This window comes from Mercurialis annua, linkage group LG1-X (assembly GCF_937616625.2).
Source record: "Mercurialis annua linkage group LG1-X, ddMerAnnu1.2, whole genome shotgun sequence".
Lineage (NCBI taxonomy): Eukaryota > Viridiplantae > Streptophyta > Magnoliopsida > Malpighiales > Euphorbiaceae > Mercurialis > Mercurialis annua.
In genome coordinates, this window is record NC_065570.1 from 47,204,789 (window position 1) to 47,276,877 (window position 72,089).

The 72,089-nt window shown below is 32.2% G+C and overlaps 5 protein-coding genes and 2 long non-coding RNA genes across 8 annotated transcripts; 2 read left to right on the forward strand and 5 right to left on the reverse strand.

The window, feature by feature from the left end:
- Positions 1-9,866: 9,866 nt before the first annotated feature.
- On the reverse strand, positions 9,867-12,886 carry LOC126678326 (transcription factor MYB54-like). The gene is made up of 3 exons (XM_050373231.2): positions 12,416-12,886; positions 11,465-11,899; positions 9,867-10,191 (listed from the first exon to the last, which is right to left on the reverse strand). The coding sequence occupies exons 1-3, from the start codon at positions 12,528-12,530 to the stop codon at positions 10,019-10,021; spliced, it is 723 nt and encodes a 240-aa protein (XP_050229188.1). The 5' UTR covers positions 12,531-12,886; the 3' UTR covers positions 9,867-10,018.
- Positions 12,887-25,052: 12,166 nt separating this feature from the next.
- On the reverse strand, positions 25,053-25,868 carry LOC126671844 (uncharacterized). Its single transcript, XM_050365653.1, has one exon. The coding sequence runs from the start codon at positions 25,866-25,868 to the stop codon at positions 25,053-25,055; it is 816 nt and encodes a 271-aa protein (XP_050221610.1).
- Positions 25,869-42,684: 16,816 nt separating this feature from the next.
- Positions 42,685-45,485, forward strand: LOC126680461 (DNA-directed RNA polymerases II, IV and V subunit 8B-like). Its single transcript, XM_050375590.2, has 5 exons — positions 42,685-42,882; positions 43,193-43,273; positions 43,877-44,034; positions 44,770-44,864; positions 45,032-45,485. Exons 2-5 carry the CDS (start codon positions 43,198-43,200, stop codon positions 45,141-45,143), a joined length of 441 nt encoding a protein of 146 aa, XP_050231547.1. The 5' UTR covers positions 42,685-42,882; positions 43,193-43,197; the 3' UTR covers positions 45,144-45,485.
- A 5,951-nt stretch (positions 45,486-51,436) lies between these two features.
- Positions 51,437-52,948, reverse strand: LOC126680472 (uncharacterized). The gene is made up of 2 exons (XR_007641180.2): positions 52,864-52,948; positions 51,437-51,638 (listed from the first exon to the last, which is right to left on the reverse strand). It is a non-coding gene; the product is annotated as an uncharacterized LOC126680472 (long non-coding RNA).
- A 4,857-nt stretch (positions 52,949-57,805) lies between these two features.
- On the reverse strand, positions 57,806-61,355 carry LOC130015622 (uncharacterized). Its single transcript, XR_008790898.1, has 3 exons — positions 61,233-61,355; positions 59,531-59,630; positions 57,806-58,341 (listed from the first exon to the last, which is right to left on the reverse strand). It is a non-coding gene; the product is annotated as an uncharacterized LOC130015622 (long non-coding RNA).
- Positions 61,356-65,418: 4,063 nt separating this feature from the next.
- On the forward strand, positions 65,419-66,410 carry LOC126680432 (pentatricopeptide repeat-containing protein At4g38150-like). The gene has a single exon (XM_050375558.2). It carries the CDS (start codon positions 65,438-65,440, stop codon positions 66,287-66,289), a length of 852 nt encoding a protein of 283 aa, XP_050231515.2. The 5' UTR covers positions 65,419-65,437; the 3' UTR covers positions 66,290-66,410.
- A 1,825-nt stretch (positions 66,411-68,235) lies between these two features.
- LOC126680440 (E3 ubiquitin-protein ligase RSL1-like) lies at positions 68,236-71,135 on the reverse strand. 2 transcript variants are annotated; one of them, XM_050375568.2, is made up of 4 exons: positions 70,984-71,135; positions 70,124-70,286; positions 69,278-69,955; positions 68,236-68,699 (listed from the first exon to the last, which is right to left on the reverse strand). In XM_050375568.2, exons 3-4 carry the CDS (start codon positions 69,889-69,891, stop codon positions 68,495-68,497), a joined length of 819 nt encoding a protein of 272 aa, XP_050231525.1. In that variant the 5' UTR covers positions 69,892-69,955; positions 70,124-70,286; positions 70,984-71,135; the 3' UTR covers positions 68,236-68,494. The 2 variants fall into 2 exon arrangements, with proteins under 2 accessions (XP_050231525.1, XP_050231520.1); XM_050375563.2 differs by having other exon boundaries at positions 69,278-69,958.
- Between the last annotated feature and the right edge of the window lie 954 nt (positions 71,136-72,089).

Consider the following 72,089-nt stretch of genomic DNA (forward strand, 5'->3'; position numbering starts at 1 on the left):
ATCAAAGTTATTTTTGGGAAACTTAACTCTGATTTATATTTTTGAGAAAATATTTTGGGTCGGGTTAGACTTGGGTCACCCGACATGTGAGGTAGTTTGATAGTTATTTGTAACTCAGCTACCTATTATTTGAGGAAATGGATTTAAATTATTATTTAAATATTTATTTAAATAATATTCTCCGGAACGGATTTTAAAGCGGGAACTCAATAGACTTGACTTATTTATTATTTGGATATTTTGTTACTCGACGTGGTTTCATATTTTGACTCGGGACATTATGTAATTAATTGTTCCTTTTGTTTTGGCTATGCTTGTACGAGATTTGGTATTGTGCTAGTCCTATGTGGAGTCTAGTATTCTTAGAGTTAGGGGTTGAATGGTTTTTTAACTTATTTATTGTTTTAGACCCGTCGACTGCTCGTACTTCGGAGACTACGTAGGTTAGCTGTTTGCCAAGATTCACGTGGATAAGCAAGCAGTGAGTTTGTAGTGCTATTTACCGCTTTATTAAGTACCGCATCATATTTTAATATTATAAATGCTTTTGAATTGTTTTAAGCGATTATGGATCTGGATTGAAACGAGCTACTCGATAGGCTTGTATCAAGACTGTGTGCACCGGTAAGTATTCTGGGATCAGCAGACTAAAGTCTTGCTTACTGTGGTATATGACGAGGATATGTTCCCGTCCACTCTGGGTTTATCAGTATGCTATGTCATACTTACGCTGGGATCATTTCAATATTGTTTTTCATAATCATACTATATTAGTATAAAATGTTTTGAATTAAGGGTTTTAAACTTAATAAATGTAAATAGTATTGCGAACTCATCCCAGTATATCTGACCCCGTTGTTTTTCCAAATTTTCCAGGTTTATGATTTGAAAGCTGGTCCACTCCGATCCTTTTGATTCCTCGGAGGTTTTATGTTATTTAAACTAGTCACTGTTTTCGAACTCTTAGATCGCAGTAGAACTAGTTTATATATTACTTGATTATTGCACGTTGGGATTGTCGGTTTGTTCGATTGATTTTTATTGGCATGTTTACTCTGAATTATTTTATTATTATATTTAAGGCATGCTGTTGAGCATTTCAGATATTTAAGTTATTTATATTAGAACTGCGATATAAATTGCTAGACTTAGGTTGGAGTCTCGGTTGCCCCCGAGCAGTGTTTCTGCAGGTTTATATGTTTGTTTGTTTTCGTGAGGCTTGTTACGGGTTTTGGTACGACCATACCCATACCCTAGTGCCGGTCACGATTCATGAAATTGAGTCGTGACAGGCAAACATCACATATGTGATTTACTGAATCTGTAATAGAAGGTTCTATTCTTCTCATCAACTTGAGCACTTTAGATGACAAGTGACCTAGTTTATATGCCATAATTTTGCAGAATTCTCAACATGGCAAACATTATTTAAGCTAGAAGGATTAGAAACAACATTTATTTTGTGATCTTGGACCAATTGATATAGCCCTTGTCTTTTCTCAGCTTGTCCAATCATCTTCCATGTAGGAAGATCTTGAATGAAGTAGAAATCACCATGAACTATTCGACATATTTTCTTGTTGTCAGTTAACTTACTAGTAGATATGAGATTGACATTGAACTGAGGAACATGGAGAACATGATTGAGAATAAGATCAGAAGATAACTTGATTGATCCTATATGAGTTACAGCTATTAGTTCTCCATTAGGTAACTTAACATGAATTCCACTTACTGCCTTAAAAGTAGTGAAATAGTCAAGATTGTAAATAATGTGACCAGTTGCTCCAGTATCAAGAATCCAGGTATTTCTGTAAAAACAATTCATTAGATTGACAAGAGAAAATAATACCTGGAGTTTCCTTTTAAAGTCTGAAAGTGCATGTGAGAGAATTCACATGAGAAGTCTCTGGCAAAGCTGATCCAGTCGAGTGAGGCTGCTGAATTAGTGCCATTATTTTCTGATAATTGATCAGGAGTGAAAGGAAACACAGTTCCTGATCCTTCTCCCTCATTGTAACTACAGTTTCCTCGTATTGCAGAATGCTCAGTCATTGAATCCAGCAATTTTGAATCTGCAAACTTAGAATCTACATAAGCATAGTTAGCTTGATTAGTATATCCACCTTCCTTCTTATATTTTGATTGATAGCCAGGAGGAAAACCATGTTTCCTGTAACATATATCAACAGTGTGACATGAAAATCCACAGAAAGAACACATTTTTATCTTGTTGGACTGATAAGATCCACTTGATATGCCAAAACCCCCTATGAATGCAGGAGTGCCTCTTCTTCTTACATAATTCACATTTGATTCATAACCAGATGAATACTCTCCTTCATATGATCCAGGGTCAGAGTCATAATGATTCTATAAATTTGTCTTTGCAGCAAAAACATTAACATCATCAGCTTTCATAGTAGTAAATTGTTTCTCATGTTGTATGAGAAGTGAAAAAACATTATTAATTGGAGGTAAATGCTCAAACATTAGAATTTGAGATCTAATATGAGCAAAACTCTCGTTCAATCCCTTCAGAAATTTAAGAACCTGATCATTTGACAAATTTGTCTTCATAATGTTAAGAGCTCCATAATGACAGACTGGTAAAGGCCTTAAACCACTTAATTCATCCCATAAAGTCTTCAAATGAGTGTAATATTATGTGATTGTGAGTGAGTTCTATTGAAAAGAATAAGTCTCCTCTTGCAAATCTCCAATTCTATAGTTGTCTCCTTGAGAGAATCTATCTCTCAAGTCATTCCAAATATCCAAAGCACGATCTAAACATGAAATGCTCTCAGCAATAGTAGGTGAAATTGACCTAAAAATCAAAGACATAACCATTGTGTTACATCTTTCCCACACATCAAACAATTGATCATCTCTTGCTGGAGCCAGAATTGATCCATCAACAAATTTATACTTGTTTTTGGATAACAAAGTCATTCTCATTGATCGATTCCATTTGTGATAATTTTCTCCATTTAACAGAACTGAAACAAAAACTAGGGATGGATTCTCACCTGAATGTAAGAAGAAAGAACTTGACATCGATTCATCAGGTCTATAATTTACATTCGCCATAGAAAGAAAGCTTAGAAACTCAAGAATTTATCCTTAAAATAAAGATGCATAGCTGTAACTCGGTGTTCGGTTACTGAGAAAAAATAACTACTTCTGAGAAAAGAAAGAAAAAACAGAGTAAAGCTCTAATACCAAATCAGAAATTAAAATCTCAACTTTATTGATAAAATGAGAATTAGTTACAACCAATAGCTCTCTTTTTATATTTATAGAGAAAACTAAGAGCATCTAAACTAACTACCACTGCCACATCAACAAAACACAGTGTGTGTAACAAACTAATCCAGCTAACTAATGAATCTAATGACCAAAAACTGACTAGATACAAGAAGTAGTTATTCCAGCTCATCAATCCAAGAGATTAACCAGTGAGCCAATGAGTTGTGCTGAAACTTTCTTGCTGCTAAAGCTATTATAATCTGTAAGATAGGGACCATAATTGTCCCGGAAATAAGGGCAATTTTTTCTTTTTTGTCCTCAAAAGTATTGGTCATGAAGACAATAAGAACAAATTATAGGGACTAATTTAGTTGTCCCAAAAAAATAGAGGACCATCTTTTTTAAGAATTAGAAGAACATTATTATGGTCCTCTATCTCGTATTTGTTTTTGTAGTATGGAATTGAACATTGATGAAGACAATATGAGTTGGTTTAAATAGTAAAACTGTCTCGCCTAAGATCAATGAATTTTGAATTCGTTATTACGAGAACTGATTGAAATTCGCTAATTCTCATTTTGATAAGAAAAAGAATCAACATTTGATTACATTAATTATATACACTAGCTAGACCTTACACGCATTCATAACAGCCAATGAAGATTTAAATTTAAAGAATATCTATATATATGAATCAGGTCATAAAAATTGTATAACCAATCAATGAAATACTATTTTCTTTTAATATTTTCATTTAATTTCTCAATTTTTGATACTTGAAATATAGAATCCATACATCTTTCATGTACCAATCCCTTGTAATATTATACGTAGGTGCAATCATGTATGCATACACAAGTTACGTATATGCATACTTTTCATAATAATAATAAATATATATCTTACATGCATAAATATTTTCATTTATATTGTCAATGATGCATCTAGAAACATTAATTGGTTATGCTTACAGTGTAGAAATCTAAATTTAATTCTTCATTTGAAGAGAAAAATGTCATGTTGATCATCATCAGCAGCAGAATTGGTGCATGGCCTACGATGAGGAGTTTCCAACTGATAAAAAATCAATGAATGGTAAGCCATATTTAATCTTCTGTTAATCCACTTCCTCATCATCTCTTCTGCCATTGTCTATAACTTCACTTTTGCTAGAATCGGTATACGCTTGCAAAAAATCATAAAACTCTATTTCCTGCTTCTTACCTGCCATTTTTATCATACGTACGTAAGATTATAAATAAATTGCATGCATAAGAATTTATTAATAATACCACCATTAGAAGTTATCAAGAATATTACCATTATGTTAAAAACATAGTAACTCATGACTAGGAGCGGAATCATAACGCAAAGAAAGAAACGGGAGTGAGAGAGGTGGAAAAATAATAATTATCATTTTTTAACTTGTTATATTTTAGTAATGGACTTCATTTTTACATCAATGAAGATTATTATATCAATTCAACACAATAATTACCTATAAGGCAACGTAAAAATAGATAACCAAGTATTAATATAGGTTGTATTGGCATAGTAACATCCGATTGATATAAAAATGAACTAAAATATAATAAATTAACAATAGTAATCGTTATTTAAAAGATTTACAGTTAAATAATCATAATCTTTTTAATCTAATTTTAAAAATGATAGGTCTAAACATAGACAACTAATCAGTGACTCACGGTTGCCCATCCTGCTACTTTAGTTCTGCCCCTGGTCATAGTGTAAATATACCATGCTAATAGTTGAATGTCTCACTCATGCATATTCATTTGCTTTAAAATACAATGCCACACATATTAAATTTGTTATGATAAAAAGGGGAACCAAAGGTGGGCTGCGGGAAAGTCATATGTTATTTTTCGTGTTAGTCGTGTAATTGTGTTAATCGTATTACCCGTTTATCTTAACGTGTTAATCGTGTCATGTCGTGTCACTCATTTAAAATTTATGTCGTGTTAGGGTTGAAGGTTTTGGCACGATTAGTTAAACGGGTTGTGTTTGTGTTGACCTAATCGTGTCAACAGAGTGGGTCGACACGACACATTTACGACCCGCCAACCCATTTAGACACCCCTGTGTATGAGGACCCTATTTCAATTCCTATCACACAATTTATGTCTAATAAGCATACTGTTTCGGATTTCAAAGCAATATGAAGCATGATTAGTATTTATTTTACGTTCTTGATATAAACTGCCATAACTTTTAGGATTTGCCATGATTTGTTTCTCTAGATCCATGTTTAGGATGTTTAAATTTAATTTAAGCATCATATTTGCGTATATATGAATTTCCATACATCTATTTATGTGCTAAAAATGAACCGCTTTGGATTTTGGTGTTCAGGCGCCGCCGCCAGAAAAAAGTAGCACCGCCGTGACATATTGTGTCACAACCGCCACTCTTGGTGGCGCCATGTTCCTCTGCCTCCAACTTCTCCAGATATTCGTATTGGTTTCCAAATCATCTTTTCATGTTTTCAGGCTCATTCGGACTCGAAGTTACTCTATGTTTGAACTCATGGGCTTGTAATTAGTTGTAGGTTTATTTTATATAATTACCCGGTCCAGTTCCAAAAAGCATTCTTCTGCCACGTCAGCAACAATATGCATTGCCAAGTCATCATGGGTTCGAAGCCCAACCGCTGGCCCTGGCCCGCAACTTCTTGAGGCGTTTCCCGCTTTGTTCGGATTTAGAATCGATTCCGGTTTGGACAAGTGGACTCATGTTAACCATATAACCGACTTTTGTGTTTTGACAAGTTCCAAAAGCTGGATGTATTGACAAACAAACGACAAATAATTGTTAGACATTCTAGAATAAGGTTTAAAAATATCTTTAGCCTTGTACGAATATCAACTACAATTTGGGTATGTAAATATTGTTTAGTGCTTTGAGTGTATGTCTAAATCCATCATTAACAGATTCAGATAATCACGTTAATTTAGTTCCAAACTAATTAAATCACATAAAAAATTCTAGGGCCTCCATGAAAATTGTAATTAGTGGTTGTATATGTATTTAAGATGGTAAATAATAAAATCAATATTACTTTTATATCCGGTTTATGCTTTATGCATGCAATTGGAATAAAATTCACATTTGTCTATTATGTGCTAGAAATCCAGGTTTAAATGCTTGTTTAGGAGTACTTGCTTTTTTTGTTCACAAATACTAGTGCAGATAGAGTCATATGCGAGTCTTAATGTACTAGTCATTTATATTTATGAACTTACTTACCAGTCCTTTAATTTTCAGTCATTTACCTTTCCACTCACTTACTTTTTAGGGCATTATCTTTTGGATTTCCAGCTTAATGCCATGCTATTTCTATTTGAGATATATGAGTTAAATCGATAAAATTAATAAGTCAAATGAAGAGTTAGATTGTGTCCATAAATCCAAATCTTTTGATTTGATGCACGATATCCCGTCCCTATGCGCGTGATATAATCTAATCGGTAAAAAAAGTATTTTCTAATTAAGTTAGGTGGCGACTCTATTTTTAAACTAAACCAAACCGAGGTTGTCATAAGCATGGACGAGTTCGACCCCGCTCCACCCAAATATGAATATATATTATTTCGTGAAAAAGAAAATTAAATAATTGGAAAGAATATTACAATCTTAAAATCAAAAGATTACAATTGGATCCGGTTTTATTGGGTCAAAGATCATAATACACATAGGATAAATGGATTAAATACAAAATAAGTATAGTATATATGTAGAGAAATTCTTAAGTAGACTCGGTCTACCACGTCATCCGTAGACTAACCTATCACATTATAACACGTCATTAAAATAATGGCAATCTTGTAAATTCGTTTTTTACTTATTTACACCTTTGAATAGTAATATTACAAGATTGCCATTATTTTAATGACGTGTTATAATATGATAGGTTTGGTCTACAGATGACGTGGTAGACCGAGTCTACCTAAATATTTCTCATATATGTATATATAATATCATAAAATGAAGACAATTAAAACGGACACATTACGTTTTATGCTTGAATAAATGTCCATAAGGTAATGATATACACTTAAATACATAATAGGTAATATCATGTCTGTTCACATTCTATTATAAATGCATATTAAAAACATAACTTATAGTAATAAATAATTAGAAAAAATTATGTTAATATCCTTCCATGTTTAAATACGGAAAATCAAATTTTACTATAATCATAGTATTCTAAAAGAGTGCTACTTACCATACAAAAATATAACTAGCACTATAAATACACATGATCTGCACTTGCTTATAAGAATACCGCAATACATAAATTATTAAAAGTTCAAAAGAGAGTTCATATCATTATTAGAGATGTCTTCAATAACTCAAATTTTCATTTTGTTTCTCATTTTCTCAGGTAAATATTTTTTATTGATAAAAAATAATTATGGATAAATAATGTATTTTTGTCTAATAATTAACAAACCAAAACAATTCTTTTAAATCGAATATATTATATGCTATATATTTATGCAAGTAAAACGGATAACAAACTTGTAATTTGAACGATTTATTTCATTTACCTAATCACTTAATAAATTTTTACTTCTTTTACTATCATATTTTCAGATTTAGTTAATTCTGTATTATTATTCATTTATCTATATTTTTAGAATATTTTCTAAAAATAGAATACTTTATTTTATGTTTTAGTGATTTTTTTAATTAGTATTAACATTTTAAATGTTTGTTTTTTGCAGCTGCATCAATGGCGCCTCAAGCTAAAGCCGATAGATGCTCGAAAGAGTTGGATCCAAAATCATGTGATCTACTAACATGTCGCCAACAATGTCCGATTGCGTACTAGGGAAAACATGCAACTGGGTTTTGCAAATTCAATTCCGAATCCCAACAGTACTCTTGTTTTTGTGCTTTTGATTGCTGAAATAATCACTAATGTTTTATTGTTTTTATGAGTATCTTTTTCCCTTAAACTTACCCAAATAATAAAAGAAAATACTATCTTCTTTCTTTCTTTTATTGGTCATTATATTAATAGTTTACTTATTTTTAGTTAATAGATTTAGTAAAAAGAATACATAATGATGCAAATACTTTCTTTTTTTTCCTTTGTAATTATAAAAAAGAGAACGACGAGTTTGATTTATTTTTGATAAAATACTTTAAAGATTATAATTGTAGTCAAACTTTAATATATATATACCAGTTTGGAAAAAAAAATTAAATAAATAAGCACATTATTGTGGAAATCGAACCTAAAAAAATTAGTGACCTTATTTGATTAAAGCAATCAAAACGAGTAAACAATAAAAACTAAATAATATAGCTTTGACCAGACTTGATTTGGAACATGATTATATATATGTGAATAAAAATAAAGTTGGCCGATTTATCAACTCAATTTCATGGAAAATATGTTTATAAAATATATATTGGTGTTGTTATTGATAACAAATTGACTTCTTATTTAAAAATTATTATATTAAAGAGTAAACTAAAATAAAGGAGAAGGAGAACATTTCATTATGCAATTAACATATGCAAGGAAACAAAACGCCTAATTCACATTACGCGATTGGATCGGTTAATTGAATTTTTACATTGAGTGATTAGACTGGTTTTCTGTTTTGATTTTCGTGCGGGTAAAATTAGCTTTGAGGTTTTAATTCTAACACTTCAGTGCTATTTTTGTATAATTTCTATTTTTTGATATTCCAATTTCATAATGAAAATAATTAATTTAATTAATCAAGTAATTTGGTTTATGTATCATAGTGTAAGATATAAATGCAGGTATGATGTGATTGTTTAAAAATTGAGGTATGAAACAGTTATTTTTAATTAGAAATGTTTAATTTATGAATCAAAACATGAAGGAATTTTAACAATTTTGCTTTGTTAAAAAAAAACACGATGGTTTTCCTGGGGATAAACCCTAAACCTAACAATGAACAAGGATTGATTTCTAACACTTTTGGGGATGGGAACGGTTCGGATTCCTCATCTCTTTCTAGGAGTTTGATATACACCTTTTTTTAAGAATTAGAAAACCATTATTATGGTCCCTTAATCTCTTATTTTTTGTAGTGTGGAATTAAACATAGATGAAGACAATATGAGTTAGTTTAAATGGTAAAACCGTCTCGCCTAAGATCAATAAATTTTGAATTCGTCATTACGAGAATGAATTGAAATTCTCTAATTCTCATTTTGATAAGGAAAAAAAATCAACATTTGATGACATTAATTCTATACACTGGCTAGACCTTACTCGCATCATGTTAGCCAATGAAGATTTAAATTTAAAGAAATCTTTATCTATGAATCGGGTCTATAAAAATTGTATAAACCAATCAATGAAATATTATTTTCTTGTAATATTTTCATTTAATTTTTCAATTTTTGATATTTGAATTATAGAATCCATACATCTTTCATGTACCCTTAAACCCTTGTAATATTATGAGTAGGTGCAATCATATATATATATATATATATATATATATATATATATATATATATATATATATATATATATATATATGCATTATGCATACACAAGTTGTATATATGCATACTTTTCATGATAATAACAAATATATATCTTACATGCATAAATATTTTCATTTATATTGTCAATGATGCATCTGGAAACATTAATTAGTTATGCTTACAATGTAGAAATCTAAAGTTAATTCTTCATTTGAAGAGAGAAACGTCATGTTGATCATCATCAGCAGCAGCATTGGTGCATGGCCTATGATGATGAGGAGTTTCCAACTGATAAAAAATCAATGAATGGTAAGCCAGATTTAGTCTTCTGTTGATCCACTTCCTCATCATCTCTTCTGCCATTGTCTATCACTTCACTTTTGCTAGAATCAGTATTCACTTGCAGAAAATCATAAAATTCTATTTCCTGCTTCTTACCTGCCATTTTTATCATACGTAAGTAAGATTATAACTAAATCACATGCATAAGAAGTTATCAAGGATATTACCATTATGTTAAAAACCCAGTAACTTATGATTGAGGAGACAATTAGCTTATAAATTGAAGGACAAATTGACAAAATGAGACTAATTGCCCATAATTACTAAATTCATGTATTGATTTGCCCACAAAATTAATTTATATGTTAATCGCCTGTTGCTTATAAGTTGAGGGGGGAAATTGCTACTTAAGTCATTAAATAATCATAAACTTTTTAAAACTAATTTTTAAAAATACTTTTTTTTTATAAATTAATTTAAAAATTAAAAAGACGAAAATAATCAGATTGATAGTTGTCCGCCTAGCCTCTATTTATTGATTGGATATGACATTTTATTACGCCACGTGTCATGCATTCGATGGAAGGTCCCTAATCTTACGTGGCGAACTAAATTCACACAAGTATTTTTCGTAAATATGCCATGTTAATAGTTGAATGCCTCACTATATATACATGCATTTGTTTTTAGGCTTAATCCATCTAGAGGCCCCTGTACTTTATACTTTTTTTCCCGTAGATCCTTATATTTTATTTTTGTATTATTTGGTCCTTCTACTTACCTATTTTCGATTTTCAGGTCCTTTTTGAGTTTTTTTCACTCCCTTTACTTACAATTTGTCTTTCCTTCAGTCCCTCTACTTACAATATTTTTTCCTCTAGTCACACAAAAAGACAGGAAAAAACTCAAAAAGGACTTGAAAATAAAAAATAGGTAAGTAAAGGGACCAGATAATACAAAAATGAAGTATAAGAACCTACGGAAAAAAAATATAAAGTATAGGGGTCTTTAAATAGGTTTGGCCTTGTTTTTAGATACAATGCTAACCATATTAAATTCATTATAATAAGAGGCGGAACGAAAGGGAGGGCGGCTTCACATATTATTTTCAGTGGTATATCTTCATTTTATTTTCTTTTAACCATCTCATTTTATCATTTTTTTCGTGTCACGGACCATTTTTTGCATATATAGCTTTTTTCCGATGCCGTTATAGTGTGTATAATCAATGCAAAATGTGATAATTAGAGTATTTGATTTGTGTAATCTATCTCAATTTAGTGTATATATAAAGAATGTACGTAATGAAATGTAAATGTAATAGACTAACCAATCAATAGTTGTTAGTTTGATCCGTTAGGTTCCATCAAACATGAACTGAACTAAATCAAATAAACTTAAGAGTGCTTCATATATCAAGTAACTTTACCTTCACATTGACTTGGGATTTCATTTCCTCGGGAAAAAGACCGATAGTTGTGCGGGATCGGATACTGATTGTAGTATCTTTCGTAACATTTATCGACGAACGAAGCGAGATTGATAGAATCACATGAATTCAGCAACACATGATGATCTTGTTTTAATGATGAAGAATTATGATTTTTTTGGTTGTGTAGTAAACTTTGAGCAGCTCTTTTAGCTTGAATTCTTGATTTTTCTCTATATTTTCTGGCCATAATAACATGCCAATGATTCTTGACAGCATTATCAGTTCTACCAGGAAAAAGCCTGGCAATAATAGCCCATCTATTCCCATGTATTCTATGCGAAGCAATCAGTCTTTCTTCTTCATCTTCTGTGAAAGGCGTTCGATTGATTCTTGGATCCAACTGATTAAACCATCTCAACCTACAGCTCTTCCCTGATTTTCAAAAAAAATTATGTTTGTTATTAGTCACAGTCACACATATAAATTATTTGGCAAACTATATATTGTTTTTACGGGACGGTTACCCGGCATTCAATTTGTTATATTTAATAATCCAACAATTATTTTTTAAAATAATGTGACCGGAGGATTTCCATTGTATCACTTGGTTGATGGATATCCATATATATTTAAAATTTGATATAAATTGATCAGATAACCTTCCGTTTTAAAAAAAAATGTTGGATTATTAAAATACAACAAATTGAAACGTTGATAACTATTATGTAATAGCAATTTTTAACTATAATTAATTTAATATTTTTTTCTATAAGCTTAATAAGAAGCTTTATTTTTATAAATATTCCTTAACCCTAACCATTAAGTTATCTCATAGTTTTTTAGATTGATTTGATTCTATATCAAGTTATGTATATTGATTTAGGCGCCATGATTTTTATTTTATTGAAAAAAATAACAAAATTATTGGGTCTAAGAATGAATTATTACCGGATCTTCCTTGAAGTTTTTCAGCTATGGCGTTCCAGTTATGAGGACCATAACGTTGGACCAATTCTTGAAGCTTCTCATCTTCAGCCGGTCTCCAATGACCCCTTGTACACATATTATCAGCTAAGATCTTGTTAAATACAGTAACAACCCAACAAAATAAAAACCCTAGCTAGCTAATTTTTTTGCTATATATAACTAACCCTAGTTCTTCAAGAACACATGCAGATTCTTGATTTCCTCTTCTTGTTCTTAACAAGAAAATACATATATATATAAAATAAGAAGAAGAAGAAGAAGAAGAAGAAGAAGAATTAGGGTTTCGGGTCGGAGAGAAATATATATAAGTATGAGAATATTGGAGTGATTGATGCAAACGTTTAGGCTAACAAAGTCTTATAAGTAATCTGAATCTGAATTTGTATGTTATAAATAGTTTAAGAAAGAAAATAAGAGAAATAAAGGTTGCTTGGTGAGGTGAATTCCGTTCTGCTTTCAACGTCTTCTTCTCAAGTTTCTAACCTACTTATAACCCACCTTCCTGGCTCTTTTTTTATTTTCTTTTTTATTTTTTCTCTTATGATTCTATTTATACCAACATATCAGAAAATACACTTTAATTTGTTATCTATTTTTGAATTTGTTTTTACTTCATCAGTCTCTTTCAAGAGAACTTCATTATACTTGAGAAGTATGGAGTTCAAGTTAAAATTTTGGCAAAATAATTTTATTTATCGATAATTTTGATACTTTTTTATGAATATAAATTTCTAAAAAATATTTTTAGATGTTTGGTCCATTAATTTGACAAGTTGAGACAGTTATATTCAAATTCTCCAATCGAATCAAAATTATATTTTCTCTTTTTTAACTTGGCCAACCAAGAAGATACACGTAAATATTTCATGTTGGACCAGACACATTTTGAATATAACTGTTCCAATTTTAATAAAATAAATGAATTAGACTGTCAATTGTTTTTAGATTATACATGCCAAAAGTACGAGTTATGGATATCAAAAATCATTGTGCCTGAAAAACTTTACGATTACTGGATTATATGTTTATGTACAAAACATTTTCCATTGTTTAGTTTGTTATATTTTTATAATTGGATTTTATATTAACGAGAGGTTACTATAGCGTTTTATATCATTAATTATTCACGTGACAACCAGTGACGAAGCTACAAAGTCTAAAATAGGAGGGCCGCGATATACAATATATATGAGAAGGCAATTTTCTAAAACGTTGGTGTGTATGTGAGTGGAGGATTGTAATATAATATAATTTCCTATACTAATTTAAACAAATTTGAAAAGTTGAAGGGGGCCAAGGCCATCCCATGCCCCCCTCATTGGTAACAAAAACGTTATGTGGAATTGTTTTGTTGACATTTAGGCAGTAATTGGCATAAATTTTCTACAGCAACCCACCTTGATGTAAAAATGAAATTCTCAAAATTCTTTATCGAATAACTCGTATGAGAAATTTTTCCTCACTGAAATTTAGAGTCTGTCGTGAAAATTCCGAAGGAAAAATTGATTCGGAAAATTTTAGCTCGTCGACAATTATGAATATTTTTTAATGAACTCTGTCGGTAATTACCATAAAAATTTAAAATCCACCGGTAATTTCCGGTGGGATTAAAATCCTTTGAAAAATGCAATCTTTTATTTTTGATGCTAAAGGTGTCACATTTGAAGGATTAGTTGGTAAATTTTGACTAAAACCGTCAGGAAAAATTTGTCACTAAAATGGGTTGAAATGCCTATATCTCTAATTTATGTAAAGTAAGCGCTCTACTCAGAGGTAATCTAATTTTTCAAAAATTAGAAATAATATTTCGGAACAAAAAAAAATCGATTTTTATTAATTTTTTTTAAAATTAATCCAAATAATTTTTTAAAATTTTTCAAAAAACAAATTTCTAATATTTTCATAGGTATTTTCTGCCGCCCTCCGACGAATGATTTTTCCTCAGGAGGAACCTACTCCCTCTCTTTCGAGGTATCCGCCGCCGCCCTCTGACGAATTTTTTTTCTTCAAAAAGCTTTTGAAATTATTTTTAAAAAATTCTAAAAATAAAAAAATTCATGTCGTGTCGGTGACGGCGGGTACCTCGAAGAGGAGGAGCCAGATCCTCCAAGAAAAAAGTTCGAAAAAAAATCTCAGTCGGACGTCGGGTGCGAGTAGCTAAGGAAAAAAATTCGGAAAAAATGTGTCAAAAAGAGGGGAGCCTGAACCTACGGAAAAAAATTTGGAATTTTTTTTCAAAAAATATATGTGGATTAAAAATATTCAAAAAAAAATTATCTAAATTTTTTTTATGGACGGCGACATCTGGTACTTCGGAAGAGAAGGCGTCTGATCCTTCGGAAAAAAAGTCAAAAAAAATTCTCAAAAAATCTGTGGATTTAAAAAAATTAAAAAAAAATTGTAGATTTTTTTTTATATTGGACCCCGGCATCGAGTACCTCGAAGAGGAGCATGATCCTCTAGAAAAAGAAATTCGGAAAAATTTGTGGATTAAAAGAAATCGGAAAAAAATTATGTCGGATGGCGGCAGCGGGTACCTCGGAAGTGGAGGAGACTCATACTCCAGAAAAAAAGTATAAAAAAAATTTCAAAAAAAATATCTGAATTAATAAAAAATTGGAAAAAAAAATTCCGTTGGACGACGGCAACAGGTAGCTCGAAAGAGGAGGAGCCGGATTCTTCAGAAAAAAATTTAGAAAAGCAAATTTCTGAAAAAAAAAATGACCGTTGGACAGCGGTGGCGGGTATCAAATTCAAACCCACCTTTATCCAAACGCACCCTTAATAAATTTATTAATAAATAACGAATATGCAAGCCCTACATGCCAAAATCTGATAAACTTGTATATTATGGCTGGATTATGATTAATCTTGTAACATAAATGTATTATTGGATACACTTATACGGATAAATGTGTAAAACTACTGCATTACATAAGCTAGCTAGGTTGGTAAACTTGAAAAGACTAGGGTAGTTTTTGTGTTTTTTTTTAGTTGAGGTTTTTATTATTAGGTTTTGATCACCTTTCAGACCTAACTAAACTAACAGTTAGATGTAATAAACAAAATAAAAATAATAAATGAAGAAGAAATAAATGCACGTGGAGACTCAGCTATATCCATCATTTAACTGCTTCTTGTGAGTCAAACATCTGGTCTTTTCATTAGAGTTGGTAATTTTGATATATGATTTGCTATTTAAGAAACTAAATAGAAACTAAATTTCATTATCCGAAAAAAAAAAGAGTAAGAAAAGCTAAGAAAAATTTGTATTGGGTGGTATATCAATCTCTTGTACTTTTATGCCTTAATTTGTTGTTAAACTTGGCGACCAAACTCAGCAACATTTCTTTTAACATCCTTCACTTATAAATTCCAGTACTTTTATCAAAGTCTTCCTGAACCAAATATCAGTTTGATTTAGTTTAACCCTTCAAAACTGAAAAGAAAAAAAAAATAGTATAAGAATGTGAAATAGTACTTTTTTCCGTTTATTTGAAGATTTTATTTTATTTCAACTTTTTTTTAGATAAATGATAATTTAATAGCACTACCACAGAAAGTGGAAGGCAAAAAGGCCCTAAAAGGGAACAATCAAGAAGAGATTACAAAAGAATCCAAACATCTAAAGATATCATTTCCATTATATGGAAAATGAGGATGAAAAGAACAATAAAATTGAACCGCCTTGCTAATACACAGAAAAGCTAAAGATTCATATGAACTCTCCATATCATTGAAGACCCTATTATTACGAGCTTTCCACAATTCCCAAACGCCAAAGAACCAAATTAAACGCCAAATATCTTTGAACGAAGCATGAGTAAACGAACACCATAAGCTGAAAAAACCAGTAATCGATGGAGGACAAACCCATAAAATGTCACACTTCGCCAAAACATAACACCAAAATTTCCAAGCAAATCGGCAATGGCAAATAATGTGAATGTTCGATTCCTCCAAATTACAAACCAAGCAACCAATGAGGTCCGGCTGGATAATACCTCTCGCCACCAAAAAAGTATTGGAAAAAATACGGTCTTGAATGAGAAGCCACGAAAAGAATTGAATCCTTGGTGGAATTTTCCACTTCCAAATAAGCGGCAGAATGATAGGGACAATTCTTGAAGAAGAGAAGTTCTGCCTTTGAACTGCAGAAGATATGTCTCTAGAATTGAAAGAATTAATTTTCCCTTTCCAGCAAAACTCATCCATGCTATTATCCTGAACTTGGAATGGAATTAATTCATTGAACAAGAGATGAAGCTGTTGGGTCTCTCCAACACGCAACCGGCGGTTCCAAATGAAGGAAGTACGGCCAGCAGACCTGTGGTGGCTACCGGAACTGGCATGGACCAATAAGATACCTTCTTGAGCTGAGATATTCTTCAATCTAGAGAGGGAAAATAAAGCTGGAAATCGAGTTGCAAAGGACGAGGAGCCTGACCACAAATCCATCCAGAATTTAATATTCTTACCACTGCCAAATTTTACTGAAATTCCATCATTAAAAATAGTCCAAATTTGATTATTGGAGACACAGTGGCGATGAATTCCTTTCCAGAGATGAGAAAGAAATTTAACATTGCAACTCCCCAAATCATGCCAAGATCGGATACCGCAACTATTAATCACTACAGCATACCACAATGAATTACCTCCCACCCGAAGCTTCCAAAGCCATTTAGAAAGGAGACTTTGATTTTTGACACGGAAAGGGATCAAATTTAAACCCCCTTGATTATAAGGAAGGCAAACTTTATCCCACGAAACCTTGCAAATGCCTTTCCCCACCGAATTTCCACACCAAAGAAAACGCTTCATACATCTGTCTAAAGAAACAATAATTGACTGCGGAATAGCCAAAGATCCCATGAAATACACTGGAAAGCTGTGCAAAACAGCTTTAATCAAAATTACTCTGCCTGCAGGAGAAAGAAGATTACCTTTCCAGAGAGCTAATTGATCCGAGAATCTAGTGACAACCGGCTTCCAAAGCGTAGCTTTAACTGGTCTAATAGACAGAGGAATACCCAAATAAGTAATTGGAAAACTGTCCACCTGACAACCCAGAATAGTTGAAGCAGTAGAAAGAGTATTATCATCAACGTTAACACCGAGGATCGAACTTTTCTGAAAATTAATGGAGAGACCTGAAACTATCTCAAAACAGCGAAGAACTCTCTGCAAGTTCCTAAGCATATCAAAGTCCTGAGGAATAAAAATCATCGTGTCATCTGCAAATTGAAGGATTGAAATCGGATCATCATAATCTTCAATTCTGACTCCATCAAATAAATTAAGCTCAATAGCCTTGCTTATCATAACTTTGAGACCTTCCACTGCCAGAACAAATAGCATAGGAGATAGTGGGTCACCCTGTCTAACACCTTTGCCCATAGAAAAATTATTTGTAGGACTGCCGTTAACAAGGACTGAAAGTTGAGAAGACTCAAAAAAAGCTGAAATCCAATGAAGCCAAGAAGCATTAAAATTCATTCTCGAAAGCATCTTAAGAATGAAATCCCACGAAATACTATCAAAAGCTTTACGGGAATCAAGTTTGAGAACAAATAATTTCTCCTTCCTTCTAGAAGCAATGTGAATGATTTCCGAAGCTATCATATGGCAGTCATGAATACTCCTACCTCTAATAAAACCAAATTGATTTTCAGAAATGAGCTGAGGCAGTAAAGGAGAAAGGCGATTGGCTAGAACCTTTGAAATCAATTTGAAAATACCATTAATCAAGCTGATTGGCCTGAAATCCGAAATATTAGTGGCTCCCTTAACTTTTGGAATAAGAACAAGAAAAGCAGTATTTATGCCTGTAGGAAAAGTGCCAGAACTGTGCAGAGAATGAAAAATCTTAAGAATATCAGGTTTAAGAATTTTCCAAGCTTTCTTGTAAAAGAAAAAATTAAAGCCATCTGGACCTGGAGCTTTATTGTCATCACAGTCTAATAAAGTTCGAAAAATTTCCTCTTCTGCAAAAGGAGCAGAAAGAGCCGCAGCTTGGGAGTTCGTCATGGCTCGCACATCTAACCTGTCAAGGCAAAACGGAGCAACTGAATTCTGCTTGAAAAGCTTCTTGTAGAACATAAAAATCTGATGTTTAATGTCAATCGGATCAACAAAGGTAGTATAATTCACGGTGATTTCAGAGAGCAAGTTGCTCCTTGAATGAACCGAAGCCATAGCATGAAAAAATTTAGTATTTCTATCTCCAGAAAGATTCCAGTTTTGTCACGACCCAAATTATTGAGCCGAGACCGGCGCTAGGGAATGGGAGTGGTAGCTCCGAAACCCGTAGCAAGCCTAAAACCACTCTAACTTTTTCGCGGAAACGCAAACACAACTATCCTATAAACATGTAATAAGAAGACACGTTTACAATCATAACGTATATCATATATATATCACATCATCGATACAACCATAGTGGGCATCTCACTTCCGTAACTTGTACGTACTAGCCCGTCTATCGATCAATACAAAACTGACAACCAAAAGACGTCACATCAAACAAACATTAAATATGTACACAACCTATAAGACCTGACTATTCTATGCTAAGACTCGTCATACGTATACTACTGCAGCACCAAGGGGACTCGTACTCAGCACACCAAAGACGGTCTGTCTGATCCGACTCTAAACACCTGAAAACATCAATGTGAGGGGTCAGTATTTGGGGAAATACTGAGTGAGAAAACACATTACTAGGGTATTATAGAAAATAACATCGCATTTAAAACAAAACACATATATACAAACATATTATACTTCAAGCATTTGATCCGATCGAAACCCTAATATCTTAGTATGCATAATGAACATTATCACAACATCTAACGATCGATCGATATGAGTCCGGGATAGTTCAACCAGCCGACTCGCAGATACAGGCCCCGGGATAGTTCAACCAGATAGGCTCTGTATCGCATGCACAAACAAGTATGATATACGACCCATGAAATCTCTATCTATGACTTACCCGGACGCTGGTGATCACACAGCCTATTGACACCCAATAGGTAGCTTGTTTCCCCCGGATCATATACTAGTTTTCACAATCTATATATATTTGATAATACGATGCACAAATTCATTTCTATCGATAAAATACTATAGCATGCGATGTAGTTTAATATTATATTTATAATATAAAAACTATCTATTGCGTAATAATACTCAAAGTAAAGTTTAACTCACAGCGATCGCTATTCCTTATATCCAAACGTAAGCTCCACACGTCATTCACTCTTTTAACTATTCCAGCTCGTCGATCTCGTACCTCGTCGATGTATCCACTTCCTATTCAAATCATACGTACGTTTAATTCATAAACGTAGGCTTAATATTCAAACTCCTAAGTTATAAACTTAGGTTAACACAATCGTATCTCTAATACGATTCTTAACTTTGATAATCTCTCATTCACACTTCTCTTTTAAACGTCCTAGTTTATGTTTTGATATTCAATCGAATCGTGATTGATTATGCGACTTGAAATTGTCTGTAATCAAGTTTCCGCGTCGCGTCAGGGCTCTGGAAGCCAAAATCATCGATTCCTACTAACGAGTGACCGCACGTTCGTGCAGCAGTGTACTGCACGTTCGTGCAGTACGCTGCACGTTCGTGCAGTACGCTGCACGTTCGTGTGCTCCACGTTCGTGTAGTGTACTACACGAACGTGTGCTACACGTTCGTGCAGTCTGCTACACGAACGTGTACTGCACGTTCGTGCAGTCTGCTACACGAACGTGTACTGCACGTTCGTGCAGCAAACGACTGCCGATGTGCAGCCCCGGGGTTCATTCCCCGGGCCATTTCCGACGTGCTACGACATGCTAAATCGATCCGTAACGCTTAATAACATCAAAAACTCAAGATTCAAGCTTAAAACGTCGAATTCAAACTCAAAATCATTAAAACGGTAAAACCGCTCGAAACCCTAAACCAAAACGTCAAGCTTACCTCGATTGACGCTCATAGAAGATAGAGAATTGAATTCTCAATCCATCGGCGCGAGAATCACTCGATTTGGACGAGAAACGGCGAAACCGCGGCGGATCGAATCGATCGCTTAAAACCTTCTGTACGCTCCTTCTTCTTCCTCCATCTGATCTCTTTCTTTTCTTTATATAGATTGGCTAATTAGCCACTTTAGTCCTTCATTTCTTTAACTTTAACCAATTCTCCTTTAAACTTTCTAATTTAACCAAACGGTTAAATTATTCTTTTAACTCGATTACATACGTATTATTTATATCCAGATAAATAATACTACTCCAAATATAACTATTCTCGTCGATAATCTTCCGATTGCTATTCTCGAGGCTAAATTGGCTAATTTGCACTTTGGTCCTTGAACTCTTCAAAATTGACAATTTAGCCCAAAATGAATCCGCGTCCAAATTTTAAAAGGTCTCCGATTGACCTGAAACTTTTACCACCAATACTATAAAACATTTCGCGGACCTTGGCGAAATAATTCTATTTTCGGACTTAACTGGTTAAATTACCACTTTAGTCCCTGAACTCTAGTTTGTAACTTTCTTGATATTTTTCCTTATTTTCTTATTCTAATCTTCAAACATATACGTCTTACTCCATATTATCCTTTTCTTTAATATCCCATATCTTTATCTTTGCAACTCCGGTCCTTTTCTGCCGGACACGTTGCACTGAACGGCACCTGAACTTACGGGGTATTACATTCTTCCCCCCTTATAAAAATTCGTCCTCGAATTTTCATACAACCTTTTTACTTATCTTAAACCCTTGACCCTTTTCATTTGTTCCTTGTTTAACATTCAATACTATGTACTTTGTATTCCATCACACGCTTTCTTGACTCGTCGCTCCTATCCTTGTACATCTATCGTCGATATCCTTATTAAATCCGATGTCTTTCTAATATCACACAATATCCACCTCATCTTATCATAAGGGCAATCTTCTATCTTCAAAGCATAAACTATAAATCGATTCCTATACTCAACTATCCTCTTTTCATACTCCTATCATACAATATGAACGTCCTAGTTCACCATCCAATCATTTTCATTCCGCTATTCACGTACATCTATCATTTACTTCTCTTATACAAACTTCATCCTTCATATCCACTTCTTCTCTTATATCCTTGTTTAAGATCTTTGACATCCCGTCAAAGAAATACTTACTTTTTAACACATCACTAATCAGGTACATATCACTGTCCAACGTATTCACGATCTTAACTATATACTAGCTCGTTAACTCGAAACTAAGTTCATATCCTAGAAGCATAACGTCTATGTTTTCGCAACTATACGTATTCATTCGCCTCTTGGTCTTGACCGCATCTTGCTCGCGAGCACTTCACTTCCGTTACAGAGTTCTGGTCTAGGTATACTTACATGAAAACAAAACTCTTTCAAAACTCTTTCGATAAAACAATTCATCTTGAACTTTAAATCAAATTTCATTTTCATTTTAACAAAATTGTGCACTAGGGTGATGACGTCTCTCATCCCCAAAGAGTTGCCACATCTCACCTTTTCGTCCGAACATAATGCATATGATGCATGTCCTATTGATGTATGTACAGATATATGTAGTGATGCACTTCTATCAATGTCGTGGCACTTATCGATGACTATCGCGGGTCTAGGCACAACTATGTTTTCAAAATCGTTTACACAAACAACTTTCAAAAAGTTTTAAACTTCGAGTTTTGTAAGTTCTCTAGACATTTAAACTCTGTACACGGTAGGTTCTTCCACTTCTGTAACTTCATACTTCTTCTTCATGCACATCTCGACATTTCGATAATTCGATTTCGATACCATCTATACGTCATATACGTATTTCGCAAAGAAACAAACAAAGGTTTCACAATCCATCGATCATACTTGTCATAATGAAACAAACAAGAATTCACAATCAATCAATTCGATCACAAAACAAATAATACAAACGACTTGGATCAGACATGGCTCAATTCTATAGCTGCAGTAGTTCCTAGCTTAGTCTAATGACATAATACCTAGGAACAAACAAACACCAATCACAGACTCGCAGTGGTATCATGGACCAACTGCACTCAAATCACATATTAGCAGAGGTAACTGGACCAACTGCTCTGATACCAACTTTGTCACGACCCAAATTATTGAGCCGAGACCGGCGCTAGGGAATGGGAGTGGTAGCTCCGAAACCCGTAGCAAGCCTAAAACCACTCTAACTTTTTCGCGGAAACGCAAACACAACTATCCTATAAACATGTAATAAGAAGACACGTTTACAATCATAACGTATATCATATATATATCACATCATCGATACAACCATAGTGGGCATCTCACTTCCGTAACTTGTACGTACTAGCCCGTCTATCGATCAATACAAAACTGACAACCAAAAGACGTCACATCAAACAAACATTAAATATGTACACAACCTATAAGACCTGACTATTCTATGCTAAGACTCGTCATACGTATACTACTGCAGCACCAAGGGGACTCGTACTCAGCACACCAAAGACGGTCTGTCTGATCCGACTCTAAACACCTGAAAACATCAATGTGAGGGGTCAGTATTTGGGGAAATACTGAGTGAGAAAACACATTACTAGGGTATTATAGAAAATAACATCGCATTTAAAACAAAACACATATATACAAACATATTATACTTCAAGCATTTGATCCGATCGAAACCCTAGTCTCTTAGTATGCATAATGAACATTATCACAACATCTAACGATCGATCGATATGAGTCCGGGATAGTTCAACCAGCCGACTCGCAGATACAGGCCCCGGGATAGTTCAACCAGATAGGCTCTGTATCGCATGCACAAACAAGTATGATATACGACCCATGAAATCTCTATCTATGACTTACCCGGACGCTGGTGATCACACAGCCTATTGACACCCAATAGGTAGCTTGTTTCCCCCGGATCATATACTAGTTTTCACAATCTATATATATTTGATAATACGATGCACAAATTCATTTCTATCGATAAAATACTATAGCATGCGATGTAGTTTAATATTATATTTATAATATAAAAACTATCTATTGCGTAATAATACTCAAAGTAAAGTTTAACTCACAGCGATCGCTATTCCTTATATCCAAACGTAAGCTCCACACGTCATTCACTCTTTTAACTATTCCAGCTCGTCGATCTCGTACCTCGTCGATGTATCCACTTCCTATTCAAATCATACGTACGTTTAATTCATAAACGTAGGCTTAATATTCAAACTCCTAAGTTATAAACTTAGGTTAACACAATCGTATCTCTAATACGATTCTTAACTTTGATAATCTCTCATTCACACTTCTCTTTTAAACGTCCTAGTTTATGTTTTGATATTCAATCGAATCGTGATTGATTATGCGACTTGAAATTGTCTGTAATCAAGTTTCCGCGTCGCGTCAGGGCTCTGGAAGCCAAAATCATCGATTCCTACTAACGAGTGACCGCACGTTCGTGCAGCAGTGTACTGCACGTTCGTGCAGTACGCTGCACGTTCGTGTGCTCCACGTTCGTGTAGTGTACTACACGAACGTGTGCTACACGTTCGTGCAGTCTGCTACACGAACGTGTACTGCACGTTCGTGCAGTCTGCTACACGAACGTGTACTGCACGTTCGTGCAGCAAACGACTGCCGATGTGCAGCCCCGGGGTTCATTCCCCGGGCCATTTCCGACGTGCTACGACATGCTAAATCGATCCGTAACGCTTAATAACATCAAAAACTCAAGATTCAAGCTTAAAACGTCGAATTCAAACTCAAAATCATTAAAACGGTAAAACCGCTCGAAACCCTAAACCAAAACGTCAAGCTTACCTCGATTGACGCTCATAGAAGATAGAGAATTGAATTCTCAATCCATCGGCGCGAGAATCACTCGATTTGGACGAGAAACGGCGAAACCGCGGCGGATCGAATCGATCGCTTAAAACCTTCTGTACGCTCCTTCTTCTTCCTCCATCTGATCTCTTTCTTTTCTTTATATAGATTGGCTAATTAGCCACTTTAGTCCTTCATTTCTTTAACTTTAACCAATTCTCCTTTAAACTTTCTAATTTAACCAAACGGTTAAATTATTCTTTTAACTCGATTACATACGTATTATTTATATCCAGATAAATAATACTACTCCAAATATAACTATTCTCGTCGATAATCTTCCGATTGCTATTCTCGAGGCTAAATTGGCTAATTTGCACTTTGGTCCTTGAACTCTTCAAAATTGACAATTTAGCCCAAAATGAATCCGCGTCCAAATTTTAAAAGGTCTCCGATTGACCTGAAACTTTTACCACCAATACTATAAAACATTTCGCGGACCTTGGCGAAATAATTCTATTTTCGGACTTAACTGGTTAAATTACCACTTTAGTCCCTGAACTCTAGTTTGTAACTTTCTTGATATTTTTCCTTATTTTCTTATTCTAATCTTCAAACATATACGTCTTACTCCATATTATCCTTTTCTTTAATATCCCATATCTTTATCTTTGCAACTCCGGTCCTTTTCTGCCGGACACGTTGCACTGAACGGCACCTGAACTTACGGGGTATTACAAGTTTCCCCTTGATTTTTGATGCCAAAGAGATTCTAGCTGTTTAGAAACCCGATAGCTCTCAGAATGAAGAAAAGCAAGACCGTCCCTATCCACATCAGATAAATTAGAAAAGTCAGCAGACGCTTCTAGCAAATGAATGGAATGATGAATATCATCTAATTTGTTGTTAAGGTTACCGAAAACATTGATGTTCCAGTCCTTAATTAGAGAACGAAGAGCCCGAAGTCTGTTAACCAAATCACCTTGAACTGTGACACTGATATGCTCCCAAGAATTAGCAACAAATGATTCAAAATCGGAATGCTCCCACCAAGCATTAATTGACCTAAAAGGTTTAGGACCCCAGTCAGTATTAACCGCCGAGCGAAACAAAAGCGGTGTATGATCGGAATAATTTCTGGGTAACGCCGATAAGAAACAATTCGGCCATTCCACTAAAATGTCAGCTGAAATAAAACATCGATCAATTCTAGACTTAGAGGTAGAATTCTGCCAGGTGAAAAGGCGATCTTGCAAAGGCGATTCAATTAAATTCGAACTATTAATAAAATCCGCAAAGAGCTGCATAGACGAAGAGAAACTGCTGCAATTAAATATCTCCGTAGGAGAAAGGACCTCGTTGAAATCCCCTATAAGAATACACATTCTTTCCGCAACAATTTGCTCCAGAATGTTGGGCCAAAATTCAGCACGTTCCCGAGGACAATTACTCGCATAAACACAAATGAGTCTAATAGGCAAAGATTTCCACAAGAAATCCAAAAGAATCCATCTGTTGCTAATAGAAGTAGTAACTGAACCCAGGACCATTTTGTTCCAGATACAGACGATCCCACCCGAGGCTCCGCAAGAAGGAGCAAAACAAAACTGAAAATCCAAGTTAGGCCACAATTTACGAACTAAAAAATCATCCATCGACTCCTTTTTTGTTTCAATGAGACAAATAAGAGATAAGGAATTCTTATTTATCAAAGAGCGAATAATACGTTGCTTTCTCGAAAAACTCAAACCACCACGACAATTCCACGATATGCAATTAAATGTACTTAACATAAAAATAAGCAAAAACTTGGATAAGCATTCCCCTCAAGATGCTTTCGGTAAATCCTTAAAGAACCTGTCAAAGAAGCGACGTAATTTTTGATTTGTTTGATTCAGAAAATAAGCCCATATTGACACCAATATTCCAAGTAGTTTCCAATTCTCCTGCAAAAACTTCATGAATAGGTTTGACCTGTTGATGAGCTAAAAGTATTCTGTTCCTGTTTAAAATGCAGTCATCATCAAGGGAGGAAGAAGTATCTTGCTGGGAGTTAACTGAAATATTAACATTCCTTTGTTTCTTGCGCAAAGTTATACCAGGATGATTCAAAATGGGAAATTCATGTGAAGCCGTCACCTGCTGATCATTAACCTGATGAATAGAAGAAGGTATTGTCTCAGGAATTACCTCTTCAGAAATCACCTTAGCTGGAAGAGTATCCTGATCAAGATCAATAAGAGACGGGACATCCAAGTTGAGTGCCAAATTTTGCGAAGCAGAGATAGGAGCTGCTGAGGAAGAAGAAGAGCTATCTCCCGAATCCGAGTCATCAGAATGAATATCTTGGTAATCCGTCATAAGAACCGGTGAATCAATTTCAATGACAAAGATAGGATACACGTTCTCTCCAATGTGGATAGGAAAAGAACAGTCTATTCTCTCAAAACCTGCTGATAATAGAACATAAGCTGCATCCAATCTCTCCATTGATTTCACAAAGGGGTGAACCGTAACAAAATCTCCCAAACGATTCCCCACACTTCTAAAAAACTTCTCAGTCCAAGAGACTAGGGGAACTCCCAAGATTTTTACCCAAACGAAACGTTCTTGCGCCACATAATCTGCAAACCATGAACTCTTAGACTCAAAAAAGTCAGAACAGTCCATATTCAAAAAATTCTGCTTCTCCACAGAAGTATTGAAGTTAATCATAATGAATTTGCCTCCCAAGAAAGAAGATGAAACAAAAGTAATTCCTCTCTTCTGGAGATAACTCCCAGCATGTAGTATAGTTTGAATGTGTTTCACAGTCACCAAAACAGCATTATCATAACAATTCTGAGCCAACATATCTGCTGAAACCATCAATGGTTCTAAATTCACTACTTGGGCATAGGATCGCGCATCGCGTAACGAAGAATGAGAAGATTTAACAGCAGAGATTTTGACCGGTGAACTAGGTTTAACTGTGGAAGCTACAGGCTGAACCATTACCGGATTGACAGCAGGTTTAACAACAAACGGGAATCTAGCTCGAAAAGCCCGAATATTGTACGAACCAATCCAAACTGTGTTAAGCTTCGACAAAGCGAATTGGACGTGAGAATGGTCATTGATACGCAAGAATCCGAATCTGAGGTTTGCCTTATTTCTCCTACGCGCAATAGTAACGTTACCAAAAATACCATATTTTTCGAACGCTTTTTGAAGGTCCGAGAATTTCCAGAATTGAGGAAAATTCTCAAAGTATAAGACCACCGGAGATGATTCTGAAGATTGGGAACGGGTTAGGTTTAGAGGTTTGCTAGTATGGTTTAGAAGAGATGAAGGAATTTGGCTAGGGTTAGGGTTAGGGTTTTTGGGGAAGGGGAGCATCGCGTATGATATCAATTTCAACTTCTCTTTGAAAATGTCACATATTAAACAACAGGTTGACTAACGGGGATTGATTCAAGTGGTAAGCGGTTTGATATCGCTTAAATAAGATAGACTTACCATGCCAGGTGAGCGATGCGGATCGGATCCATATTAGTCATGAAACCTTAAAAAACGAATGGGCAACAAAAAAAACACCAGATTGACCCGTAAAATATATCAATTTTCATAAAGTTAACAATATATTTATTTTTCTTTCGAATATGTCTAGTTATTATTATTTTAAGAAAGCTTTACATATAGTTTTAATGGCATTAAAAAATTAAACCTCGCCTTAAAATAACGAGATGAAGTTATGTTTATAACCGATTTGAATACCCAAATCCAAGTGATCTATGATAGCTGGATGTGAGTTCTCATTAGTACCTCCTAAGAATAAGAGTTATGAGAACTCAATTTGAGCGTTAAGAAATGATTGAACTAAGATCCGTACAATATTCTATTTGACATAAAAGATGTAAAGAATTATATTGTAGCACGATTCATATCATGTGCGCTTGGACGACCAAAAGGTTTGCGGGAGAATGATTACCTGCTTCTCCGCTATGTTATGTCATTACTAACAGATGCATAGCTATAAGCTTCCAAGTGCAGGTGTACTCATTAGGTCGCACGATCTGTGTACTAGTTTTTCTATGTGAATATATTTTTGATAATAAAAAATCTCACAGTGAGGTCTAACTAGTCATGTGCGAGTGAGAGATAGTGGAATTTGGGTCGGGTCCATGATAGATTGACCTGAATCCGATTAATTATTTGGGTATGCATGGAAAGGGTGCAATCCCTTTAATGGAAGGTTGCAACTCCATGAAAATTGGCAATTTAATAAAAAAATTACGCTTATTCATGTCACCCTTTATTTACTTATATATATGCATTGAAGATACATCATTAACCAACTTAATCATAAATAAATTCTCTCAAAATATAAACAACAAAAGAGTACATTAGTTAGTGAACTTAAGTATTTTCCATTGTAAAAATACTTGAAACTTAGTATCAAAATTCAATCAAACTTATAAAATCAGCAAGAAATATGTCTAGAATTTAATTTTCGCATATTCTGACAATTTAGCATGGTTATAGGCTTATAATTGTTTCATTCTTTAGCATTAAAAGAAGTTGTCTTTTGGTGACTGACAAAAACAATTGTCAATTAGCAACAAATTTTCCGAATGTATTTGTTCGTCGCTAATAACCATTAGAAAATTTGGCAATAGTCCACGATAGTTTTCTCGACGGATAAGTCCGTCGAGAAAACCATTTTCTTTATCATAAAAATGATTATTTTTCATTTAAATATACAAATATATATGATCATATAAAGACTCTCTAATTTTTTGCTAAAAAAAGACTCAAAGTCGAGAACTCGATTCATTAGTTTTCTTAATAATAGTATATTCACACTAAGAACAACACAACGACAATTATGAAGTACAATATTGAAAAAACAATGAAGAGAATAAGAGGCTGATCCTAGGAGAAGTAAGTTAGTTTGGAATAGCTAAATAAGCAAAGATGGCGTATCTTCTTCTGACCGTTGGCCTACCATTCTCCAAGTAGGAGAAAATTGGTTGTTAAAACAATGAACGAAAACCATCTCTTATCTTACGCCCACCAACACCATTTCCTAACTCTCATTTCTAGTTCTACCTCAGCCGTTATCTTCAAATACACACACTCTTATTTTCATATTCTTACCTTGCGAGAATTACAAATGCAAGACCATTAATCTTAATTTATGCCAAATAAATAATCGTATTTCTGTAAAACAATGATATAATGTTCTTCATCTCGTAGTCTAGATTCATGGCATCAACTATTAGTTATATAAATACCGGCTAAGAGTACGTATAGCCAGTTCTTGCATACATCTGTTTCTTGATTGTTCACCTGTTTTACCTACTTCTGCAGGCTGCAGCCGTCACAAGATTTTCATAATCACCAAAAGGGTTATGAAAGGAATTAGTTTCAATTACTGCATTCAGGCCCTAATACTGTATCATACCAAAATACATGCCATATCGAGGTACTAATTAAAGCTATGTTCCACGTAAATATGTCAAATCCTACGTTTTGGTATTTTGTTTATATATTCATGAACGCTTATAAGACTCAGAAATTCTATATACCATAATCCTATATAAAAAATATTATTTTGTTTCCATTTTCGTGATATAACTAAAATGGTTATAAATTTTAATATTTTACCCGATATGTTGTCCAAACAAGAACAGTGAGTTACCAATGAGCTATAGCTCAAATGGTATAAGCGCTAGGCAGCAAACTGCTAGGTCGTGGGTTCGTTTCCTCCCACAAGCGCTCCCCCTCCCTAATTATCAAAAAAAAAAGAACAGTGAGTTTAGTGTAATCACATTCTATTCAAGGCAGTTGAACTAAAACTAATTTGTATACAATATTATTATTAGAATGTGTTTGCTAGCACATATATATACAGTAGGTCATCTCAACTACAGCAAATAAACAAAATAAGTTTGTTTGATTTTTATAAATATATAAAAAATAAGTTTATCAGTAATACTTGCTTAGAAAAGTCATTTTCTGTTTACAGTTACCTAATTTAAGAATAAGCTTCTATGGGGCCACAAGTTAACTAAACTTCTCAACTGTATTTAACTGCTAAAAGCTAGCTTCACAACCATCTCAAAACGCTTTCCTAAGTTTCTTTAGCTTAACACAAGAATACATACACCTACCAGCCAAATTGAGGGATCAAATACATTTTGGTCTCTAAACTTATAAATTTTTTCAAAAAGGATGCCAAAAATCAATTTTTTTTTTCTTTATATGCCACCTTAGTAACATTCATTTCCAAATAAAAATATAATTTGAAACTTTTCCCGACGTGATAAATATTCTTAATTTAGATGGTCACGTCATCAAAATTAGATCGGAAAATCATTATAAGACAGAATTTGAAAATTTGTGACCTTAACAAATAGACTGATGTTTAATATCATTTTGAAATAACTTTAAAGTTTAGTGACCCAAAAGATATTTGACCCCAAAGTGAGCATGACAAACATTCCATTACTAATATTCTTTGTTATGCATATTATTATTTCAATCATTTTCATGAATATCTCTCACCACTATCTTGACTTTTTCACAAGCATATAATATAATACTTAATCAGTTGTAGAAAATAAGAAAAGATTGAAAAATGCTTGTTTGAGTAGAACACAATTTTTGAGATTGTGGGTATATTAGGTACAAGACAGAGATCAAATGTCAAAAATACATTCCTTCAAATGAATTTGTATACTTACCCTGATGTAATACAACACCTTTACATTCTGTTATATGTAATAACAAATTTGCATTTTGATGTATGCATCAGTAATCAAAGAATATAAATTCGTTTTTCTTTGAGCAGAATAATTTGTTATTATAATAGACTCACCCACCATGCGAGATGTGCGACGCGGGTCGGATCCGGATTAGTCAGGGCGAAGCCTTGAAAACCGGATGGGTACCAAAAAAAAATAATAGCCCCCACTATAGAAACTAATATGTGAGGAAACGTGCAAGTGAAGAAACAGATTTCAAGTGGGAAACTATATGAATAGAATGAAGAAGAAGAGCACTGAACCATGTCTTTCGGCTTAAGTGTTCATTGATGCAATAAACTAGGAAGTCTAATAAGTTGATTGCAACATTTTATTGTGTTTACAGTTGATGATAGAACCTAGCTTCTTATAATAATCCTCTCCAATACAACTATAAGGGTTTGGATGCGGATTTAAAACTTATAAAAAATCTTGAATCGATAATGCATTTTCATAATTCTGTTCATAACGTTTTTTAGTACATGGTCCACGGGATTTTTTAAACGGATCTCAACTATAAGACGGCACCTTTAAACTTTATACATTCAGATTAATTCTCGCTCGAGTAGTGTAGGCCGCTTGTGGGAGAGAGATTCCAATCTCAAATTTTAAAAGGTTGTATTCATGAGTATAGTTCGAACCTACAACCTCACTTAAATTAAGAGAGCGCTTTACCAACTCACCTGCGCTTAACTCATAACTTTAACATAATTCTAACCAATGCAAAATATAATTTGAACTATAACTTATAAATATATATATATATATATATATATATATATATATATATATATATATATATATATATATATATATATATATATATATATATATATATATATATATATATTTGCAAGAAGATTGTAAGTTTTGATAAATAAATTTAGGCTTAGCCATTTAAAATAATTCACCTTTTTGATATTTTTTTCGTTTATGACCTTGTCTTTTAAATTTTTAGCAATTTTCAGTTTTAGTTATAGCCATTTGTTCAAATTGGAGCGGAAAATAACTCAAATTTGGCGTTTATATTGTTTCATATTGCCTCGATTTGCATTTTTATCGTTAAAAATTTTAAACATGAAATAATATGAAAGTTGTATTTAAACTTTTTCTTCTCCAATTTCAACAAATGGCTATAATTAAAATTAAAATTGAAAATTCTAAAAAATGGAGTTATATACGAAAAATTCAAAATAATGAGGTATTTTCGAATGATTAAACTTAAATTTTATTGGAGAACCTTTGCTTCTTTTAAAATTTAAAATTCTTTAGATTAAAATTTTCAAAAGTTTTAGTCATAAATTATTAGGTGACAATAATATCAAAATAAATTATTTTAGTTATCAAATTTTAATTTATTTTTTATTTTGGTTATTAAATTTTAATATCTTTTCAATTTTTTATGAATAAGTATCTTTTCCATTTGTTTACCAAATTTTAATTGTATTCGATTTTGTTATAACTGTCAGCCGAAGTTCACTTTTTTTTTTGCATAATTTTGCCAAAACCTTTCCCTTGTTGAATAGAAATTATAATTATAAATAAGTGACAAATTTTCATAAAAATACAAGAAAAAGAAATTGTCAAGCGATAAAATTCGGCTGTCGTATTATTATTTTAGCTTAAAAATATCATTTGAACTAATTTTAAAATTTAATAATCAAAATAAAAAAATCAAAATTTAAACCATCAAATTAAAATATAGCGATATTTTGAATATTTCTATTATGTATTACCCGAAATTGTTATGTTTGATTTAAGTTTTCGTCACACAGAGGAAAAAAGGCACCAAGAATGTCGAACACTAAGGCAAGTGCGCTAACAATTGCCGTGTAGGCCACTAACACGATGATATATTAAAGAGCTTAAATTGTCAAAATCTGAGGAACAGATAATTCCACAAAGCCACAAATTAAATCATTATTCATGTAAGCAAAAAATGAATGATACTAAATGTAAACGGAAGAGCCCTAATTCAACCATCATTATTACCCAAATGAAAATTAACTGATTTGTGTCATTTCCTACGCTAATTAATTGCCCATCATCACTAATACAGTTTAACACAAACGAATTCCTTAGGTTCATCAATGCGTTCCGATAGTTGGCTATGTGATCATTTATTCATCGTCTAATACCTTCAAAATTCCGACCGGATAATCTTTTTTCGATCCTACTTTAACGTTGAAAATTTATCTGGTTTACCCTGTTTCACATTTTATCGTTTTAATTATACGCTAAAATATTAAAGTGGGCATTTTTCACAAATTTTACGAACAGAAGCTCTTATTTTCATATTTGACATCCCTTAAATTTTGAATCTACATATACATATTTGAAGAATATAAGTTTCTTTAAATTTCGAAATCGTGAATCGTCTTTTTTATTTGGACAAAAATTTAAAAATATTCTCCATGTATAGCATATAATAATTGTACATGTTTACAATTTATTTAAATTAATTAAAAAATTAAATTAGTTTTAATTTGATTATGGGTTTTTTTTTGGATAAATGATAGTTTATTAAGCTCAACCACAAGCAGTGGAAGGCAAAAGATCCAAGAAAGGATCAATCAAAAGGAGACAACAAAAGAATCCAAACATCTAAATACATCATTGCCGTTATACGTAAAATGAGTGTGAAAGGAATTAAAAAAGATCACCGCCTTGGTAATACACAAGTAAGCTAAAGACTCATGATAAATATCCACATCATTAAACACCCTATTATTCGGAGCTTTCCATAATTTCCAAATACCAAAAAACCAAATAAGCCGCCAAATTTCCTTGAAAGACGAATGAGGTAAAGATGACCAAGCGATGAAAAATGTATCAACCGATGGAGGCGAAACCCAAGAAATGTCATATTTTGCCAAAATATGGCTCCAAAACTTCCAAGCAAAACTACAATGACAAATAATATGCAAACTCGATTCTTCCAATTGACACACCGAGCAAGCAATAAATTCCGAATTCAAAATACCTCTTGCTACCAAAAGGGAATTTGTAAAAATTCTATCATTCACTAAAAGCCACGAGAAGAATTGAATACGAGGAGGAATCTTAATTTTCCAAATAAATGGAAAGAATAAGCTGCTCCGGAAAGAATTACACTGTTGCATGGCCAATGAGACGTCCCTGGATCTGAAACTTTGCTTCCCTCTCCAATTAAAAGTGTCCAAGCTGCTGGTGCATAAAGGGACTGCCGAAATCTCCAAAAGCAGCAGCTCCAAATGATGCAGTTCACCAACCCGAAGACGTCTATTCCAACAAAAGCTCGTTGAAGACAACGGAAGACTGCTGAGCTGATCCTTGACAGATATAGACTTCGACCTTGACAATGAGAATAAGCCTGGAAATCGGACAGCCAAAGAATCCGAACCTAACCAAGAATCCCTCCAGAAGATAGCAACTGAACCATCACCGGTTTTATTTGAAATTCCCACATCAAAAATCGACCAAATTTCAGACTTAGAAACACAAAGCTTGTATATCCCTTTCCATAAATGAGAAAGAGAATTAATATTACAATTCTCCAAATCATGCCAAGAGTGGATATTGCAACTATTAATCACAACCAAGTACCAAAGAGAATTACCTCCAATACGAAGCTTCCAAAGCCATTTGCAGAGAAGGCTTTGATTTTTAATTCGAAAGGGAATTAAATTAAGACCACCTTGATCATACGGAAGACAAACTTTATCCCACGAAAGTTTGCATATACCCTTACCCTCTGAATTTCCACACCAAAAAAAACGTTTCATACAACGATCCAGAGTAGCAATAATGGACTGAAAAATCACTAAAGAACCCATAAAATAAACCGGAAAGCTATTAGTTAGTTTTTAAAAATAAATGACTCATTTGTATTTTTTTGAATGGAAATGAATTTAATTTTATTTTTAAATACGGTTAATTAAATGATTTCATCATTTAAGTAAAAAAAATTGACAAAAATTTAAAAATTGGGGTACAATTAAAATGATAAAATGCGAAATAAGATAAAATTGACAACTTTTAACGCCAGAATAGGATCGGAAAGGGACTATAAAATCGGGGATTTTAAGACATTAGGCCTTTATTCATTTATGTCTCTGATTTATATTTTATCCCTAGCCTTGAAACTAAAATATATATAACTAAAAAGGTTGCTCATTCAAAAATACCCCATCTTTTTATCTTTCTTTATTTACGGATTAACACGAACATTTTTTATGTGAACCTAGTTCACTAAATCATTCATTTATTGTATAATAAATGTAATAATAAATATTAAGATCAATTAATAAATATCACATTAATTATAATTAAAATATAAATAATTAATATAATATTTATTAATGATCATAATATTTATTATTGATATGGGATCTCACTATGAATAAATGGTTTATATTCTACCTGACCAACTTGGTTCACATTAAATAATTGCATTTAACAGAAACTTGTGTTTGAATACTTAGCTATGTGGTCATTTATTTATACATGTATGTCTCTGATTTATATTTTGTCCCTAGCTTTGGGATTAAAATATACATAACTAACCAATGGGAGTTGGTTCAAGTGGTAAGCGGCTTGATATCGCTTAAGCAAGGTCTCGGGTTCGAGTCCTTGTGAATGCAGAAAATTTCCACTGGCAGACTCACCCACCATGTCAGGTGCGCGACGCGGGTCGGATCCGGATTAGTCAGGGCAAAGCCTTGGAAACCGGATGGGCTTGCCAAAAAAAAAATATACATAACTAACAAGTTTAATCATTCAAAAATATTTTATCTATTCAGTTTTTTTATTTATGGTCTCGGTTTTTTAAAAAAATTTGATTTTAGCTCATCTTTTAATTTTCAGCTTTAATTATAATTTGTATTCAAATTGGAGTAAAAAAAATTTCAAATACACCCTTTTATATTTGAAATTTGTTATAATAAAAGAGCTAATTTGAACAATATGAGAAAATGTAAAATGCATATTTGAATAATTATTTTTATCTTTAATTTGAACAAATAGCTATAATTGAGACTTAAAATTGAAATATTAGCTAAAATTAAAGATTTTGAGAGGTGAGGCTATAAACGAAAAATTCAACAAAATAGGATATTTATGGATGGTTAAACCTAACTAAAATAAATACCGTAGAAGAAAATTTTCAAAGAATTTGAACAATCGAAATTTGAAAGTTGGAGGCCAATTTATGGAGTAATTAATCTTGAGGGTCACTGAACTTTTTTTTCATGTTACTAAAATTTAATTGTAATTTTTTTGGTCGCTGGACTTCAATTTTTCAAACAAAAAATATTTAGGTGGCAACAAAAATTTATCTTTTTACCTGAAAAATTGTCATGTATGTTTAATTTGACTTAGAAATTCTCTTCGAGAATGAGATTATGTATGTTTGATAAATTTTCAAGATAAAAGTAGCAAAATTCGATTGCCACCTAATTTGCCTCATTCCATCACCTTCGTTGCCCACCGGCCTAGGAATCTCGAACGTGTGTTTATTGTATGTTTGCAGGTTGTTTGTTTGTTACGCTTGCTACGGGTTTCAGATCTCAAACTCCCATTTTCTAGCGCCGGTCACGGCCTACGATTTTGGGTCGTGACATGCACATAGAAAGAAAATTACTATCAGAGGGTGACACAGTCCAAAGAAGGGGTATTCACATATAAGAGAATAAATACTCACAACCGCTCGACATTGGGATATGGTCTTAGAAATATCCCAAGTACTCATAAGAGGGATAACCAGTGCCGGAGAATCGCCAAAACCGGTCAAAAGGTCTAAATGGACCGCCCAGATCTTTAAGAAAGAAAGACACATGAACCAGTGAAACAAGAGTAAAAATACAAAGTGCAAAAGGGTAAGAAGTCAAACTCACATGCACGACTGACCACATCCCATAGATACGAGATACTCCTCGAACGATCTGGTCCATACTCAAGTACAAGTGAGCAAGTCCAGCGGACCACCAATCATAGGTCACCGCCAGGTTTAGATCCTCCAAAACAGGAAGCACACACATTGGCAGTGTACAACTTGAATTGCTAAACAACGTAGTCCCCAGAAGATAAAAAATGAAGGTCCGAGCCGCCGAGTCTATCTTAATCAATCAAACGTTTTTCAAGACTCACTAATAAAATCAATCAATCAAACGTTTACATCTGATTTAGGCTTTGTGCATGTAAAATATCTAGACCGGCCAGACTTTTGTTACTTGCTAGAAACCTCTAAGGTTAGATGTATGTTTAGGAGTGCTTACTACTTGCCTAAAATACCAGTCCAAGTCGAGTCATATGCGGGTCAAACCTGTTTATTGCTTTGATACTTGTTTATTTACAGCTTTCATATCATGTGAACTGCATATACTGTTGAGATGAGATTAATGCAAATATGTCTAGTAAATAAAACTGGTGAACGATAAGTCAAGCACACGAGTCTCGGGGAGGTCCACAAACCTTAATCTTTAATCTGATGCACGGTATTCTTACCCATAAGCGAGTAAGGTTACCTAATCGGTTAAAAGATATTTTCTAGTTGAACTAGGTGGCGACTCCATTATCAAAATCCATTTCCAGATCAAGAAGTCAACCGTAAACCTTGAGCGAACGGCCCCCGAACCCCGCTCCGCTTTCAAGATGATTATGGGTCCTCAGAAGTACTGTTGTGAGTTATTGGCTCATTTTCTAGTGATCCAGATGTGGAATCTAGCTTCAGATAGATATGCAATGTTGCGTTCTATGAGTGATTAAAGCATCTAAACTTATTTTCTGGACTAGAATTGACTAATTTGGTGTGTGTAGTAGTTCGGCTATGGCTCTTTAATTTCGGGTTCAATTCTGTGTTTTAGGTGTTTAATTGCCGACCTCTAACTAGACTGTCTGTGTGCTCTATTTATAGTGGTTAGGTTAGGGTTAGATTTACCTAGAGTTTAAGCTGATTTTAAGTTATGTTGGTTAAAGTTATAGTGTTTAAGTTAAAGATGAAAGAGTGTTAAGTGATAGGTTTTTTAGTGTTAGGATTAGTTAAAACTACTATTATTTTAATAAAATTCGAATTTAAATTTGATAACTAAGTAAAAGGGTGTTAAAAGGTCATTTTAGTACCCAAAAGTATTAAAAAAAGGCTTATGGGACCTTATGAGTTTGGGTATGGTCAATTTTAGTCTGCCAAACTTGTAAATTGGCCCATAAACTTATAAGATATTGCAATTAGTCCAACTTTTAAACTTAGACTACAATTTTTTTAGATTTTTATAGACTATTTACGGCTAATTACATTTTAACCCTCCAAGTTCGCAGTTGTGCACTGATCACGCCTAATTGAATTCAAACAAACGAATTGATAACTTGTCATCCAGACTAATTTCTCTGAAAATCATCGCTGGACGCTTTAGTCTTTTATCTTTTTTACATGTCCGAAAAATAGGTGTCTATAATTACTCTTTCATTTCAAAAAACCTTTTTAGTCCAAACTCGTTCGATAGTCTAAATCAATTAGTTGAAACACTACCTAATGTTCATTTATTTAAACGAGACAAACTTAAACTTATTGATGTTAACTCATTTAAATTTACGAATAACTCATAAAGCTTGCAAGCTAACTTGAACTCCCACATGACCTATTGTATTTGTCACATTTTTATTTCCATCCCTAGAAAGACTATATTTAAAAGGATTTTCACGTGATGTAAACCTATTTTACCAAAAATGTCATCCCACATCCTAACTTTTTATTTCTAAACAAGAAATAATTCAGCTTTTTTTTTTGAAAAAATCATAAAAATACCACAAAAATAGCTCAACATTTCACACATCGTCACCTTATTCCCTTATTTATCATTCCTATCACAAGAGTAAAAAAATTTACAACAAACACCATTCCATTAAATAGGTGACACATGACAAGCATAACACCATATTAATGAAAAGGAATAATAACAGCTAGCACATGTGATTTCCGTATCAGAGCGTGTCAGCGCGCGTCATAATGCGTCAGCACATCAGAGCGCATCAGCACGTCAGCACTAATAGCAAGCAAGCATCAACAAATTACAGACACCGTTTTGTAATATCATCTAATACATCTCCGATACATTTTTGAGATATCGTTGATACATTTTCCAAAAAAATAAAATTGATAGTAATTTATTTATTTATTAAAAATTATTTGTAGTATTTTATTATTTCTTTATATTCACAAATATAAAAAAATCCACAAAATTATTCAAAGCAATATTTACAAAAATTAAAAAGATAGTTTAATTAACTACAATAAATAATTGTGTATCAATGATCTATCAAACAAATATATAACACATATCATAAAAGTAAAATGTATTTGATAGATAATTTATAGGCGTTGATTCTAATATATCTAGAATATATCTCTAATGCATTGATTATTTTGTCGAAATGCTTCGTTGTTTTTTATACACATCTGATACATTAATAATATATTAAAAAATAGCAAAACTTTCTATCATAAGTACATTAATAATATATATGATACAAATTTATATTTTTAAAATAGCAAACATTCATCTTTGATACACATTATATACAACTCAAGAAAACAATATCATGTATAAATTATGTAGTAAAAATGTATTTATCATGTATAAATTATATAGTAAAAATGTATTTATCATATATAAATTATATATCTATGATGTATCTATAAAATAAATTTAAATAAATATTTATATCATGTATAAATTATGTATCAAACCGATCAAATTAGTCGATTGATTTAATAATTAAAAATATTAATTTATTCGGTTAATTAAACTTCAATTTTACTATATCTCATTCCTTTTCTCAATTAAGATTTTGAAAAAGAGAAATTAACCTATCTACGCGTCGTTTAACTATTTTTAAAAAAATTATAAATCAATATTATCTAATATATTTGAAATGTATCAAATATGTATAAAAACACAAGAAAAAGTGTTTGAACGATCGAATATATATCAACCATGTGTTGGAGATGAATAAAACATGTATCAAAAATGAATCAAACATGTATCAGATATGTATCAAAAATATACATTTAAGATGTATCAAATATGTATCAGAGATGTATCCATTATATAAATAAAAAAATTAGATTACAAGTAAAGTTTAAAAATAAAAAACATGGGTGTTGCTTGGCTACTGAGATAATTATGAAAATATGAAAAAAAAAATTTAAATTTTGGTATCATGGGTGTTTTTCTTTTTAATTTTAAATATTTGAAGATGGACCAATTTTTGATATGTATCGGAGATGTATCATATATGTATCGAAAATGTATCCTATATATATTAAAAATATATTTGTTATAAACAATTTGACGATAGGTTTAACAAAAATGTATCTATATTATGTAGTAAAAATATATCTATCATGTATAAATTATGTATCAGCGATGTATTTATAAAGTTCATTTAAAAAATATCTATTATGTATAAATTATGTATTAGAGTTGTATAAATATAAAAACGAATAAATCAAATTAGTTGGTTGATTCACTAAATCGATAAAAATAAAAGATATCCATTTTTTATGTATCATGTATAATTACAAGATGTATTAAATATGTATCGGAGATGTATCCTTTTTTAAAAATATAATAACAAACCGATCGAATTAGTCGGTTGATTTAATTAAATCGATAAAAAAATAAAAACAAGAAAAAAGTTTCGAACTATCGAATATATATCAAATATATATCGAGATGTATCAAATTATATGTTTGATTATTTTTTAGTTTTTAATATAATTTCACAATATCTATTAAAATATCTCAAACTTAAAATTAATATTTTTAAAATTTTATATAAAATAAAATATTTTTGATACGTTATATTTATAAAATATATAAATAAATTAATGATTTGAGTTTTTTTAAAATATTTAATGTAAATAAATAAATAAATAAATAAATATATATATATATAGTTTAAAAAAGTATGAGGACCTTTGGAAAAAAGGTCCCCATTTTATGTGTTATATGGGGAACAGGTGCACCATGCACCTGCTTTCCAAATAATCGTGATAACAGGTGCATGGTGCACCTGTTTCACGCGTCAGCATGCGTCAGGCCTGCTGAAAAGGGGGATTTTTTAAAAAATATATACTAAATTAGGGGTTTAATAGGATAGAGGTGGCCACGGTTCATAACCCGGCGGTTCCGACCGGAACCGTCGGGTCACGGTTCAAGAAAAAGTGGAACCGGCCTGGAACCGGCCCGGAACCGCCTAAGAGACGGTTTCATGACGGTTCGGAACCGGACGGTTCAGGTTTAGGACGGTTTAAAAAAATTAAATATAAAATTAAAATTTAATTACTAAAAAATGTAATTTAATACTAATAAAATAACCCACGGAGATAGTATTATAAGAAAATAAAGATTAAAAAAAAAAACAAATTAAAATATTAACCAAAAATTTAACTAAAACAAATATAATATATATTTAATTGCAAAAGTAAATATATTATATGATAAAAATATAATATATATTTTAAATATATAATATATATTTTTTATCAACGGGTTCGACCCTTAAACCGCCGGATCCGATCCGGAACAGCCGGTTCACGGTTCAACAAATATAGAACCGGCCTGAAACCGCCCTTCGTACGGTTCCGGGCCGGTTTTAGTCCGGTTTCGGGTTTGACCGGTTCCGGGCCCGGTTTGACCGGGCCGGTTCCGGGCTTGTCCGGTTCACGGGCTAATCTGGCCCATGGCCACCTCTATAATAGGACATGTGTAGGTTAATAAGAAAAGATGGTGTTGGATGAAATAAAAAAACACTCATATTTGGTAACAAAAAAACAAATTTAATAATATTGCATGGTGTGTAAAATAAAGGAAGTATATGACATGATTAAGAGGTCACGAACGAGAGCTTAATTATAATGAGAGATTCTTAGGTAGACTCGGTCCACCACGTCACCCGCGGACTAAACCTATCATATAATGACACGTCATTAAAATGATGACAATCTTGTAAATTCGTTTATTACTTATTTACACTTTTAAATAGTAATATTACAATATTACCATAATTTTAATGACGTGTCATTATTTGATAGGTTTAGTCCACGGATGACGTGGTGTACTGAATCTACTTAAAAATCTCTCAATTATAATCAATATGGCTCGTATAGAAAATGTATTATTAAGTCATAAATGCATTTGTCAGTTAATAATATTATAAATTTAATTAATATTATTTCTCAAATGAATTTATAATTATTTTTTATAAATTTATATCTATTTATTTTTTATTTAAATTTAAACTATATTATTTTTATGAAAATTAATTATATTAAAAAGTTTATAAATATATATCTATTTTTTTTGTCAAAGATAGCTTACTCTAATTGTTAGTGGGGGTTAGCAGAAGTTAATATTAAACATTTTTTTAAATAGACACACTGCCTGTGAGTGTTGAGGGTCACCCTCAACCTCATACACATATCATTAGCGGGGTTAGCGGGAGTTAATGATAATATAAATTAGTATTATTATTATTATTAATTTGATCATAGTTTACAATTTATTTTTAATAAAACTATGTATATTTAATACAATCCCACCCAAAATTACACATTTCTCTTCCTTTCATCTTCAACCTAAACACTATTCTCTTCCTCACCGTTGCTACTGTGCAGTGCTTTTCCGCCGCCTGCTGCCGCCGCTGGTAGTGCTGTTCCTTTCCGCCACCGCTATCCGTTGCTGCCGTCGGAAGGTTCCGCTTCGTTCTGTGTTCCTCTCGTCTCCTGCAATCTTTTTAGGTAATTCTTTCTCTTTTGTTCAGCACAATTAGTCTGCTTTATACCAATTGACTAGCTCTATTTTCTGATGTTGGAATTCTTTAGCTCCCCTAGTTAAAAACAAGAAAATTATACGATTTCTGGATTTTTTTTGTTTTTTCTAAATAATTTTTTGTTTTATGATAAAATATTTCATTATACGATGCCTGTTTTTTAGTAAGTTCATGTACTTTTAATAGGTGTTTTTGTGTTTTTTAACTGAATTTAGTGTCTGTTTTTTCATATGTATAAAGGTGCTTATTAATTTTTTCTGATGAATAACTTTTTGCAGTGACAATGTCGAATATTATTATGTTTGAGGATATTTTTGTGATTGACAAACTCGACCCAGATGGTAAAAAATTCGATAAAGGTATGCTTCTTATTTATTCTTGGCTTTTTTTAATTGTGTTATTATTGATGTTAAGAGGCTCTGTAGCTATGTTTAGTAATTTGGTTTTGGACACTAATGATCATTGTAACCTGTTCATGTGAGCATTTATGTATCACATTTTATTCGGATATTGTTGTCCTCTAGTTTCAGCTTAAATAGCAATTCACAAGTCCTTCAAACCGTGTTTTTTGTGCACTTGGTTTAAGGACTTGTGGCCTTTGTCGAAAATTATGAGCTTCTAAGTCCTATCGGATTTTGGAAGAGTTGACCCCTTTAACAGTAAGGAAGCTGGACATAAGATTTTTTTCACCGTTTCTGAAGTGATAATAGCAAAAGTTATATCATTGGGGTGTGTATGTTGTATTTAAATCTTCATAAAGTGACACTGTAATGTTTTTATTAGTATCTTTGTTGACAAATTATTTTACCATGTTAAATACTTGAGAAATTATTTTAATAAATATGAAACTGGTAGAAGCAATTTAATTACTCTTCCATGAATTTGCTTACTAGTCTTTAAACCATTGCTTATGCATTGCAATTTTTTTTGTTTACTTACTCATGATTTGTGGTCTCATGCAGTGTCTCGTATTGAAGCAAACAGCCAGAATTGTGGCATGTTCATGCAACTAGATGTGAACACAGAAATTTTTCCTATGGCTGTTGGTGATAAATTCACCATGGCATTGGCTCACACTCTAAATTTGGATGGTACACCTGACACTGGTTATTTTACTCAGGTAAGTCTCGTTCATCTGCTGCTATTTTACAACAACATTGATTCCGGAGTATCTTAAAAATGTATGTTCTCTCCTCTTTATGAACCTAGTTGTACACTATATTTTGACTCAGATTAGATGATTACAGGGTCGCAGAAGACAATTACCTACTTTTCTTGACTGTTTAATAAAACTTTATCCAAGTTCTGATAGGGACGCATATACTGGTACAGTTCAAGAATTTTCCATATGTGTGATTTTATAGGGTCTGTTTTTCCATTGTTATGTGTTCAGCCTTCCATTGTAAAATGATGCGATTCTACATGTGTGATGATGGAAGAAAGAGTTGATAGTACTGGAACTTTATGTCCGTTTAGCCCTATAGGTGTACTTAAGTCACAGGTAGCCAATGTATTAGGCTGTTTAGTTAATGGTGGTGGAAATGGACACACAAATTCAATAGTGATAGCTAGGCAACTGTGTGTTGTTCCCTTAACTTAGATAAACGTGTTTCTTAGATATCGTCAAGTAACATATGCAATTTATTTATTTTTAGACATCATCGTATTCTTTCTCTTTGATGCCGGTGTCTCAGGAATGACAAAAAAATAATTATAATGTGACAACACTATCACACAATAGTTTTTCCCTGGACTACGTACTTCCTTCTGTACCATGTCCTGGATGATTCTGTCAAGCCGTTGGTCCATTGGAGAAGTTATATTTCCTAGATAAGGAATTGAATCTTTGGTGCAGGGAGGAAGGAAAACTCTTGCTGACAAGTATGAATACATTATGCATGGGAAATTGTACAAGATCTCAGAAGAAGGTTCAGGAAGAAAGGCTAAAGCGTGAGTATCCAAACTTTGGAACTTTCTTTTGTATTTGTGCACTCATTGTTGCTGTTGGTTCTTGATTATCGCATACTTATCATTGGTCATTGAGCTTATGCAATATAAGTTTTAATTGAGTTTAAGACTTAATCGGCTTTTGTTTGCCTTGTTTCTTTTGGTTTTAGAGAGATGTTAGTTTCATATGGTGGGCTTCTCATGTTTCTAAAGGGTGACCCTTCTCATGTCTCTCATTTTGAACTCGATCAGCGTCTTTTTCTTCTTATGAGGAAGCTGTAAAGCTCATTGCTAAGTTTGCCTCTATAGCTGATGTGCACGGTATAATCTTCTGCCGGCCAACTTATTTCTCATTCGAAACTGTGCCCCGTGTCCTCTGTATCTTATGGTGCATTTGCTTATGTCAAACTCGGAACTTAGTTGGGAGTATGATTTTCTTATGTAACTAAACAGGAAACCGAATGATGATAACCAGCAAGAATTTTAAACTTATGATGTGTATCTTTTTTCACTATAAATGATTCGTGCTGTGTGTTGGTAGTGGCTTGGTTTGCACTTTGCAGGAACAGATGGAAATGCAATTGTTGCAGTTTTGAGTAAGAAAATCTACGGCTTAAATATCAATTGGCCTGTTAAACTTTCACCCAATGGACAATTAACAACAAAAATAACTATTGTCATCAATTAGCTCAAATTTTGATCGACGAATCTAAATCTTGGCACTTAATACAAAACTATGGTCAATTAACCTTTATATAATTGTTTTCAAAATTAAAATATTTGGACTAATTGATAAAAAAAATGATAAGTTCAAGGGCTTAATTGACTCAATATTAATTATGTTATCAATTGCATATCCTCTGCAAGTTTAGGGGGTAGGGTTTTATGCAGTGTTTTAAAAATCGAACCGGTGAGACCACCAGTTTCCGGTTCAACCGGTTAAACAGGTTTAATGATCGGTTCAACCGGTTTGATAAATTTAAAAATTTTAAAAAAAATTCTGATTCACCGGTTTTTTACCGGTTCAATCCGGTCCAATTCGGTTTAATATCCGGTTTTTTACCGGTGTAATTCGGTCCAACCGGTCCAACCCAGTCCAACCAAAAGATCCGGTTTTTCGCAGTTTCAGACCGGACCACTGGCCGGTTTGCGGTTCAACCGGTCCGACCGGCCGGTCCGGTCCGGTTTTTAAAACACTGGTTTTATGGTTTAATTTAGCTGAGTAATTATAACCGAATAGGGAATAAACAAAACAGACCTGCACAAATTATAATTGAATAAAGGGTCATTGCACCCCCTGAACTTGTGATACAGGATCATTTAATCCAGTTTCAATTTGTTTGATTAACTAACCCCGAAACTCTTCACTTTTGGGTCAGATAATTCCACAATTATATTTTAAAAACGCGTAAAATACAAATTGGAGGTGAGGAATGCGAAATAAAAATTAAAAAATTTTCTAATTGTTGCGATAAAATTATCCTAAATTTATTTTTTTGCAATAAAAAAATAAAATGTAGGGTTATCTGACCTAAAAATGAAGAGTTTTGGTGTTAGTTGCTCAAACAAGTTAAAACTGAGTTAAATGACCCTATGTCACAAGTTCATAGGACGCATTGACCCATTGTTCAATTATTATTTCTCTTCTAGCTTCTATTTCATCTTTCCATCTATACTATATATAAAAGCACGGATGTGGGGGGCAGGCAAATTTACTGAATAATCCTTTTCAGTTTACAACTAAATGAAGGTTTTATAGTCATTCACTAATTAATTATTTAATTAATCATTATTATAATTAAAGTCCTAATTAGAATAGGTAGTTAAATTATCTCCAATTTAATTTTTAGTATGTAAAAAATAACTAAATTGTCTCCAAATTAGTAGGAATACCTATCTTTTTATTTGATTGAACTACAAAATTAAAATATTGTATTTGGTCAATATATTATTATTTAAATTTCTATCTTATTATTTTTAAAAATATTATTAATAAAAATAAGTTAATTATTTAATTATGGTTATTATAAAATTAAAAAAATAATAAATTCAGTATGGAAAAAAATATAATAACCGAATATATTATATTTACTTTTATAAAAATTCTTAACTAATTTAATATTAATTATAAATAAAAATTGACATAATTATAATAAATTTACTAATATATTCATTGACGAGTTACGTTACGAGCCACGTGCATAGCACGTGATGCGAAACTAGTTATAATAAAAGAACAAAGGAAACAGGAGTTGCTCGACTTGTAGAACATTCTTGATTCTTATAATATTGATTGGAAATTCAATATTAGTGTTCATTTTGAATAATCATTAATTCAAAATAGGGATATTGAAATTTAATAACATGGATGAATTTTGTTTGGGTTTTTTACACAAATCCCCTAAAAATGCTATGCTGTTTCACTTTTCCCTCACCATTTAAATTTTGGCAAAAATCTCTCAAAAAAAAATAAAAAATTTACAAAAATCCCTCATAACCCAAAATAAAAAAAATGAGACAATATTGTCCTTAGTATTTGTCAACATTTCATTGGTCTATGTTTGAATCAATCAAATGATGACACGTGGCAAATGTGGATTTGGTTAGACAAACTAACCAACCGCCACCGACCAAATCCCGGTCCGACCGGCCGGACCACCGCGGTCAACGGTAATCAACTATAGTGGTGAGATTTTAAAAGAATTAAATAAAATACAAATTTGCTATTAGTAGGAATAGAACCCATGACCTCTCACTCTTTGTCCATGTGTCTAACCATTAAGGCAATACATGTTTGTTGTCTTTATTTACTATTTAATATATATACAAATTTGCTATTAGTAGGAATAGAACCCATGACCTCTCACTCTTTGTCCATGTGTCTAACCATTAAGGCAATACATGTTTGTTGTCTTTATTTACTATTTAATATATATACATATACTCTTTAATAATGTATAAGAAAGTATTTAAACTAAATATAAACATATTAAAATGGTTGATTATAAATAATATATTATTATAAAATATTACGCTTGTTAAAATTTAAATTAATTTATTCTAATTAAATTAATACTAGTGTAAATTAAATATTAACTTAAAGTAAATTAAGTTAAAATAAATTTATAAATTAATGTATTAGAAACACAATTAACTTAATGTCAACTCGATATAAACTCAAAATAAATTATATAAGTTAATTTAGTTGATATTAAGTTAGTTTTTAAAATTATAATAAATTACTAAAAAAATTGCTTCAAATTGACATGTAACCTTCATCAAGTTTACATTGAGTTGACATTAGGTTCACATCGAGTTGACATTAGGTTCTCATTGAGCTTACATTGAGTTGATATTAAGTTACATTTCAAAATTAAAATAATTTACTTTTTCGGATTGACATTAAATTTATATTGAGTTGACATTAGGTTGCATTGACATGATATTTACACTGAGTTGACATTAGGATTACAATGAATTGACATTACGTTTACATTGAGTTGACATTGAGTCGTCATTGAGTTGATATTAAGTCGACGTTGAGTTGGTATTAAGTTAATTTTTAAAATTATTATAGTTTACTAAAACATTTACTTTGAATTGACATGTAGTTTACATCAATTTTACATTGAGTCGATATTAGATTTACATTCACTTGACACTGAGTCGACGTTGAGTTGATAGTAAGTTTAATTTATATTAAGTTTACATTGAATTGATATTAGGTTTATATTGAGTTGACATTGAGTCATCATTGAGTTTACATTGATTCGACGTTGAGTTGACATTAGGTTTATATTGGATTGACACTGAATCATCATTGAATTTATATTGATTTGACGTTAAGTTGACATTAATTTACACAAATAATTGCGAAAAATCTTAAATAATTTACTTTCAATATACAATTAGTTTATTTTTAAAAGTATGAATTATAAAAAAATAATTTTACTATTATAATAAAAAATAATTTCATTTAAAATTTATAATTATTTATCAAAATATTTACTTTGAGTTGATATTTAGTGAACATTAAATTTACATTAAGTTGACATAAATTTATATTAAGTTCAAATTAAATTTACTTTGAGTTTATATTAAGTTGACATTGAGTTCATATTAAGTTTATATTCAGTTCATTTATTTTAAATTTACTTTCGACTCATGTCAATAAAATCTTAGATAGTTTGCTTTTAAATTACTATTACTTTATTTGTCATTTTATAAATTATTTTTAATAGTATAAATAATAAAGTTAACATTAAGTTGTCATTGAGTTGACATTAAGTCGTTATTAGGTTTATATTGAATTTTTGCCCACCATGGCGGGTCCCACCACCACGTATTCGACCACGACCACCTCGGGTTTGACAAACAAACCATTATATTTTTTAATTTTAACAAGTGAAATATCTTACTAGTCTTACTCATGTATTAATAAAGAGTGTAAAATATAAATATATGTATATTTTATATTTTTACTGTGTAAATATTTATTAAATAAATTAAATTAGACTAATTTAATAGTAACTTTAATTTAAACTGATATTTATATTTAATTTATACTATAAAAATAATTTCATTCTAATAAATTTATAATCAGATGTATATAATATATATATATACATTATAGAAATGTTGACAGCAATAAGTTGTTGCCTTAATGGCAAAGCATTTGGTCATATTTGTAAGAGGTCAAGGGTTCAAATCCCCTTAACCCCAATATGATGTTTTATTTAATTTTTAATTATTAAACAAATATTGGTCCAACCATTAAAAATGGTCAGACCACCAACCATTGGTGGTCCGACCGGCGTTCACCAGCAGTGGTCTGACCGTTGACCGCGGTGGTCCGGCCGTTGACCGGCATTGACCGCGGTGGTCCGGCCGTTGACCGGCGTTGACCGCGGTGGTCCGGCCAACAATAGTCCGGCCGGTGATGGTTCGGTTTATGTAAAATTAGGAGAAATTATTGAGTGTATTGGAAACACAATAGGTAAAATACACTATAGGGACAAAATAGTAATGACAACCATTAAAAGGTAGACATGAAAAGAATATTTTAAAATTGAGGAATTTTTGCAAAAAAAAAAAGTTGAGTCACTAACATAAAGTTTTGAAATTTTAGGGGATTCCATGTAATTTTCTCATTTTGTTTTTTGATGGCCCAAGTCTGAATTTGGATAACGTTTTTAAGACGTATACATTTTATTTATTAATGTAGTTGGAACTATTATTAATTCATAGAATCTCTAATTTATTAATAAGTATAAGGCTACTCATCTGTAAAACTACCGACCTTTCATTTTTTTTCAATAATACCCTCACCTTGTAAAAACTTCAATAGCACTCTATTTCGCATTTTTACGTTTCAATAGCACCCTAAATTTAAAAAAATAGATGATTTTATTATTATAAGGATTAAATTTAATAAAATAACTAAATGAAAGGATCATTTTATACCTTTTTCTAATTAAACAAATACAAACACATCCCTTAACTTAAAAAACATCCAAATAAGCCCTCTTCCCCACTAATTTAAATAAAAAATTAAAAAATATTAATTTCAACCCTACATTTTTCCGGCCTCCTTCTCATCCCGCCACCCGCCGCTTCTCCACCATCATCCTTCATGGGAGGACGAGCTCGTCCTCCCATGGAGGACGAACTCCCATGGGAGGACGAGAACACCTTGTCCTCCATCCTCCCATGGAGGATGACAAGGAAGAATTCTGTCCTCTACGGTTTTTTTTTAAAAAAAAATAGCGAATTGCGGTGCGAAAGAGTCGGTAACGGATTTGAGGAAGTGGCGATTGCTCGGATTTTAATTATTTTAATTAAATAATTTTTTTTATTATTATTCATCTTTAAATATGGAGAAGATAGTTTTTTTGTAGTATTTATAACATTCAATATTATTTAGAATATGTGGTAAATATAAAGGACTTATTTTGAATTTTATCCAACTGGAAATAGTTCAATTTAATACTTTAGGGTGCTATTGAAACGTAAAAATGCGAAATAGAGTGCTATTGAAGTTTTTATAAGGTGAGGGTGTTATTGAAAAAAAAAATGAAAGGTCGGTAGTTTTACAGGTGATTAGCCTAAGTATAAAAAATATTAGCGGTTTCTTGAAAATATGAATTCATTACACTTATTATTTAAATTAATTATTAATTTAAATAAAAATTTAAAATATAAAGTCATTATATTTATTTTTAAGGCATAAGGTACAAAAAAATTCTCATAGTTTCTTTAAAAATACAATTTAATCTTTTTTGTTTTTTGGGTACAATTCAACCCTCCAATTTTTTTTATTGAACAAGAACACCCTTTCGTCAATAATCATTGTTAACTGGTGACATGGTATATAGAAAAAAAGTTCAAAAACATCCTCAATATTCAAATTGTTTACATATTTTATATTTATCAATTTTTTAAATATTTTTCACCCTCTTTTTGTCACGACCCGAAATCTCGAGTCGAGACCGGCGCTAGGGAATGGGAGTGGTTGCTCCGAAACCCGTAGCAAGCCTGAAAAACACTATAAATTTTTCGCTTTGAAAATAGAAATGTATGAAACATTTATTAAATAACTGATGGGACAAAACATCAGAGTTTAAATGCGCTTTAAAACATTTGAATACAATGAGACTATACTAATCTATTGCGGATAACTACTATTGTAGCGCTACTGAACAAAATACCACAATTCAAACAAGGAGACTTCGAGAAGCAAACAAAGTGAAGTCTCGTCCAAAAAGACAGGTAACGATCCTGAAAAATAATTCCACAACGTGGGTCAGATATACTGGTGAGTTCATGCCGTTACAAATAAATATTACATAAAGTTAAAAACCGTTTTATATTTAAAATAACTTTATGTATTTTCGAAATCCTTTGAAAACATCTTTAAAACAATTGAAGTCTGAGCTCACACATAACATATTTCAATCAAGACTTCAATATCAAAGAATGTCAACCATATACGTTGACCTTTAAATTAAACCACATTTCTTAAATTCGTCCATCTACATTGATGGTGAAACTTATCAACACATCATACATGCATAATCTTATGGGACCGATAGCACAGCCAACCGATCAACCATATCCACAACATACATAAATCTTAAGGGACCGATAGCACAGCCAACCGATCAACCTTATTCACCTGAGACCGATAGCACAGCCAACCGATCTAATACACACACACACACACACAATATTATGGGACCGATAGCACAGCCAACCGATCAACCATATTCACCTGAGACCGATAGCACAGCCAACCGATCTAATACACACACACACACAATATTATTATGGGACCGATAGCACAGCCAACCGATCAACCATATTCACCTGAGACCGATAGCACAGCCAACCGATCTAACACACACACACACAATATTATGGGACCGATAGCACAGCCAACCGATCAACCATATTCACCTAAGACCGATAGCACAGCCAACCGATCTAACATACACACACAATCCTGACATCGATAGCACAGCCAACCGATGTAACACACACACACAATCCTAACATCGATAGCACAGCCAACCGATGTAACACACAATCCTGACATCGATAGCACAGCCAACCGATGTAACACACACACACAATCCTGACATCGATAGCACAGCCAACCGATGTAACACACAATCCTGACATCGATAGCACAGCCAACCGATGTAACACACACACAATCCTGACATCGATAGCACAGCCAACCGATGTAACACACACACACACAATCCTGACATCGATAGCACAGCCAACCGATGTAACACACATTCAAGCATAAGCAATTGCATAATAATTTTAAAAACTATGTGTGTACCTTTCTATATCAAAATAATATATACATATAGTATATACATAAAACATACATCCATACAAGGCATGTAAACATATAACACCGCAACACATATATCACATAGTATATTAAAATAGAAGACTTTACGAATACCGAAATGTAAAAACATGTACTCACAGAAACCGTTTAACTACGGTATTACTCCGTCAATGCTCCTTTAAACAACTTTGTTAATTTCCTTGGTCCTCCGACTCGATAGCTCAACAACTTGTCGAATCTAGTTAGGATCAAAATATTAATTCTCTTAATTAATAAAATCCTACTCTGGAATTAACTCTATATCATCTTAATTTAATTTAATTAATTAATTCTAACCTCCAAATACTTTCTTATTTAATAAGTACATAATTTATTTTATTCATGTAACTTTTCTTTACTTATCTCTTTTTACACATAAAATCATTTTTCAGAAATATTCATTTAAATATTTCATTTTTTTCATAAATATACTTCAATACACAAAATATATTTTTTTTTTCATCAAGTAATACTTTCCATTTCAAATATATTAAAACAGCCCTATATTAGCTTAAACTCCACTTTTGGTCAAAATACCAAAATTTCCCCAAACTTTTCAAAATTGACCATTTAGGTCCTTTCGTAAATCAATTAATTTTAAAATCGACAAAATCATTTTATCTCAGATTATTAACTTTCTAAATCTGGAAATTTTGGCTAATATACCATGTAGCCCCTTAATTTTGGAAAAAGGACAATTCAACCCAAAAATTCTAGTTTTCGGCAAACATACCCAATTCTTTTAAAAGTCATCAAAATTCTTTAAAATTCTCAAAATCATTTCACATCAGATTATATATATCAATAATCTGGAAATATGGTTAAATTACAGGTTGGTCCTTTATTTTTACAAAAATTACATTTTAACTCCTAAACTTTAAATTTTGACAATCAAGTCCAAATCCAACCAAATTCAATAAATCATCAACTCTCAAACTCAGAATCCCATTTATGTTTTGATCACTCCGGTCACCAAATTCCGGTCACCGGATTCCGGTCAAGCTCCGATGAGCTTTAAAAACCGTTAAAACGTTCAAAAATCATTTTTACACAATTTTAATCACCCAAAAATCTACCAATACATATTTATTTTAATTATCATATTAAAACAGCAGCCCCAAAATTATAATAAATTATTTTTCATAATTTTAACAATTTTAACAATTTAAAACCGTATAAACAATTAATAATCAAAATCGATTATTAATCCGTCAAAACACCTCAACTAAATCAATTAAATTCCATAAATAATCAACATATATATTTTCATACATTTTTCATGAATAATTTCTGCCCAGAAATTAAAATGACAAAAATACCCTTTTTAAACATTTTTTTACCGATTAAACTATTATAAAAATTAAACCCGATTAACGAACCATTAAAAATTCATCATTAAACATTTATTCACATCAACCCAACATCTAACTCAAACATAAACCAATTTATTTCCAGAAATTTAAAATCCATTTATTTATCCTTTTTAAGCGATTTTTAAGCCTTTAAAACTATTAAAAATCGAACTCCAAACCATTAAATCAATACCCGAAATGTTTAACATTTTTAATCCACAAAAATCACACTTTAAAGCATATTTTAACCTCACTATTTAGATCAGCCCAGAAAATTAAAATAATTAATTTAATTTCACGGAAAAATTATTTTAAAACCGAAACCCAACAAACTAGCAATTAAAACCAACTAATCAACCATTAAACAACAAGTTTTAATCATCCTAAGCATGTATCTATGGTTCATTCAACATCAGCAAATAAAAGTTAAGATTTGAGCTTTGAAATTCACCTTGATCCAACATGCAAAGATAGATTAACGATCTACGGAAAATGCTCAACGTTTTTCGTTAAGAAACTTTTGTGAGTAAAGTTAAAAATCTAGGACTTGTGTTTTATTTTTTTATTTGAGAGCTTAGGCACCCACACAACAATGGAGAATGAATTATGCTAGAGAAATGAAGGAGATGAGTAAGAAACTTGGGCATCAAGTTTGCTTATGGAAATATCTAGATATTAGTTTCATGTTTGGTTTATTTACAAGTTTGCCATTATGGCATTCTTGTAAATAAATCGAACTCTATGGGCAAAATAAATTTAAGTTTCTCAAATATTCAAAAACATTAAATCATAACATATGGGCTGAATTAAAATATTTTTGGGCCTTTAAAATAATTAGAATAATTATTTTGACGATTTTTAGCGTAAAATCGCAAAATTCACATTTAACACATAAAATTGCCAAAAGTTAAACTTAAGGCAAAACACACACAAAATCACATTTTCACACTTATAAATTCATCTCGTGAATTTAATAACTATTTTCGAGGTCCTACTTAATAAAAATTAGACACGCGCGAAAATAAATACTATCAAATAATACGGGGTATTACATTCTCCCCTCCTTAAAATAATTCGTCCTCGGATTATAATATCACTTATATCTCAACATCTATTATCTAGGACTAATAGGGTGCTCTCCCTTATCCTATTCCTTTGTTTACATTACAGAGTCGATGTCTCAGCATACTTACGTTAAAACTTATCCTTTTAAAACCACTTTTCTTTTCCACATAAAAATCCATGTCATAATTGTGCACCGGTGTGATGACTTCTCTCATCACCAAGAGTTGCAATGGCATTCCTCTTTTCTTTTCAACATACATAATGCACATGATGCATGTTCTAATAATGAATACAATATGAATGTAGTGATGCAATCCTATTCGTGCCAATGCAATGCTTTCGTGATTCGTGTCCGGGCACAATTATGTGTTCATAAAACAACTCTTTTTCATTAAACACATTTGTTTTTACAAAAATGGCGCCTGCGTAAGTTTCTGTAGACATAGAGCTCTGCAAAATTGCTTATTCCATAATTTTTCTATTTAAGCTCTCTACTCTTTACTACACATCTAAAGGATCTAATCTTATTCCTTGGTTTCAGGCATAGCTTGCGAAACTAGCCCAAATATTCTTATTAATCCTTGATTGATTGAGGGAATTTCGCCACTATTCAACCTCTCAAGTTCGGATTTTCATTGCCTCAATCTCTACCGCGTATTGCGTTAGGTTGACCCGGTCTAGAAACTGTCGTGTAAATAGACCTTGCTTGCTGAGGAAGTGGTTGGTCCACATTCTCTATTGTATTCCGCTGTACGGAATACAGGCATTCTCTCGCGTAATGACCCTGTTGGCCGCATGAAAAACATATATCCGTAGTAGCTTGACAAATACCTAAATGTATCCTTTCACATCGTTGACACATAGGATTTGTAAAACTAGAGCTTCCTTGCTCAAAATTTTGACCAATGGTTCTAGCCTTCTTGGCCTCTTCTCCTTGTCTACCTTTCTTATGGGTTCGACCATATCGTCGTTTAAACCTTTCACTAATTTGCCTCGAAGTCTGGTTTCCATAACCAAAACGTTCATCTCTGACGTGATTTGGTTGTGAGGGGTCAGGAATTTTACCAAATTGGATTAATGCGCTTTCCAGTTGTCTTGCGCTGTCGACAACTTGCACAAAATCCTTGTCTCTCTGAGTCAACAGTTCTATAAACTGATGTCCTAATCCCTTCACAAACATGGTGTTTACTCTGACTTGATCTGTTATCAAGTCTGGAGCAAATCTTCTCAATCGATTAAACTCGGTAACATATTCTTGTACAGATCTGTTACCTCGAGTTAACGATAACAGTTTGTCCCGGTTACCTTCGATTACCGCAAACGGTAAGAAGAAATCCTTATATCGGGTCACAAACTCTGCCCATGTTATATGACCCATTATTGGTTCAATTACTTGTCGAAACCAATCCTTGGCTGGACCTTTCATCGACATCTCCATTAACAACATTGTCTGTCTTTCGTTAGCTTGAAGTCTACGAGCATTTTGCTCGACTTCTTCCAAAAAGTCTAACGCATCACTTGATCCATCAAACTCTTTTCGGCTCAGTTTTACGTATGCTAACACCAGATCTCTATCAGCATTTCTCTCTTCCCGCTGATGCTGGTGTTGCATCCACTGCCCCATCATTAACACACAACTTCGTATATCAATAACTTCTGCTGCCAAATAATTTATATCAATATTGGGTTGTTGCGGCATTCCTTGTGCCTGCACATTCCCAGCTTGATATACTCTAGGTTCTTGTTGACCCCTATTTTGTCCGCGGCCTCTGTTTGCCGGTTGGACTGGATCATACTCTCCTAAATTAATTTCGGCCTCCCTTCGGGCCTCGTTTACTCGTTGTGCCGCTGCACGCGCTCGAGTGTTTCTTTGTTCAGCCATTCTAAGGCACAAAGAAATCTAAATGAGATCCTAATAACATGGCATCCGCATCATGTTCGCAAAGTTCTACCGCACATATAGTCGTGTCTCATTCTTACTTTACGAATTAGGCTCTAATAAAATTTTCATTCGTCTATGTCATATCTGGCTATAACTCACATGTTCTATACGTTTCATATACACTATTCCATTGCATGCACATAATAATCAATCACATTGCATGCACATAATCAAATCATAGCCATCACAAATACATAAAAATTAGGTTCAAAGAAAACCCAATTCATTTATGATTTACTCAATCATAACACATTCCATAAGTCTCGAGAGTATACTACTCTACGTAGACTAAACAACAATCAAAGCATATAATCATTCAAGTAAACAATTCACAACGCACATATCACCATATGTCATACATATAATCCTAATGATAATCAACTCATTTAGGAATTCTCGGCTAAAGCATATAACATAAGTCTCGTGAGTATATCTCTCTACGCAGACTTTATCACATTCGAAAACATATCACTTCTTTTCAGTGATTACGCTTCAACACATATCACATTACTCAATCAATCATACTCATAATAAACACACATTTCATAGATAATATGAGTCCCGAGAGTATACAACTTCTCGCAGACTATATACTCGAAAGCGTAATGCTTACTCGAGTACCCACAAACATATATTGTGCTAACTAACACATCTAACAGATATCCTGACACCACACATAGGACAGGACGTTTTGAAAAATATTTGAAAACCGATGAAAACGTTTTAAAGACATGACTGGAAGTCCTATAATCCGCAATAGTTCCTAACTTAACCTAGTGACATTGTACATTGCTCCTAGGTACATACAACATCTACACAACTAGCAGTGGTATCTCTGACCAACTGCACTCAATTCACATATTAGCAGAGGTAACTGGACCAACTGCTCTGATACCACCTTTGTCACGACCCGAAATCTCGAGTCGAGACCGGCGCTAGGGAATGGGAGTGGTTGCTCCGAAACCCGTAGCAAGCCTGAAAAACACTATAAATTTTTCGCTTTGAAAATAGAAATGTATGAAACATTTATTAAATAACTGATGGGACAAAACATCAGAGTTTAAATGCGCTTTAAAATATTTGAATACAATGAGACTATACTAATCTATTGCGGATAACTACTATTGTAGCGCTACTGAACAAAATACCACAATTCAAACAAGGAGACTTCGAGAAGCAAACAAAGTGAAGTCTCGTCCAAAAAGACAGGTAACGATCCTGAAAAATAATTCCACAACGTGGGTCAGATATACTGGTGAGTTCATGCCGTTACAAATAAATATTACATAAAGTTAAAAACCGTTTTATATTTAAAATAACTTTATGTATTTTCGAAATCCTTTGAAAACATCTTTAAAACAATTGAAGTCTGAGCTCACACATAACATATTTCAATCAAGACTTCAATATCAAAGAATGTCAACCATATACGTTGACCTTTAAATTAAACCACATTTCTTAAATTCGTCCATCTACATTGATGGCGAAACTTATCAACACATCATACATGCATAATCTTATGGGACCGATAGCACAGCCAACCGATCAACCATATCCACAACATACATAAATCTTAAGGGACCGATAGCACAGCCAACCGATCAACCTTATTCACCTGAGACCGATAGCACAGCCAACCGATCTAATACACACACACACACACACAATATTATGGGACCGATAGCACAGCCAACCGATCAACCATATTCACCTGAGACCGATAGCACAGCCAACCGATCTAATACACACACACACACAATATTATTATGGGACCGATAGCACAGCCAACCGATCAACCATATTCACCTGAGACCGATAGCACAGCCAACCGATCTAACACACACACACACACACAATATTATGGGACCGATAGCACAGCCAACCGATCAACCATATTCACCTAAGACCGATAGCACAGCCAACCGATCTAACATACACACACAATCCTGACATCGATAGCACAGCCAACCGATGTAACACACACACACACAATCCTGACATCGATAGCACAGCCAACCGATGTAACACACAATCCTGACATCGATAGCACAGCCAACCGATGTAACACACACACACAATCCTGACATCGATAGCACAGCCAACCGATGTAACACACAATCCTGACATCGATAGCACAGCCAACCGATGTAACACACACACACACACAATCCTGACATCGATAGCACAGCCAACCGATGTAACACACATTCAAGCATAAGCAATTGCATAATAATTTTAAAAACTATGTGTGTACCTTTCTATATCAAAATAATATATACATATAGTATATACATAAAACATACATCCATACAAGGCATGTAAACATATAACACCGCAACACATATATCACATAGTATATTAAAATAGAAGACTTTACGAATACCGAAATGTAAAAACATGTACTCACAGAAACCGTTTAACTACGGTATTACTCCGTCAATGCTCCTTTAAACAACTTCGTTAATTTCCTTGGTCCTCCGACTCGATAGCTCGACAACTTGTCGAATCTAGTTAGGATCAAAATATTAATTCTCTTAATTAATAAAATCCTACTCTGGAATTAACTCTATATCATCTTAATTTAATTTAATTAATTAATTCTAACCTCCAAATACTTTCTTATTTAATAAGTACATAATTTATTTTATTCATGTAACTTTTCTTTACTTATCTCTTTTTACACATAAAATCATTTTTCAGAAATATTCATTTAAATATTTCATTTTTTTCATAAATATACTTCAATACACAAAATATATTTTTTTTTCATCAAGTAATACTTTCCATTTCAAATATATTAAAACAGCCCTATATTAGCTTAAACTCCACTTTTGGTCAAAATACCAAAATTTCCCCAAACTTTTCAAAATTGACCATTTAGGTCCTTTCGTAAATCAATTAATTTTAAAATCGACAAAATCATTTTATCTCAGATTATTAACTTTCTAAATCTGGAAATTTTGGCTAATATACCATGTAGCCCCTTAATTTTGGAAAAAGGACAATTCAACCCAAAAATTCTAGTTTTCGGCAAACATACCCAATTCTTTTAAAAGTCATCAAAATTCTTTAAAATTCTCAAAATCATTTCACATCAGATTATATATATCAATAATCTGGAAATATGGTTAAATTACAGGTTGGTCCTTTATTTTTACAAAAATTACATTTTAACTCCTAAACTTTAAATTTTGACAATCAAGTCCAAACCCAACCAAATTCAATAAATCATCAACTCTCAAACTCAGAATCCCATTTATGTTTTGATCACTCCGGTCACCAAATTCCGGTCACCGGATTCCGGTCAAGCTCCGATGAGCTTTAAAAACCGTTAAAACGTTCAAAAATCATTTTTACACAATTTTAATCACCCAAAAATCTACCAATACATATTTATTTTAATTATCATATTAAAACAGCAGCCCCAAAATTATAATAAATTATTTTTCATAATTTTAACAATTTTAACAATTTAAAACCGTATAAACAATTAATAATCAAAATCGATTATTAATCCGTCAAAACACCTCAACTAAATCAATTAAATTCCATAAATAATCAACATATATATTTTCATACATTTTTCATGAATAATTTCTGCCCAGAAATTAAAATGACAAAAATACCCTTTTTAAACATTTTTTTACCGATTAAACTATTATAAAAATTAAACCCGATTAACGAACCATTAAAAATTCATCATTAAACATTTATTCACATCAACCCAACATCTAACTCAAACATAAACCAATTTATTTCCAGAAATTTAAAATCCATTTATTTATCCTTTTTAAGCGATTTTAAGCCTTTAAAACTATTAAAAATCGAACTCCAAACCATTAAATCAATACCCGAAATGTTTAACATTTTTAATCCACAAAAATCACACTTTAAAGCATATTTTAACCTCACTATTTAGATCAGCCCAGAAAATTAAAATAATTAATTTAATTTCACGGAAAAATTATTTTAAAACCGAAACCCAACAAACTAGCAATTAAAACCAACTAATCAACCATTAAACAACAAGTTTTAATCATCCTAAGCATGTATCTATGGTTCATTCAACATCAGCAAATAAAAGTTAAGATTTGAGCTTTGAAATTCACCTTGATCCAACATGCAAAGATAGATTAACGATCTACGGAAAATGCTCAACGTTTTTCGTTAAGAAACTTTTGTGAGTAAAGTTAAAAATCTAGGACTTGTGTTTTATTTTTTTATTTGAGAGTTTAGGCACCCACACAACAATGGAGAATGAATTATGCTAGAGAAATGAAGGAGATGAGTAAGAAACTTGGGCATCAAGTTTGCTTATGGAAATATCTAGATATTAGTTTCATGTTTGGTTTATTTACAAGTTTGCCATTATGGCATTCTTGTAAATAAATCGAACTCTATGGGCAAAATAAATTTAAGTTTCTCAAATATTCAAAAACATTAAATCATAACATATGGGCTGAATTAAAATATTTTTGGGCCTTTAAAATAATTAAAATAATTATTTTGACGATTTTTAGCGTAAAATCGCAAAATTCACATTTAACACATAAAATTGCCAAAAGTTAAACTTAAGGCAAAACACACACAAAATCACATTTTCACACTTATAAATTCATCTCGTGAATTTAATAACTATTTTCGAAGTCCTACTTAATAAAAATTAGACACGCGCGAAAATAAATACTATCAAATAATACGGGGTATTACACTTTTTCATTTAAATATAAATAAAATTTAAAATTGAATTATTTAAAAATCGACATTTTACGGAACTGGTTCGGGGAAAAAGGTCGGTGTTTTCAAAATAGGTTTGAATTACATGAAATTTGATTTTACTTGATTTAATTAGATTTAGTTAGGTTTTAATTGAATTCTGATTGGTTTACCCAGGTTTCGAAATATTTGATTAGGTTTCGATTGATTTAATTGAGTTTCGATTGGTTCGAATGACTATTTTAATTTTTATAATTATTTAATTATTAATATTTAAATGAAGAAGAGGATCAAATATGCTAAAAAAATATAAATATAAAATTTGTAAACAATTTAAATATTAAGGATGTTTTTGAATTTTTTTCCTATGTGTCACGTCACCGGTTAAGGTGATTATGGACAGAACAGTGTATTTGTTCAATAAAAAAATGGAAGGTCATATATGCTAAAAAATTATAAATATAAAATTTGTTAATAATTTAAATATTATGGATGTTTTTGAATTTTTTTTATGTGCCACGTCACCGGTTAAGGTGATTATGGACAAAAAGGTGTTTTTGTTCAATAAGAAAAATGGAGGGTCAAATTGTACCCTAAACTATAAAAAGGATTAAATTGTACTTCTGAGAAACTGCAGGAATTTGTTTCTACCTTTGACCTATTTTTAACTAAAGTAAGTATAAAAAATGTTAAAGATGCATCAATTCTTAAAAATAAAAATTCTTTATATTTATATTTTCACAATGAATCAATTCAATATTCTTCCATGGAAAAAAATCTACCATTGGTTTATAAATATTTAAATGAGAGAATTAGGGAAATGCCTAAATAAGAAAAATATTAGCAATTACCTACCACAATTTTTGGACTTGATTTACCTACCTATCCGTGTCAGTCAATTATTTTTATACCTATCCTATTTATTTTTATACCTAAAAATTACTCCACTTGTTTTCAGTGTCGTCTTCTTCTTCTTCTTTTTCTTCTTCTTTTTCTTATTCTTGTTCTTCTTGTTCTTCTTCTTCTTCTTCTTCTTCTTCTTCTTTTCTTTATCTTTTTCAGTTTTTTTTTTAAATAACAAATCAACAAATCAAGTCTAATCTTCAGCTCATAATATTTTAGGGAATTAATTTCTGTAATTTTATTACTATTTCTTAAAATTTTATGCTAGTTTCAAATCTATTTTTCGATCCGCTCGAATTTTTCATTCGTAATCAAATCACTTCAAATTTCACTTGAAATTCAAATCCAACGATCATAACTTTCTCCAAAAACAAAGAAAACTGTAATTTTTTTATTTATTTGTTCTATTAAAACGGTTTCTAACAGTTTCAAGCACAGTTTCAAATGCAGTTTCAAATGCAATTTCAAACGGTTTCATACAATTTTTAAAAAACATATTTATTATCGTTTAAAAGAAATTATACAATGGTTTCAAACAAGTTACAAGTGTATTAAACAGTTTCTAAAAAACAGCTTTAAACAGTTTACAAAAGTTTCAAACAGTTTATAAAGATTTCAAACAGTTTCATAAAACACAATTTGCAAACTTTATTTAAAAACAGTTTTAAACAATTTAAAAATGTTTCAAACAGTTTACAAAGGTTTCAAATAGTTTAGAACGGTTTCTAAAAACACTTTAAAACAGTCTCAAAAATAACAGTTTCAAACCGTTCACAAAAGTTTCAAACAATCTAAAACAGTTTCTAAAAAACATTTTCAAACAGTCTAAAAAATAACAGTTTCAACCAGTTTCAATAAAACAGTTTCAAACCGTTTACAAATGTTTCAAACAGTATAAAACAGTTTCGAAAAAACAGTTTCCAACAATTTCTAAAATTAATTTAAAACGTTTGAAAACCATGTCAAAACATCATTAATGAAGAAAAAACAATTTCTTCAAAAAAAATGAAAAAATAACCAAAAAACGATACTACAATTAAAACAAAATAGAAAGAAGAAGAAGAAGAAGAAGAAGAAGAAGAAAATTTTTAAAAAGAAGAAGACCAATGATGGTGATGGGGATGGCGGAGAACTTCGTTATTTCTTGAGAGGAATTAGGTCGAATTTTTCATAATGAATTCTTGTTTATCTTGAATTTTTAAATAGAATTTGTTAAGAAATTTTATTAAAAGAAAAAAAACGCAAAAGAAAAAGTTCTAGAGAAAGGAAAGAAGAAAGAGAGAGAATAGAAGAGAAGAAAGAGAAAAGAAAAGAGAGAGAAAGAGGAAAGAAAAAAAAATAAAGAAAAAGATAAAAAAAATAAGAGTACACATGTGCCTTACATTAGTGGAATAAAAATGCTAATAAGTTAAAATTCTATTTGGAGTAGAGATAAAAACATTATAAAAAGAGAGTAAAAATATAAATTTTTAAAATTGAAGTATTTAAAACAAGTAAATCTAAAAACAGAGTATTTTGTGCAAATTCCTCTATTTAAATTAAGGTTAAGCCCAGTTTGAAGCCTGTGTACTTTTATTTTTTTATTCATCTGGTTTTCATTCAAATTTTATATTCATTAAGCTCTTGTACTTCACGAATGTTATTTGAAAGTTTTTTTTTTTTACTGAATCATCACGTTTGTTCAGTTGACGTTACCGTTATCACCTGTGAAAATGATTAAGAGAATTTGAATTACTATGTGAAATTATTTTTTATTCAAGAGATCCTTTTATTTTAAAATTTTTATTTATCTTATCTTTATACATTCAAATTTTTATTTATCTAATCCTTATACTTTTAATTTTTTATTTATTTGGTTTCTCTTCAAGTTCAGTTCCACGCGCGTTTCACGGCAAATAAAGTGTATGCTCTTTTTTCATCTAAAAAGGACTTACAAAATCAAAAGAATTTAAACACAGAGACTAAGGTGGCATTTGATAAAACTGAAAATTAAGTGCTGAATTTTAAGTGCTGAAAATAATAATTGCTGATTTTTTTAAGTGCTGAATTAAATAAGTCTGTTTGATAACTGCAAATCTACAATTACCGAATATTATTGAAATTGTTATATTCGTATATTAAATCTTTAAAGATTAACTATTTTAAAATAAATTACTATATATAAATTATATATTATTTAAAAAATTCAAAATATAAATAAATAATATAAAAATAATATTATGAATATTACATATATCATAAAATAAAAATCAAATTTTAGTTGCATATGTTGATAATTATCTTTAAAGATAATAATGATACTCCCTTTTAACTTAAAAATTGGCCTTTAAAAAAATACTAATTTTTAAAATTTGAAAAACCGTTTAAATCTGATAATTGATGTTGTATGTTACAAACAGAAGTCCAAATAATATTAAAAAGCGGAAATATTAAATAAATGACATATAAACTATAAAAAGAAAAGTAAAAGTAGAAAATAAAATATTTATAATAAAAAATATAGTACTTTGCAATTGTAAATGCCAATCTAAATATAATACACCCATAGTGATATTAAAAAAATGATATATATGAGATAAAATATTTTTCTTCGTGAGTAAATTTGAGTGGCGAAGAAACCGACCAGTAGCCGATAGAAACTTCCAGTTACCGGCCTGTGCTAACAGTATTAAAGAGGCTGTCTCCAGTTTACAGTATGCACATGAAATTCGCCATGGCACAAGCAAACAAATTAAGACTCTGCTTCACCCACTCACTTCTCTTCAAATTCTCTTCTTCAAAACTCCCATTAACGTTTCTACAGCAACACTTCCTTAGATCATTCTGCACCCACAACAAACCCACCATCAACACCAAGGTAAACTTTTCACCCTCCCATTCCGATTCCGATTCCGACACCGAAAACGATTTCATAAAGAAAGAAATCGACAAATCCCAACTCCCTCCTCCCTACAATCCTTTCGACAAGAAACCCATTCCCGAAAACTCCGACGATCCCAACAATCTTCAGTTAATCTTCCACAAAATGCGGTCCGAGGGTCTCCAAAACAATGCAGTCAAGATGTTCGACGCATTGTCCAAAGACGGACTCACCCACGAGGCCTTACAACTCTTCTCCCACATTAAAAACAAAGGCCATATGCCTGACGTGGTGGCTTACACAGCTGTGATCGAAGCATACGCGAATGCCGGTGGTCAGTCTAAGGAGGCTCTCAAGGCGTTTATGAAAATGCTGGCTGTTGGGGTTGCTCCTAATGCTTATACTTACACTGTGCTTATTAAAGGGCTTGCTGGTGATGGGAAGTTGAGTGATTCTAGTAAGTATTTGTTGAAAATGATGGGTAAGGGTATGCGTCCGAATGCGGGTACTTATGGTGCGGTGTTTGAAGCGTATGCGAAGGCGGAGAAGGTCGAGGAGGCGAAATTTCTGTTGCAGCAGATGAGGGGAAAAGGGTTTGTGGCCGATGAGAAGGCGGTGCGAGAGGTTCTGAGTAACAAAAGAGGTCAGGTGTTTAGAACTGTCATCAACATTCTGTTTGATAAGTAGTTGTTGCTGCGTCCGATGACAAGTGGTGCTGTTTACGGGGTTGAATATTTTTGCGGCTATCAAACTATAACCTTAATTTTAAAAAGTTACAAAACGGTTATAAACGGTTATCAAATCATAATTATTTTACAAAATAATTACTGGTTTGGTGCTTAGTTGTACATCTTTACCTCATCCACATCGCTAATTCGGTAACCGTTTTATAAAAAAATAGCGTTGCTTCTAGGTCATCAACATTCTATTTGATAAGTACGTTTAGGCTCAAGACGACAAGCAGTGTTGCTTATAAAGTCATCTTGGTTTAGTCATAAACAGTTGATGGATTTTGAATACTTTATTGGCCAAAAACATATTTGGGTCTCTGCACAATCATTTTTTTTTCAACTTAAGTCCCTGAACTATAAAACGTTTAAAATAAGTCCCTGCACTATTAAAAGTTTCCGATTTAAGTCCCTCTGTGCCATTCTGTTAGAGAGTGAGATACAAACGCTTGACTCTGAGATTGGTTGTAATTAAAATTTATGAAATTAAAATTTTGAGTCCTTAAACTATAATTGTTTTACCATTTGAGTCCTTGCATTATAAATCTAACTTAAATTTTTAATTACTCAAAATAAATTAATTTAGTTAAATAAAAATAAATATTTTTAAAAATATGATATTTTAAAGATTGCGAGGTAGACGAACATTTTTTTAATATATTTAATTTTTTATAAAAATAAAAAATTATTGTATAAATAAAAAATTATTTTTATTCAATTAAATTAATAAATTTTAAATAATTACAATTACAAATTTTTTATTAATAGTCGGAGATGATTCTAGTTTTGGAATTGCTAAAAAAATTTAATAACATTAAAAAAGAAAATAAAATAAAAATATTATTAATATTATTTAAATTATGTGATAGAAAGACTTAAAATTGATGTTTCTAATAGTGTAAGGACTCAATTTAGAACAAAATGATAGTGCAGAGATCAAAATAGCATTTTTGATATGTAATTGTTAACGTCATCCACATTCCGTTAACTTGCGCAACAATAGGGATTTAAAATAGATGTTTTGCAGGGACTTATTTTAAACGTTTTATAGTTCAAGGACTTAAGTTGGAAAAGAGTGATAGTGTAAGGACCCAAATATGTGTTTGGCCTACTTTATTAGTGGGATTGTGTGATATTTATGCCACATCTACGCAAATCACCCAAAATTGGATTTGGTTACATTCATTTCTCATAAATTTTATGCGCAAAAATCTCTCAAAATAAATAATAGTTTACATTTACACTTCATATCCTAAAATAAACATATTTTATATCTATCACGCGCGTCGACATCTCATTAGTATTATTTTAGGTCATTGAAATGTTGACGTGTAGAGATCGGTGTCTAAAGCTAGCCGGCGATCAATGTTGGCCGGTGCCCGTTAGTAGTCAACTTGTTATAAGTTCTTAAAGAAGTTGATTTAGTTTGATTTCTAATTTCAAAAAATTGAAAACAAAAATCAAACTACATATATATAATAACTTTATTAAAATAAAATAATTTTTAATAATTTCAAATGGTGAAATATAATTTAACTTAAATTTAATTTCTAATTTTAATACTCTCTCAATTTATTTTTTATGTTTACTTTTTAAAAACTATATTTTTAGTTCTGTTAAACCGACAACCAAACAACACTATATCAAATCGTACCATTTAATTCAGTTTGATTTTTATTTTTTTCAAAAACTGATTGATTTTAGTATGTTTGTTATCGAACCGAAGTGAACCAAACAAACCAATGCACACCAATATGAACGGTCCACCGTTAGAAAACAATTTCTATCACCATACCCTATGCCTAATTGATTAATTATTTGCAAACCTTTTCCAACAAAAATCTCATATGGAAATGTAAAATTATTATCGCAAGAAAGATGGAGATTTCAAAAACCACCAAAAACTAACCCATAACAGAGGTTCCACTATCATAATAAGAGTGCATGCACATATATTTGCATGATAATATATTAAAACAGTGCTCATAACAGTGGCATTAGTAACAACAAGTTCAAATTTTCTCCGGACCATATATAACCGTCATTTTAAAAAAAAAAAAATTGGAGGGGAAGCGCTTGTGCGAGGAATCGATCCCACAACCTAACATATTGCTGCCAAATGCTTATACCATTTGAGCTATACCTCATTGGTTATAACCATCATTTACAAGTACGTAGTATTTCTTAAACATCTCTCCGTCGAAGCTGTATTTACGAAACCTTTCCACAGCGTAAGATAGAGGAGATAGCAAAATATAATAAATATCACCAAAAATATGAACAGGCAGATAGCATCTCCACAACGCTTGTGCCTACAAGAACACAAGTGCAATCTTTCTCCACATTGATGGCAAAAACGAACTCCACATCTGCATCAAACATCAATTTAACGTCAATTATATATAAATTTGGTGATCGTTTTTTGGAACGTTCCCTAGTTTATAGATTTGCAGCTTCTTCTGTTTTCATGCATATCATGTCACCCCTGCATGCTTTTCCATTTTCATGGATGCTCGTCTTATAACTTGTAATGAACTCTTTTCATATGTCAACCACAGCATTAAGCTTCGTTACTAAATCGTTTGACATAGCAATATTGGCGTAAACTTAGCAATGTAGTAACAAGCATTTAAAACACCAAATATATCATAGTTTAAACTGAAGTTTAAACACTAAATCATTTCAATCCAACTTTTGCATGCAGCATAGGTAAGGAGCAGGCTCAATTGAACTATAAAGCTAAATCTAAAATCCTATATCAGGGATGTTTAAGTGAGAAATTTTATGTGCACACCTATGTTACACGAAAAGGGAAACACTGATAACCGAGAAGCCGAAACAGAAAGATTCAAAACGATAATTTTTATGAGAATAAGTTATAAATATAAAGTTTTGGAACCTCGGAATCGTTATAAATAGCGTATGAAGGGGGCGAGAGACGGCTTACTTGCATTTTACTTCTCTGCAACCACTAATTCGCTCAACAGAGTGGCCACAATTATAGCATCTAGTCCACTTCTTCTCCTCTATAAGTTCCCCAACCAGAACATCATTTCTATCTCTCAGTTGTCCACTCTCGGTGCACTGATATCCTGCATGCCACGGAATCTTGCATTGATAGCAGAAGTGTTTCTTGCAGTTAGGACATTTGATTTTGTTCAGATTTTCCTTACATTCATTTAAAATCAACGCTGAGCAATCTCGGTATGGACAATAGCACCTTTCGACCCCTAAAGCCACTGAATCACATAGAAGATCGCACCATTTGTCGAAAAGAGGCTTTGCGATGATAGGCCTGCATGAGAGAGGGTCTAATGGATGCTTGCAACTAAGTCCAGGGCATTTGAGGTTCCCACTGATGGCTTCTATTGTTACCTCAACATATCTCGATATGCAATCCAGGCAGAAAGGATGAGAACATAAACTACCATTCTTAAATTTCCTGTTCGATAGCATCGGTTCAAAGCATATTTCACATGTGAAATTCGACACCTCTTCTACTTGTTGCTCGTGCTCTTCTACCACCTTTGTTTCTTGGGGTTTTTGCAGTCTGTTTCCCATGTTATGAGAGCTTCCTTTTTTGCTTATAAAGTTCAGACAAGCTTTTGAGGTTAGCCTCTCTCCACTTCTGAAGTTGAAAACAGAGGTCTTACTCTAGGGTAATTTAACACGTTATGATAAACGAATAATACAATTAACGCAACTAATACGACACGACCCACTTAACCTGTAAACAAGGGATTACAGCAGCAAATGTATTCAACTCTGTTAGAATGAGTTTTGAGTACACTACCTTTCTCATACATCTAATGGTCATATTTTGTTGAAATATATCAAAGTCCCACCAGGTTCCTCCATTTGCCAATTTTTGAGGCTTCGTCTTAGCAATTTTCCTCTACGTATAACTAATTTACGCATACAATAGAAGGTTTCATCTCTGCAATAATATAGTTGCTCTGCAGATGTAATGCCAATTAGCTTTCGCTAAACAAAATTTCATGTAGTGTGATAAATCAAGTACTGCACATCAATAAACATGGATATACCTCATGAAACTGAAAAAAAAACTTGAGATTATGTTGTCATCTAAAATTCAAGTCAAGAGCATCACAAAACCAAACTGAAAACATAAAAAGTTCACTATTTTGCATTTCCCCATCAATAAAAAAGACTGAAATTTATCATTTAAGGACATTTCCTTAAGAATCAAGAAGAAACACAAAACAAAAGAAGTAGAATCAAACCTAAAATTAAGTTTCTAATATTTTTGAGCCACATTATTAGCAATTAGAATAAAAAGAAAAACTTGTAGTAACATTTCTCACTCCATGCAATCTCTCAAAAACCATAAGTGGGAGAAACATAAAGGACACCACAACAAGCAACTTATATACAAAATTTTGAAGCAGGTTACTCCATTAATATGCTTTTTCATTCACTTTCTTGGAAACCAAACAGAAATTTGAAGCTACATCAACAAAGTCCAAGTTCACAAATTAACCCTTTTTTCTTTTATCAACACATAATGAGCTTAAAAATTAAAAAATAAAGTACAGAACACAAAACTTGCAGCAGCTTTTAAAAAAGGGTTTGATTAATGCAGTGTGAGCAACAGAAATTCTGAAAATAAAAATGCAAAATAATACAACTTACAGAGCAAAAAGAAAATAAGATTTCTGTAAGTTTTCTGGAGAAACAAACAGAGAATTAAGGAGAGCAGGTGAAAAAAGGGATGTAAAAATAGGAGCAGTGTGTGTGTGTGACTTAAAATGGGAGGGAAGTGTGAGAGAGAGTAAGTTGGTGGTATGCATTACTGTATGTATAAACGCACACAAAAAGACAGAATTCATACCGATGGAAGTTGGTTCAAGTAGTAAGCGGCTTGATATCGTTTAAGCAAGGTCTCGGGTTCGAGTACTTATAAATGCAGAAAATTCTCACTGGCAGACTCACCCACCATGCCAGGTGCGCGACGCGGGTCGGATCCAGATTAGTCAGGGCGAAGCCTTAGAAACCAGATGGGTTTATCAAAAAAAAAAAGACAGAATTCATTATCAGGTTTTTGTACTTTTCATTTTTTATGTAGTTCATCCCTTGTGTATTTTGTTTCTTTAACTAGTCCTTATATATGTATTTGTTACCGTCCCTATGCAAAATTAGGTCGATGCATGCGCGTTAAGCGAATGAAATAGAAGAGTTGAAATTTCTAAAAATACAATATTAACATTTTTTATTGCAGTACGATTGATAATTAATTCTCTCTAATTTTTTATCAACTAAAATATTAATAAAATATTATTAATATTCTCCGACGTGACAAGCGAAAAGATAATATTCTTTGTATATATGTCGAGCTAAATATCACGTTAGATCTGTAAAAATATGAATGATATTAGATCTTTCTAAAATCAATTTTTTTTTCATAATGATTGTTGCACCATGAAAAAGGAGATGAAGAAGGTATTATTGAAACGGCGGCTTAATACATATTTTAACCTCTAAACTTGTACTCTTTTACCTATCTAACCTCTAAACTTAACGGTTTTCCTATCGAACCTCTGAATTTATTAAAATAATCCCTTTTAACCCCTGAATTTGATAATTTGTAAACGTTTAACCCCTACTCGTCCACCTGGCTTTGTCGCGTGTGTTTAAAAATAAATTGGCGCGTTAAGCCGAAAAAGAAAAATTTAGGTGGACAAAATAAAATGGCTTAATACGTCGTTTGACCCTTGAACTTGTACTAATATACCTACTTG

What these genes read in the sequence shown, in the direction of transcription:
- LOC126678326 (XM_050373231.2), bottom strand. Translation starts at nt 12,530, where the DNA reads ATGTGTACAAGGGGTCATTGGAGACCGGCTGAAGATGAGAAGCTTCAA. An exon ending in AAAACTTCAAGGAAGATCCG is followed by an intron (nt 11,900 to 12,415) that starts GTAATAATTCAT and finishes TTTGAAAATCAG; the next exon opens with GGAAGAGCTGTAGGTTGAGA. An exon ending in AATCCCAAGTCAATGTGAAG is followed by an intron (nt 10,192 to 11,464) that starts GTAAAGTTACTT and finishes TAAAAATGGCAG; the next exon opens with GTAAGAAGCAGGAAATAGAA.
- LOC126671844 (XM_050365653.1), bottom strand. Translation starts at nt 25,868, where the DNA reads ATGGTCCTGGGTTCAGTTACTACTTCTATTAGCAACAGATGGATTCTT.
- LOC126680461 (XM_050375590.2), top strand. Translation starts at nt 43,198, where the DNA reads ATGTCGAATATTATTATGTTTGAGGATATTTTTGTGATTGACAAACTC. An exon ending in ACACTGGTTATTTTACTCAG is followed by an intron (nt 44,035 to 44,769) that starts GTAAGTCTCGTT and finishes TCTTTGGTGCAG; the next exon opens with GGAGGAAGGAAAACTCTTGC. An exon ending in TCAGGAAGAAAGGCTAAAGC is followed by an intron (nt 44,865 to 45,031) that starts GTGAGTATCCAA and finishes TTTTGGTTTTAG; the next exon opens with AGAGATGTTAGTTTCATATG.
- LOC126680432 (XM_050375558.2), top strand. Translation starts at nt 65,438, where the DNA reads ATGCACATGAAATTCGCCATGGCACAAGCAAACAAATTAAGACTCTGC.
- LOC126680440 (XM_050375568.2), bottom strand. Translation starts at nt 69,891, where the DNA reads ATGGGAAACAGACTGCAAAAACCCCAAGAAACAAAGGTGGTAGAAGAG. An exon ending in TGCAGAGAAGTAAAATGCAA is followed by an intron (nt 68,700 to 69,277) that starts GTAAGCCGTCTC and finishes TGTTTGATGCAG; the next exon opens with ATGTGGAGTTCGTTTTTGCC.